The sequence below is a fragment of the Lithobates pipiens genome, unplaced genomic scaffold, assembly GCF_037356315.1.
Source record: "Lithobates pipiens isolate NorthernLeopardFrog02 unplaced genomic scaffold, aLitPip1_a1.2 Scaffold_18, whole genome shotgun sequence".
In the NCBI taxonomy this organism is placed as follows: Eukaryota; Metazoa; Chordata; class Amphibia; order Anura; family Ranidae; genus Lithobates; species Lithobates pipiens.
The window spans coordinates 90,184,372-90,256,460 of NW_027507758.1; positions in this window are offsets into that span (position 1 = coordinate 90,184,372).

The window sequence follows — 72,089 nt, forward strand, 5'->3', positions numbered from 1 at the left end:
AAAAGAAGGAGTCGAGGAACAGGAGGAACACGTCAGATGTAGACCCGGAAACTTGAAGCAGGAAATTGCAGCTGGTCGCAGGACCGTAGTCGCAGACACTCGGATGGCAGTGTTGAGCCAAGCAGGAAACAGTAGCGAGATCACAAGGATAGTTGGATTCGGTAGCAGGCGGGCAACAAGGTACCAAGGCATGAGGCAGAAGCAAGGTCAAATGGGAAGCTTGGATCAGGAACCAGTAATCAAAGTCCAGCAGAGTCCAGAAGCAGGGTCAAGGAAAAACAAGTTCAGCAATGGGTATCATGCAGGATAACAGCAATATTTAGGGTATCAGGGAAACAGCTGAAGACCGGTCAGCACTGATAAGTGGTCAGGGCACCCTTTAAATAGGCCATCTAGCTCCAATTGGCACTAGAGAGGCGTTCCTGTGCGTGCACACCATCTGCCGCACACACGCATGCTCATAGGCGCATATGGGCATTTACACTCGCCAGTGACATTTTCCAATGGTTTTATTACATCTGGGCTTAAAATGTGGGTTTAAAAGACCCATCAGTAAATAATTTTTTTTTATGAATAGATAGTTATTGAATTTTCAGTTAACAGGAGAAAGAAAGTAGAACATTATCAGCATTTGTAAAGAAATTTCAAGTATACAGTATAAAATATCATAAGTGTTGCACATAGATAAGTTTTACATGTGGTTTCTTCAGAAATAAGGAGAGAGGAGGAAGGGTTAATTTTTCATAGATGTAACATTTTCCATTTACTCCACGGTTGCCATTTGCGAGTGAATTGTTCTGACTTGTCTGAGTGGATTGCTGTGATTTGCTCATGAGAATAATGCAGTTGGGTTAAATCTATCACATCCCGTATGGTGGGAGGGTTAGGGTCTTTGCATCTTTTAGTGATATTAAGTTTAGCTGCTAGCAGAATATGTGTAGTTATGTGATGTGATGGGTTGTGGGAGTGTTTCTATTTCCAAAAACAGGAGTGCGAGTCTGGGAGAGGGTATGATAGAAGTTTGAATGACTTTGGATATAAGTTTGAATGTGAATATCCAGAACGCTGTCAGTTTAGGGCACCCTCAGAAGGTGTGGAGGAGGTCACCTTTTTGCCACAGTGTCTCCAGCATAAGGTAGTTGTGGAGTAGTTGAATCAAGAAATTCTGTCAGGGGTTAAATACCATCTGAGTAGCAATTTGATGGAAAGTTCCCAGAGGGTGGAGCAACTGGTGACTTTATATGTTGCGTTGCAGGCTGTGGTCCATTGTTTGTCAGTATATGTGCATTTTAGATCATTTTCCCATTTGAGTAAAAGAGCCATTTTAGTAAAGGTGCATTTTTGTTGCAGAATGGTAAAAAAGAGCAAGATCCCTTTATTATGGGGTGTACTGGCTGTGTAGTATATCCAAGCTGTCGAGGGGATTTTGCACAGCCACAAGGAGGGTGCTGATATGCAGTGTTTCGTACGAATGTATTTGTATAGGTCCGAGTTCGGGAGGAGAAAGTCATTCTGGAGTGTAGAAAAGGGTTTGACTTTCTCTGTCAAAGAGATCATTGACATATTTTATGCCTTTTGATTGCCAGGATGTAAGGATATTGAATCTATGATGTGATGCAGCGCTATGATAGGGATTTTCAGGGTTGGTAGAGTGAGGGTGAGAGTGGGTCGATGGAATTAATATTTTCCAAGCTTTAATCAAAGCTGTCATGGTGGGAGGTATATATGTAGGAATTATATCTCCCAGTGGTATGCTAGTGAGCCAGGGATATAGGGAGTGACCTGGTATGTAGGATGCTTCTATGGTTCCCTAAATTGTGGTAGGAGAAGGTATGCACCATTCTTTAAGTTGTGTAAGTATAGAAGCTAGGTAATAATCAGCAAAAGTCGATATATATCCTGCTCCCCCTACTAAACAATGTTTAATGAGCTTTGCGTGTAGTGTTCTGAAAGGTAGAGCCTTCCTATCCATGAAAATTCAAATCTTGCTAAGTTGTTAAGATCTTGTTGTAGTTTGGTGCGATATGGTAAATAATTGGTTTGGAATAGAGTTTTAGTGGATTTGGTTGGTTGTATTCCTAGATAGGATATATTATTGTCTGCCCATATATAGGGATAGAGGTTTTGAAGGAGGTTGCTAGATGTTGCAAATATAATAGGAGACTTCGCTGAACCAGGAAAGTGTCTTTTGCACTGCGGGTAGTGAGGTTGTGGGATTGGTGATCATTAAAATGACATCGTCAGCGAGTAAGCTTATCTTGTAGTCATGTGTGTTGATGGGGACATCGGATATTTGTGCGTTCGCTCTAATATGTTCTGCTATGGGTTCAATTAGTAGGTTAAAGATCAAGGGTGATCCTTGCCTAGTTCTATTTGTTATTTGGAAGGGGGATGAGAGGATGTTTGATGTGTAGATGCGTGCTGGTGGAGTCGTTTATAGAGCCATAATTTCTTTGAATATTTGGCCCTAGAAACCAAATTTGTACTGAGGCGAGGTAGTCCTAGTGTACTCTATCGAACGCAACCAAAGAAAGGAGCAGAGAAGGCGTTCCAGAAGTTTCAGCATGATGGATGACATCTATTACTCTTTGTGTTGCATCAGAGGTTTGGCGCCCCTTAGTGAAACCTGATTGGTCAGGGAGAAATAAGGATGGGAGACTAGCAATCATTCTTTCTGCTACAAGTTTTGCATACATTTTTAACTCAATGTTGAGTAGGGAAATTGGTCAGAAGTTTTTCAGAGATGTGGGTTCTTTACCTGGTTTTGGGATAGTAACTACAAGTGCATCTAACATTTCAGAAGGGAAAGAGGAAGAGGAGGCAGCGTTATTGTACACTTTACATAAGAGATGTGCTAGGATGTGCTGGAATTTTTTGTAATGTTCCCCAGTGAACCCATCTGGGCCTGGTGATTTGAAGTTGGGTAATTTGTGAATTACTTATAGGATTTTCGGGATAGTGAAGGTTTTGTTAAGGGCAGAGAGTTGTTGCTGGGATAAAGATGGGAGTTTGATGTGGTTGAGGAAAGCTTGGATGTTCACTTGGGTGGGTTGATGCGTACCTTGGTCCTCTCGTAAATTGTAGAGACTACTATAGTATAGGCTAAATACATCGGCAATGGCTTGGGGTTTAAGAATTTTTTCATTGGTAGTCGGGTGGTAGAGGTGGTGTATTTTAGATTTGAGGTGGTGCTGTTTAATTCTTGAGTCCATAGCTTTCCTCACTTGGAATACATTTTAGCTTTTAGTTTCCTTTGGGATTTTTCAAATGACTCTCGCAATAGAGATCTGAGTTACTGTTGTAGGGAGAAGATCTTATCTTGGAGAGATAATGAAGGGTTTGTTTTGTTAAGGGATTCTGAGGCTGATATATCAGCTGTTAGTTTGTCTAAGCACTGCATCCTCTTTTCCTTTGCTCGGGAATCTAGTTGGATAAAAATTCCCCTAATTACAGCCTTCCACACTGTTGCTGAGTCAGAGCTAAGGGAGAAAAAGTCATCTAGATGTTTTAAGAGTTTAGAGGCGTATGTGGGATCCTGGAAGAGGAATTTATTGGCTTCCCACAGATATGTTTTGGGGTGGGAAGGTTTGCTTGATAATGTGATGCTGATGGGGGCATGGTCTGACCAAGTGACAGTGTGGATGGTAGAGGCCGATATTTTCTGTAATAGCCATTTATCTGTTACAAAGAGATCTATCTGTGAGTAGGTGTTGTGATGAGGGGAGAGATGTATAATTCCGTTTGTCAGCATGATAACACCTCCACACGTCATACAAATCATTGGTAGCCATATATTTACTCAAGGGGGATTCGTGTCTCGTAGGACCTGAAGTTGTGTCCATTCTGTTATCAGGTACCAGATTGAAGTCTCCACATAGTAGGAGATGGCCCTGTTGGGGGTCTTTCTAACAACTCTTCTCAGGAATGACATTTGGCGATGGTTAGGAGCATATAGGGATACCAACGTGTACTGGGTATTATCAATAGAGCACAGTAAAATAATAAATCGAACTTCTTGGTGTGCAATGCATTTATGCAATTGAAATGTGACAATTTCTCGAATAGCTATAAGCACCCCTCTTTGTTTCTTCCTGTAGGAGGATTTAAATATGTGGGGAAAGTGTTTGTGGTTGCAAGAAGGTGATGCTGCTTGGTCAAAGTGAGTCTCTTGTATGCAAAGAACATCACATTTAAGGGATAAGGCTGTTTTCCACATTGAAGCTCCCTTGGCTGGGTGGTTGAGGCCTTTTACGTTGAGTGAAAGTATATTGAAAGTCATGTTCTGAAGTTAGAGGGCTGTGTACAGTAGAGGAAGAACTTACGTTTTGAAGACTTGCGGGGGGCAGGTTCTCAGGTGTCTGAGAGGGGATCACAGGATGGTCCTTGATGGAGGCGATCCAGGAAAGGTGTATTGGAATGTCTAGGTGGCCATCTGTGGTATGGAGAGGAAAGACGATATTCACTTCACACTAATGCGAGTCGTAGTGCAGATAGGTGCTCCAGTCTGTATCCTGATGAACTTGATGTCCTGAAAGGATAAAGGAGAAATAAAAAGGAACAAACTCAAAATAAAATTGTCAGCAGTGTAGAACTCTGAGGCCGCGTACACACGCGGGGACTGTTCGCCCAACTTTGTCCGTCAAACAGTTTCAGCAAACAGTCCGCTCAAAATTAGCATGGACGGACATGGCCACACACGACGAACGAACAGTTTGCTGAAACCGTGCGCGATGACGTGAACGGCACGTACGATGGGACGAAAAATACGACGTCCTATACACTGCATTATAACTTTCGGCGTGTAAATCCTTTCTGAGCATGCGCGGAACTTAGTTTGACGAACAAGCCTACACACGAGGGGACTGTTCGCTGAAACAAAGTTTCAGCGGACAGTTTTTCGGAATTTCCGAAAAACCTTGTTCAGCGGACTGTTCGCTGAAACTGTCCGCTGAAAGCCCACACACGAGCGGACTGTCCACCGAAACACTGTTCAGCGGACAAAGTTGGGCGAACAGTGTACGCGGCCTGAGAGTCGCTGACTAAACTGGCCATAAGTTCAGAAACTGTGTATATTCAAGCAGTTGGCTGGACTGGGGATTAAGTAAACTGGTCGTATTGTAGACAGTCATTTATGCTTGGTTTTGAAGTTTCCTTGATGGTGTTATAGCAACAAATCAAATAAATGGTGTTGTGCTCCCTTAAACTAAATAATATTAATCCATAAAATGCTAACCAATAAAAACATAAATTATCTGTGCATAAATTCTGATTCCCGTGATAAATCGTGATCAGTGATCAAAGTGACTAGTGCAACAAAGCATTCCAAACGAATATATATATATATATATGTAAAGAAATAGAAACCACATATATAAAATCGCATAGACCAAAGTAAGAATCGCATAAAATCACACAGGGATAGTGATGAATACCAATAAATAGATTTTCTTACTCGGTGTAAATAGAAACACATAAAATCGCATAAATAGAAAAGAAATCGCATATACCCATAAAGTGATAAATGCAAATAAATAAAGTATAAAATCACACAGTGATAGTGATGAATACCAATAAATAGATTTTCTTACTCGGTGTAAATAGAAACACATAAAATCGCATAAATAGAAAAGAAATCCCATCTTCTTCGGCATGCGGGGCGGGCACAGGAGGTGAGGTCGCTGTGCGCGCCTGAGGGGAGGGGCTGACCTGTGCTGTCAAGGGGCCTGAGCACGGGGAGTTGAAGATGGAAGCCGCGTCCGTGTTCAGAGGAAGCGTGGAGCTCCGACCGGAGCGTTTACAATCTCCCCCGATGCAACACGCCACCTAAGCCGCATCCCCCTCGGCCATCATTGGAAACGGACCGCTGTACGAAAGACCACCGGCGAGCGGTGATTCTACCCCCCCTCACCTCCCCTCTGCACTAGCAGGACACCGGGATCAAACGCTGGAGAACTTATAGACATCGGGGAGCACGAAAAGGACAACTGCCCGTGACAAACTGAGGACGGTATCGTAACTGCTAATTGATAGAATCTACTGTCTGGGAACTGCACAGCCGAGCGTGGGGATGGGATGCCCCTTGTCAGTGTAGTGGGAGGCAAACAGGGCTATCCTTAAGCAAGATTTTGTAACTCCCCTACTTAGATAAAGAGCTGTGCCTCAGAGGGGGGAGAGGGAAAAACTCCCCTTGTGTTCCCCTTGTTCTCTTTTGCTCCTTTCTGCTCCTTCTCCTTTTAAGGATTATTATTCACAATCCCGTATGCATAACGTAAGACACCAGGACACATGTTATACTCCAAATTTGTCTTATATTGATTCTGTGTAAGCATGAGCCATCTGCGGTTAGTTCTTAATAACCTAGGTGTGAATACCAATGCTTTATAGTGAGTATAAGTGTCCTACAGTGAACGGGAGAATAATCTGAACTGGTGTGAAGGTGTGCAATATAAAGGGCTCCACATCGCTGAGGTGAAATATAAACAAATTTGATACAGCTCCAGAGGTATATGTCGGCGAATTCGCCCTGGTATCAACAACCCTCTCTCACAGACTTGCTCTCTACTCATGGTGAATATAATTGTGTATGAACTGGCAACATTGTCGTATAAACCCTGACTGAGTGGCAAAGGAAGGATACTCCTTTTTAGGTGGCTTCCTTTTTCTTTTTTTCTTCTCGGATAAGTGTGCATGCCTAAGGTGGAGTGCACATTTATAGGCCTTGAATGGAATGTCCTTAAACAGCTTGCAATACGACAAGATTAATAACGGTTGAAATAAACGCAAGGCCAGCCAAGTGGATTTTTGTTTTGTTTTTCAAACAAAGGCAAATGGTACCTGTTTTGGTAACGATATTAAAGTCGGGCCAGATTACGATCAACATTGCTGGCGGGTCTTAAAAGGGTGTTTTAGCATATAGGTACCCAGCTTAGTGGAAAAACCTGATTCCAACCAAGGATAAAGTAAATGGGGTAAAAAAAACTCCTCTAGAAACTATAGCCTCATTTTATTATGCATAAACACCCACAGTGAAGCATAGGGAAGTACAGTGGGAGTACTATAGCCCTAAAATTGTGAACTGATTTCTTAAACGGCCATACCAAGCCTGAGGAAAGGAGGGGAGGAGAGAGAGGGCCAGGAGGAACAAGAAGTGGTCAATAAGAGAAAATCAAAGACCCCACAAATCACTATGAGCAAATCAGCCAATAAAGCCGCTAAAAGCGGAACTTCGTGGTCTTCTAAAGAGAAAGGTTTAGACACCACCATACAACAATATTTAACGCAAGGAGGCAGCCCCAAGTATACAGGTACAGGCAAGAAACAACACTCTGAGCAAGAGCAGAGAAAAGGCTCAGGTAAATATCAGGAGGAAACTACCGCACATGTAGGAGCGGAGATCGGGATGGATAGCGACATCGACAATAGCAAAGTAGACGAGTCAAGGATAATAGATCTACCCCCTACAAAAGGAGAAATGCGGGAGATGCTCTTGAGTCTTGAAAATGCAATTAAGGGGGACATTCGTGGGCTCCGAGAGGATTTAGGGAGCCTGTTAGAGAGGGTAGAGGCAACGGAGAATCGCATTGAACAACAGACCCAGGAGGTAAACAAAATGAAGGAATTGGTAGAAACAATAAGACGAGAGCAGAGGGAGATATGGTACAAATTGGAAGACCAGGAGAACCAAAGTAGAAGAAAAAATCTTCGGATTCGATCCGTCCCGGAGGAAAAGGGAGAAGACCTGAAAAAAATACTTGAAAGTATATTCGATGAATACTGGAGAGATGAAAGTGAAAACCCCCCAAAAATTGATAGGATTCATAGAATAGGCAAAATACGCCACCTTGACACAGAAAGACCCAGAGATATTATTGTAAGATTCACCTATTTTGAGGACAAGGCAATACTCTGGAGAAAGCTCAGAGGAAAAACCATACGACAGTATAAAGGTCGCGAGATTCAAATTTTTTCTGATCTATCCTATGCGACTCTAGCGAGGAGACGGCTTTTGAAGCCGCTACTAGTAGAGATGACTGCACAAAATGTGAAATATAGTTGGGGTTTTCCAGCATGTCTGATGGGGTTCAAAAATGGTCAATCAGCGAAGCTGATTTACCCGGATGACCTAGCAGATTTTTGTAAGAGATTTGATCTAAGTATTACGGAACTCCCAGGCTGGATATGAGAAGGACGGGTTTATCATGGTCGGTTGGAAACGTGATATAGAAGCTGGCTGGGCGGGAACAGGGGGGAAGAGGGGAAAAAAGGCGGTCTGCGAAGATGTTGGAAGGAGGGTGGGAGACTTGGGGGAGCGCCCTCTCTCCTGCCCAAATAGGAGAGGAGAGAGGAGGCATAGGTTAAGGAGCCCCAGACCCTCAGAACAAGTTGTCTGATAGATGGTAAGAGTTTATACGACCATCTACCAGACAAGGGTCGAGCTCAGGCCACAGGAAGGGGGGGGATGGGGGAGGGGGGTAGGGGTAGAGGGGAGGGAGGGAGGGTACAGACTGGGTATAAGGGTGAAGGGGAGGGCATCGTGGGAGGGGGGTCGAGGGATAGGGAGGAATGGTAGATCAGTCGAAAAATTCAATATTAGTACCCAAATAAGAGATGAGAGGTGTCAGGGAACTAGGAGGCCAAAGGACATATGAACGATATAAATTTTTTGACATACAATGTAAAGGGATTGAACACCCCAACCAAGAGGCATAAGATTTTGGCAGAGTTAAAGAGATATGAGACTGATGTGGTGGCTCTTCAGGAGACACATATCTCCCTGACATCAAATATTAGACTATATTCGAAGCACTTCCCCAATTGGTATTATAGCGATACAATTTCTACTAGAAGTAGAGGGGTTGCAATAGGCTTTTCCAAAAAAATGAATTTTCGACTGGTAGATAGGATGAGCGATGTGGAAGGGAGATATCTGTTCCTGAAGGGTACACTAGCCGAGACAGACTGCACAATAGTGAACATCTATGCCCCGAATACTAACCCTATCGGGTTCCTACAGTCGATATTAAATAAGTTAACCAAGTTTAAGATGGGATATGTGATATTGTTAGGGGATATTAATTTTTGTCTCAATCCGGGAGTAGATAGCTCGTCCGGGATACAGAGGATGAGGAACGATCAGTTAAGAAATATTCAGCAAAAATTATTTACTGGCCAGCTAGTAGATGCGTGGCGAGTTATGAATCCAAAAAGTAGAGATTATTCGTTTTATTCCCCGGTACATGCGACATACTCCCGTATTGACTATATTTTTATCGATCACGGGTTATTAGATCAGATGGTTGATGCAAGAATAGAAGTAACTACCCTCTCAGACCACGCTCCTGTTAAAATTAAAATTAAGAATCTTAGCAATAAGATAAGATCCTCGACATGGCGGATCAATGAAGATCTGCTTTATAACGAAGAAGATAGAGTCAGGATTGGCAAAGAAATTGAACATTATTTTGCTCTGAATGATACCCCGGAAATTGCAGGCCCAATAGTATGGGAAGCACATAAAGCTTATATAAGAGGGATACTGATCGCAGAAGGGTCAAAAAAGAAAAAAATGAGGGCCATGAAAACGAAAAGGTTAACGGAGGAGATTTATAATTTAGAACAAAAGCATAAAAAAAGCCAGCCCCAAAGGGATATTATATACAAAAAATGAGTAAAGACCCGCGAGGAATTAAAGGACCTTCTAGAACAAGAAACCAGGAGGGTATTAAATAGTAGAGCCCGCGAACGCTACCTCTGGGGAGACAAAACGGGCAAATATTTAGCTAAGAGAGTGCAAAAAGAAAAAACAAAAAATTTTATTGGTAAAATAATGAATAAAAACGGAAATATGGTATTCTCAACGAAAGAAATAGCGGAAACCTTTAGGAAATACTATGAAGAGACTTACTCAGTCAGTGAGCAAAAGGTACAGGGTGAGATCCGTGAGAAGAACATTGCTGCCTTCCTAAAAAAAATTAGACTACCCAAAATTAGTACGGCAGAAAGGGAGACCCTCGATCGACCAATCTCGGTCGAAGAAATAAACAAGGTTTTGCCAAAATCATCTTCGGGAAAATCTCCAGGACCAGACGGGTTCACAATACTCTATTATAAAATCTATAGAGAAATTTTAATACCAAAAATATGTCACTATTTCAACGGGTTGGGAGAGCAATTTAATATGACTAGTGAGGGCATAGCGGCCACAATTACACTGATTCACAAGGACGGGAAAGACCCAACCCAATGCACCAGCTACAGGCCAATTTCGCTACTCAACACAGACACAAAACTATACGCAAAGATCATAGCTGAGCGATTGAGGGTCTTGATGAAGAGCCTGGTCCATCCAGACCAGGTGGGGTTTGTACCAGGAAGGGAAGGGAGAGACAATGGTCTGAGAACCCTGTTGTTGATTCAACAGATGCAACGGAGGGAGACCCCCAGTCTACTTCTGTCCACGGATGCACAAAAAGCATTCGACAGAGTGGACTGGGGGTTTATGTTCCAAACTATGGCGAAGATGGGATTTGGTCCGACAACAATTCAGAGGGTGAGAGTTCTATATAATCAACCCACTGCGCGAGTAAAAGTCAATGGACAGGAATCTGCTAAATTTTAACTAAAACGAGGGACAAGACAGGGATGCCCCCTGTCACCCCTCCTGTTTGTGTTGTCTTTGGAACCCCTCCTCGCATCAATTCGAGATAGTCCTGATATATCGGGGGTAAAAATGGAGAAGGAAGAACACAAATTATCAGCCTTCGCAGATGATATATTATTTTATATATGTAATCCCAAACGGTCTGTCCCTAATTTATTAAGGTTATTAGAAAAATACGGAGAGCTGTCCAACTTTAAAATAAACAGATCAAAATCAGAAATACTAAACATAAATATTAACAAGATAGAGGCGCAAGCACTTCAACAAAATTGGTGCTTCCCGTGGAGAAAGGAACTTAAATACCTCGGTATTAAATTGGCCAATTCTGAGAAGAGACTTTACCGCATCAACTACATACCATTACTAAATGAAATTAAGGCGGAGTGTAAGAGGTGCAGTAAAAGCTTGATATCCTGGCTGGGGCGAATAAACATCGTGAAGATGATAATATTTCCAAAAATCTTGTATCGCATGCAGATGTTACCGATAGCGCTATCTAATACATATCTAATACATAAAATCTAATACATCTAATACATATAAAGGGGGGCTGGCAATTCCAGACATTCAGTTGTACTATAAAGCGGTGGCCCTGTCTAGGGTGAGCGAGTGGACCAAAAGAGATAATACGGAAAAAAAATGGGTAAAACTTGAACACGAGAGTTGTGGAGCACAATTAGGCAAACAAATATGGAACCCCCCACATAAGAGGCAGAAATTAGGATTAGGAAATAATTTAACACGTAACACTTTCCGAATATGGGATATGGTATACAAACACGTCAATGGAAAATATAACTCACCCCTTATGGCACTAAAAGATAATAATTATTTTTTACCAGGATGCACGGAGATAGGAGGTAACTGGGTAAAGGAGGAAGCACAGCTTAAAGACGTAATGAAGGAAGGTAATATTGTACCTTTCCAAGAATTAAAACAAAAAACAGATATAATGGTGATTGATGAGTGGAGGTATTGCCAGCTCTCCCGTTTTATAAAGACATTACCGCAGCCAATCAGGGCGGCCGATGAAATGACTATACTGGAACAGACGTCCATATCAAAGAATCCCAAGGGGACAGTTTCCAGGTGGTACAAGCTGCTGTTGTCGACGGGGGAGTTGGGAATACCTCCATTCGTCAAAAAATGGGAAAGGGAAATAGGTTCACAAAAGGATAAGGCAATGCTAGGTAAAATTTTTAAATTGGCCCATAGCTCAGCCATTGATGTGAAAACCGCAGAGATGAACTATAAATGTTTGTCGAGGTGGTATTATACCCCAGATAGAAAAAGCAAATTTCAAACAGATTCGTCAGGAGAATGTTGGCGGGGATGCGGGGAAATAGGCACCATGGCTCACATTTGGTGGGGGTGTCCAAAGATCAAGATCTATTGGAACCAGATTTTATCGTACATTAAAACTATAACTAGTTCGGTAGTAATTGCAGATCCATGGGTAGTCCTGTTTCATGCCACAGAGGGTAGTGTAAAGCAGTACAAGAAGTCTTTGATCCCACATTTATTAAATGCGGGGAAAAAACTAATCCCAAAAAAATGGCAAGAGCCGGAAGCGCCTACGATGTGGGAGTGGGTGGATGCCGTAGAAGGGATTTATAAGATGGAATGTTTGGAGGACAGCTCGGGGGGTAGAAGTAATAAGTATACGCTGGCTAAATGGAAAAGTTGGCAGGAATTTAAAGGGAGATGGAGCACCTCAGAAGGATTAAGAGCAATGATTTAAGTGGGTATTGTTATGTATAACGTATTGAGTCATATATTGATCTACTAGGGGGGGTAGGGGAGGTGGGGGGCGAACAATTAGGGGAGGGTGGGGATGCATATTTAGCAAGGGAGATATGGTTGAGTACACGTGGGAAGGTTTTGAGCCATGAAAATTGGTTTGGATTTTGTATATTATAAAGAGAAAAAAAAAAAAAAAACTGCCACCATGATGTAAAGAGATGAGAGGTAACCTGAGCAAGCGGCGGACGTGAGGACTGGGTTTTCCTCAGAGATCATTGGTTTTACTGAGTTGGCAAAAAAAAAAAAAAAAAATAGAAAAGAAATCGCATATACCCATAAAGTGATAAATGCAAATAAATAAAGTATCACACAAAGTGTGTATAAAGCAAAATTAAATAGTGAAACATTCAGTGCAGACAAATGTAGAAGTCTCTCAAACTGCAAACAAAAATAAAAAAGTGGCAAAAAAATCCGTAAAGTGCTTCTCGTAGTAGCAGGTGCAATACAACGTAAACTGTGCACACTCTGGTGTCTCTTCAATGTCCCGCAGTTAACATATAGGGTGGCCCCTTACCTTACTGCTGTAAGGCAAACAGCATAAAGAGACCAAGGTATCAGATGGTGACAGCGGTGTACCCTTAGTTCCAAGCTAGGAGGACTTCTCCCCACATTAAGGCAGGATCTCACAGAGAAGGAAACAGGAGGGCTCCAAATGGTGAAGTATGTATACACTTTTATTACAAAACTCAAACAAATGGAAAGGTACTCACAAACAAATCAGTTTAAAAACGCCAGATAGCAGTTTAAAATGTTCCTTTTCGTCTCTCAGACGTGGCTTCCTGTATCTACAAGCACTTCCTTGATGGTGTTGCCCGTAGTGAGGTGGTCCGGTGGAGGTAGAGGCTCTTGGGTCTTTTTTTGGGAGCTCCGGTATGATTCCCCACAAGTGGAGGAGATTCATGCCATTTGCAATGGTGGAGATGGTGTGGGATGCGCCATTTCTGGTAAATAGCAGAGTGGCTGGATGCATTTATAGGTCAGCTTGTGGTTGTTGAGGGCTTTGGTCACTGTTATTAGCTGTCTTCTCATTTGAAGGGTATGCTGTGAGAGATCCGCATAGATTTGGATATCAGTGTATGGTGCAGGCAAAGTGGTGATTGCTCTTGCTTTGGAGAGTACTAGCTCTTTGGTTTGATAAAGGTGGATTCTCATAAGGACATCTCTAGGGATAGAGTCCTCCAGGTGCCGTGGTTTAAGGATCCTATGTATGCGATCTATAGTAAGCTCTATTGGTGTCAGGTCAGGTATTAGAGCAGAGAAAAGACTGATGGCGTAAGCTTGGAGCTCTGCGGATGGAACAGATTCAGGGACCCCACACATTTTTATGTTATTGCGTCTCATGTGATCTTGGAGATCCACCAATTTTGCGTTAATCCACACTTTGTCATCTTTCTGTTCCTTCCATGCCTCTATCAGATCCTTTACTGTGTCAGTACATTCCTCCAGGTTGTGTTCTATGTACTGTACTCTGTTCTCCATATGCTGTATATCAGATGTGAACTTATTTATGAGGGAAGAGAAGTTAGCCATGAGGAAGGACTGTAGTGATAATTGCATGTCCTTCATGGTTGTATACAGGACATGCTGACCTGTGGTAGGGAAGGCTGCTATGGATGATAGGTTTAGTGGAGCAATTTCTGTGAAGAGCTCTGTGCTCACTGTGTTTCCAGCCTGGTGGTGGGAATACATCTGCATCCTGGCTTTGGCTGGACTGTGGGTGGCCGGGCTGGCCGGAGGTGAATAGCAAGGGGATAGGTGCCAATCCTCCATTCGGATCCCCCAGATCAGCATCAGGGAGGTCCATGTAGCATGAGGGAGATCGCAAGGCCCGGGCAGCGGCGTCATCTTGGAAGTTCTTCCTCCTCGGAGCTGGCTGGAGGAAGAACGTGGTGAGCTTCTTTGGGTATCGATCATCCTTTCTTTTGTGGGACATTGTCGGTGGGGAGTCCGCAGAGAGCTGTGGGGAGTTTGAGGGCTGGCAGTCGCAAAATTCCCATCGATATGCTGGCGTTCTCCGGTTGGCCATGGAGAGCTCTCAGCTTAGGCTGCTATTACGAGCACTTGCAAGCCATGCCCCCGTTAGTAATCTTGATATGTACGTGGACATGCTTAACCAGTTGCCGACCGAAGCACGACGATGTACGTCGACAGAATGGCACGGGCAGGCATATGGGCGTACATGTACGTCCCTGCCTTCCCGGTGCCAGCGGCGGTCGGAATCCGTTCAGGAGCGATCCGGGATAAGGGGGCGGCCATTCATTCATGGCCACCCCCTCGCGATCGCTCCTGACGAATGGAATTGCAGCATGACATCACTTCCTCTCCTGTAATGTAAACAAAGGCAGAGGAAGTGATGTAATATCTCCTCTGTGTCGGTATTTTTCATTCCGGCACCGAGGAGAGAGGATCGGTGAGTTGCACCAACACTACACTACACAGTAGAACACGCCAGGCACACTTTCACCCCCCCTTCACCCCCCGATTACCCCCCCAATCACCCCTGCACCCCCAGTCACAGTGACACCAATTGCATTTTTTTTTTTTAATTATTGCATTGGTGTCATTTGTGACTGCAATAACTGTTAGGGCAGTTAGGGTTAGCCCCCTTTAGCTCTAGGGTACCCCCCTAACCCCCCAATAAAGGTTTAACCCCGTGATCACCCCTCGTCGCTAGTGTCACTAAGGCTGGGTTCACATTGCAGCGGTTTATGAGAACGGATGTGATTTGCACCACACTGCAGTGCAAATCACATCCGATCTCTGTGCGATGCGAGTTCAGCCATACAGATAGTATGGCTGAATTCGCATCGCACCCGCCGCAAACCACACCACACCATGCAATCCGATTCCTGTCCGAGTTTGCAGATCGCACTGCGATATGCGAACTGATCTGGGGGTGTCATTAACATTTCACTGTCACTCCCAGCAGTTCGCATAGGGCAGTGGGAACTGCCGCTGGGAGGCGCGCAATGCGGGAACCCGCCGCGGATTTGCGGCGTTCCCGCATCGCTCCAGTGTGAACCCAGCCTAATAAGCGATCGTTTTTCTGATCGCTGTATTAGTGTCACAGGTGACGCTAGTTAGGCAGGTAGGTATTAGGTTCGCCGCAGCTTTTTATAGCGCCAGGGAGCCCCATATAATACCGCATAAAGCCCCCTGATTGCCCCCTAGTTAACCCTTTCACCAGTGATCACCATATAACTGTTACAGGTGACGCTGGTTGGTTAGTTATTTTTTTATAGTTTCAGGGCACCCGCCATTTATTACCTAATAAAGGTTTAACCCCCTGATCACCCGGCGGGTGATATAAGTTTGAGGGTCAGATAAGGTCTGCGTCGCCCCAGGCAGCATCAGGTTAGTGCCAGTACCGCTAACACCCACGCGCAAAGCATACACCTCCCTTAGTAATAGAGTATCTGATCAGATCTATATTAGCGTCGCCAGCAGTTTAGGTTTCCCAAAACGCATTGTTAGCGGGATCAGCCCAGATACCTGCTAGCACCTGCGTTTAGCCCCTCCGCCAATACCAGCCCAGCCCACCCAAGTGCAGTATCGATCGATCAATGTCACTTACAAAACACAACACACATAACTGCAGCGTTCGCAGAGTCAGGCCTGATCCCTGCGATCGCTAACAGTTTTTTTTGTAGCGTTTTGATACAGTCGCTGACAGCCTAGGTGCTTTTTTACCTGTGAGTCTCACTAGTGTACCCCTAAATTTAGGGGTGTCTACTTTCCAAAATGGGGTCATTTGGGGGGGGGGGGGGGGGGGTTTGTGCCATCTTGGCATTTTATGGCCTTCAAAACTGCGATAGGTGGTGAGGAGTGAAATCAAAAATGTACACCCTTAGAAATCCTGAAGGCGGTGCTTGGTTTTCGGGGCCCCGTACGCGGCTAGGCTCCCAAAAAGTCCCACACATGTGGTATCCCCGTACTCAGGAGAAGCAGCAGAATTTATTTTGGGGTGTCATTTCACATATGCCCATGGCATGTGTGAGCAATATATCATTTAGTGACAACTTTGTAAAAAAAAAAAAAAAAAAATATTTGTAATATTCCCGCAACTTGTGGCAAAATATAAAATATTCCATGGACTCAACATGCCTCTCAGCAAATAGCTTGGGGTGTCTACTTTCTAAAATGGGGTCATTTGGGGGGGTTTTGTGCCATCTTGGTATTTTATGGCCTTCAAAACTGTAATAGGTGGTGAGGAGTGAAATCAAAAATTTACGCCCTTAAGCCGCGTACACACGGGCGGACTGTCTGTCCAACTTAGTCCGTCGAAACACATTTCAGCGGACAGTCCGCTCGTGTGTGGGCTTCAGCTGACTTTTTCAGCGTGCAGTCTGGCGGACTAAGAATTTCCGAATTTCCGTAATATTGTCCGTCCAACTTTGGTTTCAGCGGACAGTCCGCTCGTGAGTAGGCTAGTTCGACGGACTAAGTATGGCGCATGCTCAGAAAGGATTTACACGGCGAAAGGTTGCATTGCTGTGTATTGGATGTCCTATTTCTAGTCCCGTCGTACGTGCTGTACACGTCATCGCGCAAGCTTTCGACGGACTGTTTGTTCATCGTGTGTGGTCAAGTCCGTTCATTCGAAAGTAGGACGGACTGTCCGTCGGATTGTCTGACGGACTTAGTTGGCCAGACAGTCCGCCCGTGTGTACGCGGCTTTAGAAAGCTTGAAGGCGGTTCTTGGCTTTCGGGGCCCCGTACACGGCTAGGCTCCCAAAAAATCCCACACATGTGGTATCCCCGTACTCAGGAGAAGCAGAAGAATTAATTTTGGGGTGTCATTTCACATATGCCCATGGCATGTGTGAGCAATATATCATTTAGTGACAACTTTGTGAAAAAAAAAATAAAATAAATAAAAGTTTGTAATTTTCCCGCAACTTGTGGCAAAATATAAAATATTCCATGGACTCCACATGCCTCTCAGCAAATAGCTTGGGGTGTCTACTTTCTAAAATGGGGTCTTTTGTGGGAGTTTTGTGCCATCTTGGCATTTTATGGCCTTCAAAACTGTAATAGGTAGTGAGGAGTGAAATCAAAAATGTACATAAAAACAAGGGGATAGGATGCGCTATGGAGTTTGTTATACAGAGAGTATATATAATGTAATATAGGTAAGAGCAGCCTCTATTTTGTTTCCATCCAGGTGGATGGAACAGTGAGTCAGATAAGGAAAAGAAAATAGATGTGGCGCTATACCTTATTAGACTAACTGAATATGGAAATCGTAAAAATGTACAAATTTTCCAGCTTGCTGGCTAATAATTTAAAGTAGTAGATATAAAATCCAAAATAGAACTAAATGAAATAAGTAATAAAATGAATAAATGATAAAGTGTTTAAAAGGATCAATCAATATTAAATAGTGAATACAAAGTGAATATAAATGTTCCAGCGTGCTGGTTAATAATTTGAAATAAGGATATAAAATCCACGATAAAATAAATAGCTGAGATAGATAAATAAATAAGTAATTAATAATGTGTTACTAAAATACCATAAATCAATCAATATTAAATAGTGAAATGCAAAAATTACAAATACTAAAAGTGCCTGTGACTGTGATTATGACGCGACCAAGTGACTTGGTTTACAAAATCAAGGAAATTGCCATAAAAGGGGAACAACAAGAAATAATATTCAAAATTATAAAAGCGTGAATACAAGTGGAAGAGTACCGTATATACTCGAGTATAGGCCGACCCGAGTATAAGCCGAGGCCCCCAATTTACCCCCAAAAAACTGGGAAACCTATTGACTCGTGTATAAGCCGAGGGTGAGATATGCCTGTCCATCCCTGTGTGTGTGTCCATCCATCCATCCATCCCTGTGTGTGTGTGTGTCCATCCATCCCTGTGTGTGTGTGTGTCCATCCATCCATCCATCCATCCATCCATCCCTGTGTGTGTGTCCATCCATCCATCCCTGTGTGTGTGTGTGTCCATCCATCCATCCATCCCTGTGTGTGTGTGTCTCCATCCATCCATCCATCCCTGTGTGTGTGTGTCTCCATCCATCCATCCATCCCTGTGTGTGTGTCCATCCGTGTGTGTGTGTGTGTGTGTGTGTGTGTGTGTGTGTGTGTGTGTGTGTGTGGCCTTGTGTGTCCAGCCTACCTGTGTCCCGAGCCTCCGTCCGGTCCCGAGCCTCCGTCCGGTCCCGTCCCGTCCCGAGCCTCCGTCCGGTCCCGTCCCGTCCCGAGCCTCCGTCCGGTCCCGTCCCGAGCCTCCGTCCGGTCCCGTCCCGTCCCGAGACTCCGTCCGGTCCCGTCCCGTCCCGAGCCGAGCCTCCGTCCGGTCCCGTCCCAGGATCACCGCTCTTCGTCGGCGCCCATTCCCCTGTTCAAATGCCGCGCCTCCCTGTCTGTGATAGGCGGAACACAATTTCCCAGCAGCCTGTGTTCCTCCTATCACGGACATCGTCTCATCCTTGTCCGTAGTACGAGGATGAGACGATGTCCGTGATAGGCGGAACACAGGCTGCTGGGAAATTCAGTGTTCCGCCTATCACAGGCGAAGGCGGAGCCGGAGGCGCGGCTTTTGAATTAAAGAATGGCCGCTGTCTGTCTGCTCGACACGCTGATCGAGCAGGCAGACAGCGATGACTCGAGTATAAGCCGAGGGGGGCACTTTCAGCCTCAAAAAAGAGGCTGAAAATCTCGGCTTATACTCGAGTATATACGGTAAGTGAAAAAATATATATAACACGCTGTGTGAAATTGCAGAACATGCCAAAGTTGCAAAATTAAAAATAAAAATAAGATTAAGTCCAGAAAGTGAAAAAAATCTTGCAATTAAATATATGTGAAGACGGTGAATAAAACCAAATGAAATTAGATGTGAAAGTCCAATTGAATAAAAAATTAAAATTTTTTAATAAAAATAAAAATTTTGATGGTGGAAAAGGTCTTCTGTGTATAGGAGAGGAGTGGAGGGAGTGACTTCGCTTTCCGTTCGCAGTGAACGTTTATGAATTTTGCTCTCACCAGAGATATAACCCCGTCCGGGGTGGATCAGCCTTCACAGTATAAGCCACTGTGTCGCTTCCTGGGCTGTCTCTGCTGTGATGCTGGGGAGATCCCTCGTTCCTCCGTGGGTGTGTTGTACCTCGTTTACATATGATAGAAAAGAGGATTATCCATGGTCATCCATTCCGAACGCTTTATAGCAATACAATACGTGTTTTATCGTACCAAATGTGAGTACTTTTAAGGTTGTTTCAAATAAACTGAGTTTCAAACATACTACACCATGGATAGTCCTCTTTTCTATCATATGTAAACGAGGTACAACACACCCACGGAGGAACGAGGGATCTCCCCAGCATCACAGCAGAGACAGCCCAGGAAGCGACACAGTGGCTTATACTGTGAAGGCTGATCCACCCCGGACGGGGTTATATCTCTGGTGAGAGCAAAATTCATAAACGTTCACTGCGAACGGAAAGCAAAGTCACTCCCTCCACTCCTCTCCTATACACAGAAGACCTTTTCCACCATCTAAATTTTTATTTTTATTTAAATTTTTTAATTTTTTATTCAATTGGACTTTCACATCTAATTTCATTTGGTTTTATTCACCGTCTTCACATATATTTCATTGCAAGATTTTTTTCACTTTCTGGACTTAATCTTATTTTTATTTTTAATTTTGCAACTTTGGCATGTTCTGCAATTTCACACAGCGTGTTATATATATTTTTTCACTTACTCTTCCACTTGTATTCACGCTTTTATAATTATTGAATATTATTTCTTGTTGTTCCCCTTTTATGGCAATTTCCTTGATTTTGTAAACCAAGTCACTTGGTCGCGTCATAATCACAGTCACAGGCACTTTTAGTATTTGTAATTTAATATTGATTGATTTATGGTATTTTAGTAACACATTATTAATTACTTATTTAATTATCTATCTCAGCTATTTATTTTCTCGTGGATTTCATATCCTTATTTCAAATTATTAACCAGCACGCTGGAAAATTTATATTCACTTTGTATTCACTATTTAATATTGATTGATCCTTTTAAACACTTTATCATTTATTCATTTTATTACTTATTTCATTTAGTTCTATTTTGGATTTTATATCTACTACTTTAAATTATTAGCCAGCAAGCTGGAAAATTTGTACATTTTTACGATTTCCATATTCAGTTAGTCTAATAAGTTATAGCGCCACATCTATTTTCTTTTCCTTATCTGACTCACTGTTCCATCCACCTGGATGGAAACAAAATAGAGGCTGCTCTTACCTATATTACATTATATATACTCTCTGTATAACAAACTCCATAGCGCATCCTATCCCCTTGTTTTTATTTCCATTTATTTGAAGTCCTACGACTTTAAAATATTTAGGGTGCAGCAATGGACCTCTTTAAATATGTTAACAGTAGAGCCATTAACTTGGTTGAAGTGTTCAACCAAGAGCAAGTAGTCAATAAGCAAGATTTAGATAGCCTGTTTAAACAGTTGAAACATAATTTAGAGAAACAATTAAGAGTATGGTGGGACGTAGCCATTTTGGAGATGTATATCTTAGAAAAAATAACACCTAGAAGACTAAGATGGGATGTCTCACCCAATGACGCTTTAAATGATAAACACCTAATGGAAGAGTGGTAGAAATTTTTCAATGAGAGTGAAACGTTTCTACTACAAAAAATAGTAGTAAGAAGACAAGTTAAACTTAAAAACATCGAAACCGAGATTTCACAAATCAGAGACCAAATGTTGGTATATAGCGACACAAATGAATACAAGGAGAAGGAAAAAAATTTACAGGAAACTATTAAGAAATATGATAAGGATATCCAACAGAAAAAACAGAAAAAGTTTCGTAGAGACGTGTTGGATTATAAAAATCAACAAGTATACAAGTGGCAGATGGACACTACCTATACGGAAGAAGAAAATGACATATCCATGGGAGATGACTCAGTAGAAGAACAAGAAAATAGGATAGTAGAAGTATGGCAACAACCCACACCGATCCCCAATAGGATGGGAAGAACTATAGCACCTCACACACCGAACTACCGAAGGACGGAAACAAGTAACAATAGAAATTCCAACAGAAGAGAATGGAATACCCCTAGGGGTAACCAATACCAGGACCCAGAGACTTATAATATTCCGACACATCAAAACAGATACTCTCCCCTTAGGGAATACCCTCGAACAACAACATTTCACAACAGATACCAAAGGGATTTTCACAGGGATCAAGGTCACAGACCACCAGGAAATCCCCCATATGGACAAAAAGGAGGATGGAGACCATTTCGGTATCCAACAAGAAACCAATACCAGGGACCACCCAGAAGAAATGGGGGCTGGAATCCCAGATGGAATGGCCCAGGGCACATAAGAAGAGAATATACGGAATTCCCAGAGAACCAGAGGAGAGAATACAGACCACCAAGATGGGTGGAAGAAAACGAAAGAGGGGAAAGAGAGGAGGCCACAAGAAAAAGAAGGAGAGAACACTAGGGAAAGGCATTTACAATCTTAGCCAGGCCACCTTCAACGAGGAGGAACTAAAAATATTGGATCTAGGCCTAAATTTTGCTCCAGATAAGAACTTGGATAAGTTCGAGACCTTCATAGATCTACAAAAGTTTATAAGAAAATTAAATATTAAGAAATTTTATGCTAATAAGAATTTTACCAATACTGATAGGGAAGAGACACAATACAAACATTCTCAATTAAGAAACAATTCTGTCTTCAACCCTAACCAACAACAGAATGAAGGCATCAAAGTTTTCAGAAAAATGGTAGAAAAGGATATCAGAGAGTTAACAATTAAACCTTCAAAGAGAAAGGGAATATGGAAGACCATCAAACAACTAGAAAAGAAAAAAGACATAGTCATTTGGCCAGCAGACAAGGGAGGAGGATTGGTAATATTAGACAAAATCGCCTATGAGGAAGAAATGACTAAGCTCCTCAGTATCCCAGATACTTACATACAATTGAAGAAAAACACAAAAGAAGAACATAACAAAAAATTAACAGATTACGTCAATAAATAGTCTAAACAAAGGGATACTCAATAAGAAGGAAGCGAGATATCTAATACCTAAGGCACCGAAAATTCCAGTGATATATTATGTACCGAAGATCCACAAAAACCAAACACAGCCCCCAGGAAGACCCATAGTGAGTGGGATAGACTCCTTATTTTCAAGACTGCGGGCCTATGTAGATGGATTTCTACAACCACTGGTAGCTGAAGGCAAGTCATATTTGAAGGACAGTAGACAGCTTTTAAAGGAACTCCAGGATATCAACATAGAAGAAAGTGATATATTAGTAACAATCGACGTGAATTCTCTTTATACAAACATTAAACAGAAAGACGGATTGAATGGAGTAAAGTGGGCCCTTCACAACAGATCCAAATTAAAACAAGAACAAATTGACTATATACTTGAAGGATTAGAGCTGGCTATGTCCCACAATCATTTTTGGTATAAAGGCAAACATTATGTCCAAACAAAAGGAGTAGCCATGGGGGCTAAATACGCACCCAGCGTGGCAAACCTCTTTTTGGACCATTGGGAAAAAGAACAAATATATGGAGTCACTAGAAAAAACATCAAGATCTACAAAAGGTACATAGATGACATTTTAATTATCTGGGGAGGCACACACTTGGAATTACAGCAATTCTTAGAGGAGATAAACCAGAATATTTATGGCATTACGTTCACAGGAAGTTGGGATAATCAGAGTGTAGACTATCTGGACTTACAGATTTTTAAAATGGAGGGAACCTTGGGCACCAGAACCTTTTTTAAATCCACGGATAGAAATGGCTACATTCCTACCTCAAGCTGCCACCACCCAAGGTGGATTGGTAACATACCAAGAGGACAACTCGTAAGACTGTACAGGAATTGCACTAAAAAAGAAGACTTTGATAAACAAGCTGAAGTCATCATTAAAAGGTTCATAAGTAAAGGATACAAAGAAGCCCACCTAAGGGCTCTTAAAGAAAATGTAACAAAAATGGACAGGAAGCAACTGTTAAGCCCCATACACACTATCAGTTTTTCTGCTGAGTTTTTCCTTCAGGTTTACCAAAACCATGTAGTACAAGGGCCTGCCTGATTGCATACACATTGAAACTCCTAAGGTTTGACCTCATATTATATGGTTTTGGTAAAGCTGAAGGAAAAACTCAGCAGAAAAACTGATAGTGTGTATGGGGCCTTAGAGAGCAAAACAAATATCAAAAAGACCAGAAATATAGAAACCGCCTTCCTGACAGGTTTCAACAGGCAACACAAAGAAATAGAAAGGATTATCAAAAACGGTGGCCTATTCTGAAAACAGATGATGTACTAAAACAAATCCTGCCCAACAATCCCTCTTTCATATACAAAAAAGCTCCCAACTTAAGAAACAAATTAGTGAAAAACACAATTGACCCCCCACGACAAATTAAAATCGCCGAACACCTCAAAGGTTTTTTCAAATGTGGCCAATGTCTTCCCTGCCGTAAAAGTAAAAAGACCAGCAGAAAAATCACTAAATTTACTTCGACTACCAATGGGAGAGAATTCAACATCAAGGAACTTATTTCATGCAAGAGCACGCATGTCACATACATTATAGAATGTCCTTGTCATAAACAATACGTGGGTAGAACCACAAGAGAATTACATGAAAGAATTAAAGAACATATTAAAAACATTAGAAAAGGATATGATAAACACAATGTCTCACGTCATTTTAGAGACTTTCACAACCAAGATCCTAAACAGATGATTTTTTATGCAATTGACAAAATTAAAGGACATTGGAGGGGAGAAGACATGACCAAAAAAATTTCACAAAATGAAACTAGGTGGATTTTTAACATGGAAACTTTACATCCTGTGGGAATGAATATAGATTTGGATCTCAACTGTTTTTTAACCAATTTTTAATCCCAATACATTTTATTGAGGTCGAATGTAATACAATCATCAATACCTTCAACTGAAATACATTTTAGAGGAATAAGAAATAAGGTTGCACTTAGAAAGAAAAATCAAAACTTATGTTCCAATATTCTAATATCCCAATGTCCCAACATCTTAATTTTTCTCACCCAACGTAAAAATATCAACACTTCCATTGATAATCACATTCTATTCCTTATTTCTACCATTTTAATGTCTTCTTTTTATATACTTATATTTGTTTATATACTTATATTTTTATATACATATATTTATATATATATATATATATATATATTTTTATATATTTTTATATTTTGTATACAAATTTTGCACATATTTTATTTTATTTTATTTTATTTCATTTTATCCTCGCCATTAAAATTGAGGTCGAATGTTATTCATTCTCTTTCCCTAATTAACTAATTATAAAATCTCCGAAATATTTTAGCCCTTAGGTAACACAGTACATAGTTTAAAAAATTCCTATAGGGAATATATTTTAAAAAATACTTTAAAAAATTCCTATAGGCAATATACTATAAAAGAGTCTAATATTTGTTAAATATCCCTCTCTAATCCCTTCATCTAAACATTTTCTGTAGTCCAATATCTTCCTTCCTATTTTAATATTGAGACGAAGTCCAGCGCAATTTTAATTTTATTTTATTTTTGATTTATCCTACCTCCATTTTTCCATCATAATGCATTATACCTTCTATATAAAAGCATATATACATATATTGTTTCCCTTTTTAGTATTCCTCCTTTCTTCATTTTTCTCTTTTTATATATATTTTCATTTTATTTTATATTTAATTTTTATGTTTATATCGATTTATGTGTGTGTACAAACAATTAAAGGTGTCATAGTGTATATTCCACTTACATACAGTGGTGTGAAAAAGTGTTTGCCCCCTTCCTCATTTCCTGTTCCTTTGCATGTTTGTCACACTTAAGTGTTTCGGAACATCAAACCAATTTAAACAATAGTCAAGGACAACACAAGTAAACACAAAATGCAATTTGTAAATGAAGGTGTTTATTATTAAAGGTGAAAAAAAATCCAAACCATCATGGCCCTGTGTGAAAAAGTGATTGCCCCCCTTGTTAAAACATACTATAACTGTGGTTGTCCACACCTGAGTTCAATTTCTCTAGCCACACCCAGGCCTGATTATTGCCACACCTGTTCACAATCAAGGCATCACTTAAATAGGAGCTGCTTGACACAGTAAGGTCCACCAGAAGATCCTTAAAAGCTACACATCATGCCGAGACCCAAAGAAATTCAGGAACAATTGAGAAAGAAAGTAATTGAGATCTATCAGTCTGGAAAGGGTTATAAAGCCATTTCCAAAGCTTTGGGAATCCAGCGAACCACAGTGAGAGCCATTATCCACAAATGGCGAAGACATGGAACAGTGGTGAACCTTCCCAGGAGTGGCCGGCCGCCCAAATTTACCCCAAGAGCGCAGCGACGACTCATCCAAGAGGTCACAAAAGACCCCACGACAACGTCCAAGGAACTGCAGGCCTCACTTGCCTCAGTTAAGGTCAGCGTTCATGCCTCCACCATCAGGAAAAGACTGGGCAAAAATGGCCTGCATGGCAGAGTTCCAAGGAGAAAACCACTGCTGAGCAAAAAGAACATCAAAGCTCGTCTCAATTTCTCCACAACACATCTTGATGATCCCCAAGACTTTTGGGACAACATTCTGTGGACCGATGAGACAAAAGTGGAACTCTTTGGAAGGTGTGTGTCCAAGTATATCTGGCGTAGAAGGAACACTGCATTTCATAAAAAGAACATTATACCAACAGTAAAATATGGTGGTGGTAGTGTGATGGTCTGGGGCTGTTTTGCTGCTTCAGGACCTGGAAGACTTGCCGTGATAAAAGGAACGATGAATTCTGCTGTCTACCAAGAGATCCTGAAGGAGAATGTCCGACCATCTGTTCGTGTACTCAAGCTGAAACGAACTTGGGTTCTGCAGCAGGACAATGATCCTAAACACACCAGCAAGTCCACCACCGAATGGCTGAAGAAAAACAAAATGAAGACTTTGGAGTGGCCTAGCCAAAGTCCTGACCTGAATCCTATTGAGATGTTGTGGTATGACCTTAAAAAGGCCGTTCATGCTCGAAAACCCTCTAATGTAACTGAATTAGGACAATTCTGCAAAGATGAGTGGGCCAAAATTCCTCCAGGACGCTGTAAAAGCCTCATTGCACGTTATCGCAAACGCTTGGTTGCAGTTGTTGCTGCTAAGGGTGGCCCAACCAGTTATTAGGTTTAGGGGGCAATCACTTTTTCACACAGGGCCATGATGGTTTGGATTTTTTTTTCACCTTTAATAATAAACATCTTCATTTACAAATTGCATTTTGTGTTTACTTGTGTTGTCCTTGACTATTGTTTAAATTGGTTTGATGTTCCGAAACACTTAAGTGTGACAAACATGCAAAGGAACAGGAAATGAGGAAGGGGGCAAACACTTTTTCACACCACTGTAGGAGTAGTGCCCAATCTGCGTTTATTAATATAAGATTACTAGCAGGCACAATGACACATTTCCTGCACGGCCCGCATAACAATGGGCTTAACGCTAAGCAATGGCAATTCCCTTAGCAAACATGGCGGTTAGGTCCCGCGCATGCGTGATTGGTAACTACACCCTATATAAGTGGAAAGGTGTATGAAGATGGCCGCTCCAGATGACGTCTGAATGACGAAACGCGTAGGGCGTGGCCAGATACGTACACCTTCAGTGCAGACGGCGTGGTAGCCGAGCGGATTTTCCGAACGCTTTATAGCAATACAATACGTGTTTTACACAGAAGACCTTTTCCACCATCAAAATTTTTATTTTTATTTAAATTTTTTAATTTTTTATTCAATTGGACTTTCACATCTAATTTCATTTGGTTTTATTCACCGTCTTCACATATATTTCATTGCAAGATTTTTTTCACTTTCTGGACTTAATCTTATTTTTATTTTTAATTTTGCAACTTTGGCATGTTCTGCAATTTCACACAGCGTGTTATATATATTTTTTCACTTACTCTTCCACTTGTATTCACGCTTTTATAATTTTGAATATTATTTCTTGTTGTTCCCCTTTTATGGCAATTTCCTTGATTTTGTAAACCAAGTCACTTGGTCGCGTCATAATCACAGTCACAGGCACTTTTAGTATTTGTAATTTTTGCATTTCACTATTTAATATTGATTGATTTATGGTATTTTAGTAACACATTATTAATTACTTATTTATTTATCTATCTCAGCTATTTATTTTATCGTGGATTTTATATCCTTATTTCAAATTATTAACCAGCACGCTGGAAAATTTATATTCACTTTGTATTCACTATTTAATATTGATCGATCCTTTTAAACACTTTATCATTTATTCATTTTATTACTTATTTCATTTAGTTCTATTTTGGATTTTATATCTACTACTTTAAATTATTAGCCAGCAAGCTGGAAAATTTGTACATTTTTACGATTTCCATATTCAGTTAGTCTAATAAGGTATAGCGCCACATCTATTTTCTTTTCCTTATCTAAATCAAAAATGTACGCCCTTAGAAAGCCTGAAGGCGGTGCTTGGTTTTCGGGGCCTCGTATGCGGCTAGGCTCCCAAAAAGTCCCACACATGTGGTATCCCCGTACTCAGGAGAAGCAGCAGAAGTTATTTTGGGGTGTAATTTCACATATGCCCATAGCATGTGTGAGCAATATATCATTTAGTGACAACTTTGTGAAAAATAAATAAAGTTTGTAATTTTCCCGCAACTTGTGGCAAAATATAAAATATTCCATGGACTCAACATGCCTCTCAGCAAATAGCTTGGGGTGTCTACTTTCTAAAATGGGGTCATTTGTGGGTGTTTGGTGCCATCTTGGCATTTTATGGCCTTCAAAACTGTGATAGGTAGTGAGGAGTGAAATTACAAATGTATGTCCTTAGAAATCCTGAAGGCGGTGCTTGGTTTTCGGGGGCCCCGTACGTGGCTAGGCTTCCAAAAAGTCCACCACATGTGGTATCCCCGTACTCAGGAGAAGCAGCAGAATGTATTTTGGGGTACAATTCCACATATAACTATGGCATGTGTGAGCAATATATCATTTAGTGACAACTTTGTGTAAAAAAAAAAATGTTGTCATTATTCAATCGCTTAAGGCAAAAAAATAAAATATTCAATGGGCTCAACATGCCTCTTATCAATTTCCTTAGGGTGTCTACTTTCCAAAATGGGGTCATTTGGGGGGGTTTTGTACTGCCATGCCATTTTAGCACCTCAAGAAATGAGATAGGCAGTCATAAACTAAAAGCTGTGTAAATTCCAGAAAATATACCTTAGTTTGTAGATGTGACAACTTTTGTGCAAACCAATAAATATACAGTTATTGACTTTTTTTTTTACCAAAGACATGTGGCTGAATACATTTTGGCCTAAATGTATGACTAAAATTGAGTTTATTGGATTTTTCTAATAACAAAAAGTAGAAAATATCATTTTTTTTCAAAATTTGCGGTCTTTTTACATTTATATCGCAAAAAATAAAAATCGCAGAGTCAGTCAAATACCTTTAAAAGAAAGCTCTATTTGTGGGAAAAAAAGGACGCAAAGGACGCAAATTTTGTTTGGGTACAACATTGCATGACCGCGCAATTACCAGTTAAAGCAGCGCAGTGCCAAATTGTAAAAAGACCTCTGGTCATTGACCAGCAAAATGGTCCGGTCTGAAAGTGGTTAAATATATGAGGAAACTCAATACTAAAAAATATTTTTTAAATAAAAATTCTAATCCAGTCGGTTCCAGTGGCAGCTCCTCAGTCGCAGTAAATAGCGGTTTGCGGAACAAGTCATTATTTAACCGATCAAATTCTGCCACACAACATTTGGAAGTGTTTAAAGGCCTGGTGTTTTACGGGATTTAGAGCAGATGGCCCCTAAAAAGATAAAGTTAATCCTAGACAAATTCAGGAAGGGAAAGAGCAGTTAGAAACAAGAAAAGACATAGTAGTAAGGCCAGCAGATAAAGGGGAGGGGTGGTAATTTTATATAAGGAATTTTATAATAATCAGATTACATAAATGTTATCTGATCTGATATCATGGATCAGTTTTCCATGGCGTTACAGACGCTCCTGAGTCGCACGACTCACCTGGAATCTCCCACCGCTCCGGTAGAACCTGTGTTGCAGACGGACCTTGCTGTGGCCCCAGTCTCTGTGCAGACACCCGCCTTGAGTATTACCTCAATAAGAGGTATGTCTGGTTTTTCTCCACTTACAAGTGGTTTGGGGGAAATTCAGTTCAATGCAGAGGGTTTCTTAATCAGGTTGAGATATATTTTGAGATGCTGCCCTAAGCGTTTCCCACGGACTGAAAAAAAGTAGGTTTTGTGATATCTTTGCTTTCTGAGAGAGCCTTGGCCCGGGCAAACCCTCTAGGGGAGACACAAAACCCATTGTCTTGAGTTACCCAGACTTTGTGGCTTCCTTTAAAAGGGTATTTGACTTTCCCGCACGTTCCATTTCTGCTGCCAAAAGCCTTGTGTCCATCAAACAGGGTACGAACTGTTGCTGATTACGCCATTGACTTCTGTACCCTGGAAGCAGAGGTTGCATGGAACAATGAGGCCTTTGTGCCTGTTTTTTCTCATGGTCTCTCAGATAACATCAAAGATGAGATAGCAGCCCCAAACATACCCACTGTGCTGGAGAGGTTGATCTGGTTTGACATGCTTATTGACTACAGACTCCGAGAGAGACCTTTCTTTAAGGAGTGCTTGCGGAAGCCTCCTATACCTTTGGCTCCGAGCTTTGCAGTCCCGCTCTTGCCTTCCTCACCTCCCATGCCTCCTGGTACCGAGTCTGTCAGTGAAGGTGAACCCATGGGCTTGGGCTTCACATGTCTCTCTGCAGATGAGAGCGTCCTTAGGAGGAGGGAGAGATTGTGCCTTTATTGTGGCCAGGCAGGTCACTTTTTGTTCTACCTGTCCAGGGAACGCCTGAACCTTGAGGTCCTGTCACAGACAGACCTTAGGTGGCATTTTTTCATCCCCAGTTATCCAAAAGGATGAACCCCTGGTTCTGGTTACCCTTTCTTTGGCTGAGTCGTTCATCGAAATACAGGCTCTAATCAACTCTGGGGCTGCAGGCCTGTTCATTGATGACGCCTTTGTATCAAAGCACTCGATTCAGCTGCAGCTGCGTGACATTCCACTTGCCATCAAGGCTCTTGACGGGAGACCTCTACAGCCTGCCCATGTCACTCATTAGACTGTTCCATTGTCCCTGGCCGTAGGGGCTCTTCACCATGAGATAATCCAAGTCCAAGTTATTTCCTCACCTACTGTAAGTTTCTGCTGGTTATTGATTGTCCTTGGTTACAGAGGCACAACCCCGTGCTGAGGTTCTCTCTGGTCACCACAATGCAGTAAGACATGTATCCAGAAGGTAGTTGAAGGTCCTGTGCACCTCTTCACTCTCCTCCCTGCCAGAGGAGTACCACAATTTTAGCGATGTCTTTGACAAAGGTCAAGTCGGTAGTTTGCCTCCACACCGGTCATATGATTGCGCAATTGACCTTCAACCTGGTGCCATACCCCCTCATGTTTATTCGTAACTTTGTAACTTCTCGTCTCTGGTCAAGCCCCTGACTGATACCATCAGAAAGGATGGTAACTCATAGAGTTGGTCTCCGGAGTCCATTAAAGCCTTTGAGAGTCTCAAGGCTGCCTTTGCTTCTGCTTCTGTGTTGGCACATCCTGATCCTACGTTACCATTTATCCTTGAGGTTGATGCTTCTGAGACTGGAGTTGGTGCCCTTCTGTCTCAACGTCCTACCTCTGAGAGCGGTATGCATCCTTGTGGCTACTCTTCCAAGAAATTATCACCTGCGGAGTGCAATTACGAGATTGGAGACAGAGAGCTGTTAGCGATCATTTTAGCTCTGAAAGAATGGAGATATCTCCTCGAAGGTACCACTGTGCAGGTTCTCATTCTTACTGACCATAAGAATCTAACATTCTTGCCTGAGGCTAAACGCCTCTCTCCCAGAAGGGCGCAATGGGCTCTTTTCTTGTCAAGTTCCAATTACATTGTCTCATTCTTACCCGGTACTAAGAATGTAAGGGCTGACACTTTGTTGCAACAATTTTCCTCCACTTCCAAGATGGAGTCGGTTCGCACCAGTCTCACTTCTCCTTAATATTCTTGTGCTCAGGTCCATGCTCCTACTGAGAAACCTTGTGACAGCTGCTTTGTCCCAGAGAATCTCCATACTGCCGTGCTCCAGACTTACCATTCTCCTGAGGCTGCTGGCCACCCTGGGAGGAATCAACTATTTTGAGCCATTTCCCAACAATTTTGGTGGCCTAGTCTACATACTGATGTAACCGTCTTCATAGTTGCTTGTTCCGTGTGTGCTCAGAGTAAGACTCCACAACACCATCAAGTGGGCCTCCTACAGCCCATACCCAATGGAGAGAGGCCCTGGACCCATCTGTCTATGGATTTAATTGTGGAGTTACCCAACTCTCAGGCAAACACAGTTATCCTCATGATGGTTAACCAGTTCTCGAAAACCTCTCATTGTATTCCACTTAAGAAGTTGGTGATTGTCTCGGACAGGTGTAGTCAGTTTGTGTCCCAGTTCAGGCAAGCCTTTTGTGCACAGTTGGGAATTCAGCAGTCTAATGGGGCTGCAGAACGAGCCAATCAGTCCATGAAGCAATTCCTACGTTGCTATATTTTTGACCATCGTATCAACTGGTCAGACCTCTTACCATGGGCGGAGTTTGCTCACAATAGTGCCTTGAATTCTGCTTCCCGATTGTCCCCGTTTATGGCGATCTATGGTTAACAACCATCCATGTTGCCTGACTCATTTGTTCCGCAGAGTATTCCTGCGTTAGAGGACTATCTCCATGATCTTTGTTCCACTTGGGCACAAGTTCAGGAGGCTTTGCGACATGCTAATTATAGGTATAGACTCCATGCTGACCGCAGACGCCTGTCGGTGCCTTCCTACCAGGCTGGGGACAGGGTCTGTCATCTTTCAACCTCCGGATTCCTGTTCCCTCTCTGAAGTTTGCACCTCGGTTTATTGGGCCTATCCATATACAGGGGTCATTGAGGAGGGGATACTGTCAGGGCTGGGCTCAGCCCTTCTTTCTCAAAGCTGACTGCTCAGCTGTCAGCTAATTGCCAGCTCCTATCTCTTCACAGTGACTCAACTGTTGATGATATCCTGCTTGTCACTACATTTACTCTGTTTACCTTTTTTATTATTATTAAACAAGTGTGATTTAACTGTACTTCTGTCTCAGTCTGATTCATGGTTTCTGACAAAACTAAAGTGTACTTTAAGCCTACTGACCGCAATAGCTATCTGCCTTTACAGAGTGGGCACCATCCCCTCGGCTTAAGAAATATTGCTAAAGACCAAATAATAAGAGTTAAAAAAAACTGCTCCAGCGACTTCATCACACAGTCTTAAGCATTGAAAAAAAAAGTAGATGTGTAGATAAAGGATACAATCCTCAATACTTGGACACAGTGGTAGAGGAAGTAATGGCACTCCCCCAGGAAGATTGTCTAAAAGATACAATATCTCAGAGGGATAATACTAATCATGAATGGGGTTTTATCTCAGGCTTCCACTCACTATACAAAGAAGTGGAAGCAATTTTTGAAGCACACTGGCATATTCTATGCCTGGATAAAACACTAAAACCTGTACTCCCACCCATACCTAAGTTTATCCACAGAAAGGCCCCTAGTTTTGGGGATATGGTAGTAAAAAAAGTATTAGACCCTCCTACAAGACCAGAATCCTTTTGTGATAGAGATGTTTTTTTTGCATGTAGGAAGTGTAAGGCATGTAGAGAAGTCCAGAACAGTGAGAGGTTTAGCGAGGTTTACTTCCACCTCCCACAATAGGGAATTTCAAATTAGTGAATTAATTACATGTAACACTACACATGTAGTGTATGACTTGGAATGCCCTTGTGGGCTGATGTATATAGGGCATACTAAGAGACTTTTGAGAATCCGAATTGAGACGCATATCCAGAATATAATACTTGAATTCAAGGACCATAGTATGTTGCTACATTTTAAGCCTTGTCATAACCAGGTTTAAAATTTTGGGCTGTTGATTGGGTCAAACCAGTGTGAAGAGATTCCAATATAGTAAGGGAATGTGAAACACCCTGGATATATCTGACAGACACACTCAGTCCAAAAGGGTTAAATGTAGAACTCAATATTAATTGTTTTATCAGTGATTACTGAATCTTTGCCTTGTTGTTTATTATGATATGATTTTATTGGAAATTTTCTTACATTTACCTTGAATGTTATTGATATGTTTTTTTGTAAATTGTGAGTCCATTTTAATTTTAATTATGAGCTATCAATTTTATGATTAATATGTATTTTATTATATGAATTTTCAATTTAGACCTCATGAAGTATTTATTATGATCGATTTAGTTTATGCATATGTAAAATGTATGTATTAACTGTACTGAAAGTGGGTAAATATCTATCGGCCGCATCTATCTCAGCTTTATTATATTGTCCTCTGAGTATATAAAATCCGCCGCTAGCGTGCACCACTGAGAAGTGGAGTGGTCGGGCACTTGGGGGGTTAACTGGCTTAAGTGACGGCTGTTAAATACTGGGACACCGTGCCGTAAAGTCATGCCCTCAGAGAAAGGTGTAGTGATCACAACGTGACCTTACGGGACCGGAAGTGACGTTTGCGTGTCACCACCAGAGAGAGACAACAGGGATTGATCAGCGATTGCCTGCTTTACAGATTGTGGTTGATCCTCATTCCCATGGACTGGTGATAACACTTACCTAATATATATGCTTATTGATGCTTATCATGTGTAAGTGCAATATTAAGGAGGTTGGAGGCTGCAATAAAAGTTAAACAGGATAATGCTATGTGGAGTTTTTCTTTTTATGTCTGGCCATCTATGGAGTGACATGCAGCTCTAACCTTACCTGCTATTTGGGTGACAGCTCTCTGATTATATCAATACTTGTGATATACATATTGCTGGTGAGTTTGAACCCCTAGCGGAGTGTGACACACATGGTATGGATCTTGGTATATGGTGCACGCTTATTTATTAACCACTAGGACCACCATCTGCTATTTGGGCTTTATACACACCAACTGTCACCCATTTGTTTCTCATATGATTAAACATTTGAATGCGGGTCAGGGATAATGACTGACAGGAGCACTGCTATTGCTATAGTATTGGATGGTACACTAATTTGTGCTTCTGAACTCGATACTATTAGTTTATGAATTAATGGCTGTGTGTTGAGTCAGTGTGTATGGACTGGATCGGATATTGGACTTTTCCCTGAACTCAGCCTGCCTTTTACCTGGACTGTCATAGAACCATGCTACCTGTCTGATAACTGCAAGTAGTCTGTTTGTTTGCTTAGTTTGCATCTGCCCTAGCATGGTGGCCAGGCACTATAGCATTGTTTATAAGTCCTGGGGGCAACCAAGTACCAGTAGGCCTGCTTGCCTTAACCACTTGCTTACTGGGCACTTAAACCCCCTCCTATCCAGACCTATTTTTAGCTTTCAGCGCTGATGCACTTTAAATGACAATTGCGTGGTCATACAACACCTGTGCGATTTTTATTTTTTGTAACAAAAATAGATTAAGTGTTTGGAACCTCTGGTCTCCAAACAGAGGTATCCAGACATTGTGAGAAAGGGCACTATTGCGATGCACTTTGGATAAATACCGTATATACTCGAGTATAGGCCGACCCGAATATAAGCCGAGGCCCCCAATTTACCCCCAAAAAAACTGGCAAACTTATTGACTCGTGTATAAGCCGAGGGTGAGACATGCCTGTCCATCCCTGTGTGTGTGTCCGTCCATCCCTGTGTGTCCGTCCATCCCTGTGTGTCCGTCCATCCCTGTGTGTCCGTCCATCCATCCCTGTGTGTGTGTGTGTCCATCCATCCATCCATCCCTGTGTGTGTGTGTGTCCATCCATCCATCCATCCCTGTGTGTGTGTGTGTCCATCCATCCATCCATCCCTGTGTGTGTGTGTGTCCATCCATCCATCCATCCCTGTGTGTGTGTGTGTCCATCCATCCATCCATCCCTCCCTGTGTGTGTGTGTCTCCATCCATCCATCCATCCCTGTGTGTGTGTGTCTCCATCCATCCATCCCTGTGTGTGTGTGTCTCCATCCATCCATCCATCCCTGTGTGTGTGTGTCCATGTGTGTGTGTGTGTGTGTGTGTGTGTGTGTGTGTGTGTGTGTGTGTCCAGCCTACCTGTGTCCCGAGCCCGTGCCTTGCCTCCTTGCCTCCGTCCCGTGCCGTGCCTTGCCTCCTTGCCTCCGTCCCGTGCCGTGCCGTGCCTCCGTCCCGTCCCGTCCCGTGTCGTGCCTTGCCTCCGTCCCGTGCCTTGCCAGGATCGCCGCTCTTCGTCGGCGCCTCGGCGGCCATTCTATCCTTCAAACGCCGCGCCTCCGCCTCCGCCTTCGCCTGTGATAGGCGGAACACTGAATTTCCCAGCAGCCTGTGTTCCGCCTATCACGGACATCGTCTCATCCTCGTCCGTAGTACGAGGATGAGACGATGTCCGTGATAGGCGGAACACAGGCTGCTGGGAAATTCAGTGTTCCGCCTATCACAGGCGAAGGCGGAGGCGGAGGCGCGGCGTTTAAAGGATAGAATGTCCGCTGTCTGTCTGCTCGACACGCTGATCGAGCAGGCAGACAGCGATGACTCGAGTATAAGCCGAGGGGGGCACTTTCAGCCTCAAAAAAGAGGCTGAAAATCTCGGCTTATACTCGAGTATATACGGTAGATCAAATCGGAGAGAAAACAATTATATAAAAGAATATAATTTATTACAATATAAAAGCATTACAAAAATCCAACAAATCGAAAATTCATGGGGAAGGTGAGGTATTTCGACTAGTTTTGCTTCTCAGCTTCTTCAGGAATTACCTACATCTAGAGATACATAAATTAATTACTTTTACATCATTAAGAATATATATATATATATATATATATATATATATATATATATATATATATGTGTGTATATGTAGAGTGACCAGAAATAACAAACAATTGAGTGAAAAAGGGAGACAAATTTACAATGCATAACAACAACAGAGTCTTACCCAAACACCCTTGCCCCAGAATGGCTCAAACCAATCAGGGGGAAGCCTCCCCCCGGGGACTGGGAGGGGTATTCACCCGGGTACCAACCGATATCTATGTGGGAACATTTGTATTCAGTTCATTGATTTAGAAAAGAGAGGGTACCCCTAAAGTGATTTGAGGTGATAACTGGGTGAATTTCATACATATAACCGAAAAAACAAAACAAAAAAAACATATTATAATGACTGATTGTCATAATTGTGGACACCTAAAGGGTCCAATGTGAATGAGTGAGTGACGTCGGGAATAATGTCTATTCAAACCAACCGTAAGTGACAATAAAAACCAAGGAACCAAAAAAACAAAATAGAACTCAATTAAAGTGTGAATACAAAAAGCCCAGGGAAAGTGATCGCAGTGAAGTTAAGTGACATCACCATCACTTCACTGCGATCACTTTACCTGGGCTTTTTGTATTCACACTTTAATTGAGTTCTATTTTGTTTTTTTGGTTCCTTGGTTTTTATTGTCACTTACGGTTGGTTTGAATAGACATTATTCCTGACATCACTCACTCATTCACATTGGACCCTTTAGGTGTCCACAATTATGACAATCAGTCATTATAATATATATATTTTTTTTCGGTTATACTTAAGAAATTCACCCAGTTATCACCTCAAATCACTTTAGGGGTACCCTCTCTTTTCTAAATCAATGAACTGAATACAAATGTTCCCACATAGATATCAGTTGGTACCGGGGTAAATACCTCTCCCAGTCGCCGGGGGAGGCTTCCCCCTGATTGGTTTGAGCCGTTCTGGGGCAAGGGCATTTGGGTAAGACTCTGTTGTTGTTATGCATTGTAAATTTGTCTCCCTTTTTCACTAAATTTTTTGTTATTTCTGGTCACTCTACATATATACATATATATATATATTTCTTAATGATGTAAAATTAATTAATTTATGTATCTCTAGATGTAGGTAATTCCTGAAGAAGCTGAGAAGCAAAACTAGTCGAAATACCTCACCTTCCCCATGAATGTTGGATTTTGTAATGTTTTTATATTGTAATAAATTATATTCTTTTTTTATAATTGTTTTCTCTCCGATGTAATCTATTTATCTAAAGTGCATCGCAATAGTCCCCTTGCTCACAATCTCTGGATACCTCTGTTTGGAGACCAGAGGTTCCAAACACTTAATCTATATACAATTGGGATGAAGGTGCACATTGAAGGGCATATTTTTAAAAAAACTTTTTTTTATTTTGTTATAAAATTTTAAAACGGGTAATTTTTGTTCGTCATTGATGTATGCTGATGAGGTGGCAGTGATGGGCATTGATAGGTGGCAGTGATGGCCACTGATGGGTGGCAGTGATGGGCACAGATCGGTTACACTGATAGGCAGCACTTCTATGTGGCACTGATTGGCACCACTGGTGGGCAATGGCATAGATAGGTGGCACTTGTGGGCATTGATAGGTTGCAATTATGAGGCCTAACTGCCTCTTCCAATTCGGGACCTATGTCCCTTTAAGGTGAGCCGGTGATTGGCTTTTTTTTTCTCCTCCACTGTCAGCGTGAAGAGAAAACAAAAACGATCACGAGCTTTTGTTTTGATCATGCAAATCTATATATACACTTATTGTGATTTTTTTTTTTACCCAAAATATGTAGAAGAACACATATCAGCCTAATCTAAAATTGTTTTTATATATTTTTGGGGGATATTTATTATAGCAAAAAGTTAAAAAGTTTTTTTCAAAATTGTCACTCTTCTTTTTGTTTATAGCGCAAAAAATAGAAAACAAAGAGGTGCTCAAATACCACCAAAAGAAAGCTCTATTTGTGGGAAAATAAGGACGTCAATTTTGTTTGAGTGCAACATCTCATGACTGCGCAATTGTCAGTTAAAGTGACGCAGTGCAGAATCGCAAAAAGTGCTCTGGTCAGGAAGGGGGTAAAATTTCCGGGGCTGAAGCAGTTAAATTGTAAAAAAGTGTGTTGCGGAGTTGTTATCGTGGTCCTGGATTTGCCATCTATGTGCTTGAACCAGTTCAGTGACTTACTAGATGGTAAAGTCAGGTTTAATAGACAACTCCTAGCTTTAAAAAACCCATGAACAGAAGAATTGCTAGCCATGTGGTGCTCCTTAAAATTTCCCATTAAATTAGCTAGTACTGTCATCCCACAGACGGTATACAGTATATCTTGGCACATGACAGAAATGCCTGGTCTCCTACTAGTAATTTAAAATCACTCTAAAATAGATTAAATGTAAAGCAATAGAAAACTTTTGCATTTCATGCTTAATTTCACCATAATTTCAAGCAGATATTCATCTTCTGAGACACATGTCCAATTTAACAGAATCGACTACGCATGACAACTTAAATCTAAAATGCCGCTATCTGTTCTTGCATTTCAAGCCTTAATTGCCTTAATTGCAGCATATTTTACCTGTCCAGTTAGCATGATTATTAAGTGATCATACTATGACTTTTCTGTCTTCCCATTTTTATGCTCTACTTTTCACCAAGAGTAATTAGGTCAATTCACACCTTCATTCTGTCAGCTTAGAATGACTTTATTGGTAAAGAACAAGAGCAAAAAATTAACTGCTTTGAACTTTTGTATTCATCAAGTATATATGCAAGAACTTCACTACTTACTATTACGGTAGTATATGGAATGACCACAGTGGGTTTATGTCAGGTCACCTTGAGGCGAGGTGACAGATGCACACCGTAGGGATCAGGAGTGCACCGCAAGGTTGTGGACCCTACGGCTGACTGCTGCAGACGGGAGACAGATCCCACTGGGGTTAGAGCGCAAGATTCCCTGGGACGGGGAGTCTAAGAGCCAGCAGGTGTTCACCAGCGCCTCTAGTGGTGAGGATGGACTTGGCTGCAACTGGCTCCAGGTCGTGACCCCCAGCTCACACCCGCAGTAGGCAACAGGAGGATAGGGATAGTGAGGGACAAAGCCAAGGTCGGGGCCACAAGCAGACAGGAATAGTCAGGGACACGCCAAAAGGTCAGGATCACAGGCAAACAGGGATAGTCAAGGACACGCCAAAGTCGGTAACGGAAAACAACAGAAAAGCACACGGCAGGTAACAGGAAGCTAACACACAAAGGAATACACAATGGTTGATCAGCACTGTTGGCTTGCAGTGCACAGGTTAATATAAGGTTCCCTGATAGGGCCTGGGGTGGAGCCATGCTTAGAGGAGAGGTTATAAAAACCACCAGGTGGAAGTGGCTGGCCTCTTAGTCTGAACACATGAGGGGAGGTAAGCAAACAGGAAGATCACTGCATAACCATGACAGTTTAGTTATCCTTGAAGTTTGGATTAGGGTTGACACCATTTATTGGCTAACTAAAAGGATTGTAGCCCATGCTGCCAAGGCAAGCTGGCCTCTTGTTTAGACCATGAGCCCAAAGAAGAGGCCAGCATGCCTTAAAAGCTTTTAAAATACTGCAGCAGGTTGGCTCCCCTGCGTGAGCCATCGTAGCTATATGTCGGCTCGCAGGGTCGGGATAGCAGGCGCGTACGCTGCACAGCGGGGGTGCCGATGCTCGCAGTCGACTGTTGTAATGACTGTTCGCCATGAACGATTGTGAGCAGGAGACACAGAACAGGGACAAGTGTGTGTAAACACACACTTCCCTGTTCTGTTCGGAGAGAAGTGACAGATCGTGTGTTCCTATTAGCTAGGAACCATGATCTGTCACTTCCTCTAGTCAGTCCTCTCCCCCTTCAGATAGAATCACCTCCCAGGGAACACAGTTAACCCCTAGATCGCCCCTAGTGTTAACCCCTTCACTGGCAGTGAAATTTTTACAGTAATCAATGCATTTTTATAGCATTGATCGATGTATTAATGCCAATGGTCCCAAAAATGTGTCAAAATTGTCTGATGTGTCATGATAAAATTTGCATATCACCGCCATTAATAGTAAAACAATAATAATAATAAAAATGCTATAAATCTATCCCCTATGTTGTAGATGCTCTAACTTTTGCGCAAACCAATCAATATTACTTATCACTTATTGTGATTTTTTTTTTACCAAAAATATGTAGAAGAATACATATTGGCCTAAACTGAGAAAAAAAATAGCTTTTTTTAAAAAGAAAATGTAGATATTATAGCAAAAGGTACAAAATATTGTGTTTTTTTCAAAATTGGCACTCTTTTTTTGTTTATGGTGCAAAAAAATAAAAACTGCAGAGTTGATCAATTACCACCAAAAGAAAGCTTTATTTGTGGGAAAAAAGAGTTTGGGTACAACGTTGTCCGACCGTCAGTTCGGATGACGCAGTGCCGAATCGCAAAAAAAGTGCTCTGGCCTGGAAAGGGGTACATTTTTCTGGGCTGAAGTGGTTAAAATAATTCAACTTGTGTATGGTATCTTTGTTATTTTAACTGACAGGCACATGTTGAGTTGTTTTCATTGTTTAACGGTATGTGGCCACATCTCCTATCCCACATGTCAGTGTTGAGCAGGTTTGGGACACCCAGGGGAAATGCTCTTCTTATATTGTTATGATTAGTGCTTTCCTGCTCTGTTTCTGCAGGAGCATTATTGTTAAGTGAAGGTAGAGAACACAGGCACACAGCCTTTCATGGTGCTGTATGCTCCAAAGCCACTAGGCTGGATGAGGAATGTAAAGCTAGCCATACACTATACAAATTTAATTTGATTCCAGTTCCTGATAGCTATGATTGGCCCAGTCACCATCCTCCCACTTAACATCCTTTGGATCAAAAATCAAAGAAGCCACATGGAAAATTGTTGGTCAAACAGTGGCTGCATCTAATCATATGTAGCTATTCTGAAACTATTATGTAGTTCCTGGTAGAATAGGGAAGGGTTAAAACCTATGTCAATGTACTAAATGTTGTGGGCCTTGTTCCAGGTCGTGTAGTGTCTGTTGCCCTCTAGTACTATACCCTTGGCCCCTGGTACATTTCCTCTTTCCCCTTCTTTTGCTACTTACCTTACTCATTCTTGGGTACATTGGGGGTTCTTGACACTGGAGACAAGACCCTTGACTAGGCTGGACAATAGTATAAAGGTTTTTTGTACTCTCCAAATCACACACTATCCTGCATGCCTTATTCACAATAATAGCAATTCCTAATACATGTATCCTCTTACTTTACCTCAAATAAATGAGCCCATGAAAGCGTATCAAAGGAGCCAAGGGCTCTTAATATTGTATCATTCAAAATGCCTCTATGTTCCAGTGATCAATATCCTACCAGACAACTTTTATAATACTTATCCAAAATTGTTAACTGTATATTGTACTTCTTGAAAAACCTTCCTTCAATAAATACCATAACTCAAACAAAAAATGTTAACACTGTTAAAAAGCCAGTTGACCCAAAATAGATATCTTAACTTTCGGTGAGATCTGCTGACCACCAGCTAGCTTCTTACATTTCATGTGGACTCTATTGTTAAGATCCAAGTTTCCAGCTCTGTTCCTACCCACAATCTAGACAGGACCCCTTTATACTTGCCAGAACAGCTATGCAAACCTGGAAAATATTTCACCATCAGAGTGCCCTAAGGTAAAAAGAAATCAGTTTAGCATTCCAGCATCTACCAAGGACTAAATTTCAACCTTTGAGGTTTTGAAAATCATATGCTAGCCTGTCCTTTTAGTAAACAGAAAATGGAAATTGCTTATACCAGGTCTAGAATACTGCATATAGCCAGTGTTTAGTGCCTGCAATTGCAAATGTAAGATGTTTGGAAAAATGTAAAGATAGCCTCTAAAATCGTAAAATATGTACTACCAGCCCCTCAAAGGATAGTGTGTGAACCTCAAAAGTTTGAAGAGTAATGTCATCCTCTAGGGTGAAATCCTTCCAAAAATCCATACTAGATCCTGATCCTGGCACACAACCTGGCTGGCCAAAGAGGAGGAGGGCAGTGAACATGGCCATTCCCATTCCCCCTCCTGACCCATACCAGGTCACATGCTCTCAACATAGGAAGGATACCTTGTTGACGAGGACAAAGGACTCTTCGCCATAACCCTAGCGCAGTGGTTGTGGGGGTCTGTGGAAGGAGACATCAGAATCTGGAACCCGAAGATACTGCGTCCCTCCCCTACATGAATGAATAAGGAGTACATTGTACCCCTGGTTACTCATTCACAAAAAGAAATGAAAAATAGATAAACAGACACAACTTTGACAAAGTCCATTTTGAAAAAATGTAAATCCATTGTTAATCACATTGCTCAGCATTGAAGTTCCATGTTAATCATGATGAACGTTGCACACTAACCCCCCAGAAACAAAAAAATACATCCTCTCCTAACAGAGTCTTGCCAGGAATGATGTTTCTTCAGCTACCAGCAGGGTGTAAACAAAGGGGTGGGCTATCCTGGGTAATGCAATTAACCAAATATGGACATATTTTGGTCATTCAGGTCATGGAAAATTCCCCATGACATCAGTGATCAAATTTGGTCATGTCCATATTCACTCAATTATGTCACCCGGTGACCCCTTTGTTTACATTCAGCTCTGGAGGAGTCATTTGCGGCAAGCAGTCATCAGAAGCTGCGTTGTCAGCTGAACTGTGCGCGTTTTGCCTCAGTGGGTCGGTAGGCCCTGTTCATTGTGCCTAATGTGAATTGACATCACTGAATGATGTGATCAACTATGGATTTACAACATAAGGTATTTCTTTTTAATAAAGGACTTTGTTACAATGTTTATTTACAATGTAAAGTATCACTTGCTCAAGTGCGATCGGGCATCCCTTACTTCAACAGGGACTTATAGATTCTGATAATTCCATCCCCTGAAGATCCCCCACAAGCACTGAGCCAACATTGTGGGGCTGAAGACATAGGGACAAGGAGGTGCTTTTCCAGGGGGTCCCCCTTGGCAAGATGCCTTCCCCAAGTTGAGAGCATGTGGCCTGGTAAGATCCCCCCCCCCCCCGAACCATAGCAAACCACATACCCTCAACATGGGAAGGGTACCTTGCCAGGGGAGGCTCACTAGCAAAGCACCTTGTCCCCGTGTTAATGCTTGTGTTCCAGGATTTTTTTCCTGGGTGCATACTGCCCTAAACATTTTTAATGCTTGATGCACCATCTGGACCAACGGTGGATTCTCCTGCATTGAGGCCTAACACCCAGTATGCATGATTCCGTATTCTAAATATTTTCGATTCCGATATTCTTCAAAAATTAAGCCAATGTTCTATCAATATATTACATTGTTAAATTCTAATTCATCAATTAATTGTATTTAAAAGTCTTTTACAGAAACCAGATTATGAAAATTATACTGCTTAGTGGTCATTTGAAAGGAAATCCTTGTATACACCATTGTATTTTCAGCATATACGTATTTGAAATCATTGTTGGAAACATTATGCGTAATTTTTGTTCTAAATTTCATATACAAAGCATAAAAGAGTTACTCCAAAGCTGAGGATATGCATTAAAGTATAACTAAATGCAAAACTTTTTTTTGTAGCTTTGGATAGAGTGGAGAGGGCTTAGAACATCTGTCAGTTTTTATTGCTGTCTGTGTCCCTGTTTAGGAGAGTCACCCCCTTTATTTGTCCTGTTTACAATTATCATTAAAAGTGAAAGTAAAAGAAAATCCCAAACTTTGGGTTGTCCCCAGAAAAGTAATATCGGGGAAATCTTCCAATGGGGACACTAGTTCCACTGAGCTGGGGGTCCCCAAGGAATTACCTTAATTTGTAGGCATTTCCTGTTTGGATATGGGACAGGAAGTGAAAGGGAGTCTCCAGATGGAGAAAAAAATCCAACAGAGGTTATAACCCTCCCTTACTCTATCAAAAACGAGAAAAAATGTTGCCTACAGTTCTACTTTAACCACTTCAGCTCTGGAAGGTTTACCTCCTTCATGACCAGGCCATTTTTTGCAATTGTTTTAACTAACAATTGTGCGGTCGTGCGAGGATGTACCCAAATGAATTGATGTCCTTTTTTCCCCCCAAAGAGAGCTTTCATTTGGTGGTATTTGATCACCTCTGCTGTTTTTATTTTTTGTGCTATAAATAAAAAAAGACCAACAATTTTGAAAAAAAACAATATTTTTTTCTTTATGCTATAAAACATATCGAATAAAAAATGTAAAAAATTGAATTTCTTCATCAATTTAGGCCAATATGTATTCTGCTTACATGTTTTTAGTGAAAAAATATCCCAATAAGCGCATATTGATTGGATACATTTATGTTTCAAATTTTTTAGTAATGGCAGCGATCAGTGATTTTTAGCGGTTCTGTGACATTGCAGCAGACAAATCTGACACTAAGTGACACTTTTTGCGAACCAGTGACAATAACACAGTGATCAGTGCTAAAAAAAAAGCACTGTCACTGTACTGACACTGACAGGGAAGGGGTTAACATCAGGGGCGATCAAAGGGTTAAATGTGTTCCCTGGGAGTGCTTACTAACTGTGTGGGGGAGGTGGAAGAACCTGGAAGTACAGGATCATTACAGGTACGTGATCCTGCCAAGGGGAGCTGCTTTGTCGCCGTATATTTACTGTATATGGTCAGCAAGCGGTTAAAGGCTTTTAAAGTGACGATCACCTTGTAAAACAACACATTCAGTTTAAAATATAAATAAAAGGCAAAACATTTGTGCAAACAATACAAAGATAACAGGGTACTTTACCATACAAGTACATGGTACAGCAGGGCAGGTACATATCAGGAATATGAAGTTTTGAGGTAACAAACGCTTGGATTATCATTGCCAAGGATAGAGATGGGAATTGGAGAACAGGGGTACTATGGCAGTGCATAGAGTGCAGTATTTTTATATATAACACTCTTCTGTTGTCATTTGTTTATACAAGGACATGATTAAATCAAATTATTTTATGCTGTCTCCCTCCTGTATACACTAAATTCAGCCCTGTAACATGCACTAATACTCAATCACTGTATTATATGCTCAATAGCGTAAATAGTGCTAAAAAAAAAAAAAAACTTTGTGATCAATATTATATAATCCCTAAACAAAAAATATTACATGATCATTTTTACCCATCTCCCCATTCAATATTGTGAACCCATACATCCATAAATACCAGTTTCATAACCATGTATTTGAAAAAGAACATCTTTATAATAGGGATGAACCCCCCCCCCCTCCCCCCCATTTCAGTTCGCACCAGAACTTGCGAACAGGCAAAAAACTTGTGCAAACTCGCTAACACCGGTGAAGTCTATGGGACATGAACATGTAAAATCAAAAGTGCTAATTTTAAAGGCTTATATGCAAGGAATTGCCATAAAAAGTGTTTGGTGACCCAGGTCCTGCCCCAGGGGGACATCAATGCTAAAAAAAGTTTTAAAAACTGCAGTTTTTTCAGGAGAAGTGATTTTAATAATGCTTAAAGTGAAACAATAAAAATGAAATATTCCTTTAAATATCGTGCCTGGGGGGTGTCCTTAGTATGCCTGTAAAGTAGTGCATATTTCCTGTGTTTAGAACAGTACCACAGCAAAATGAAATTTCTAAAGGAAAAAAATGTAATTTAAAACTGCTCGCGGCTGTAATGTATTTTTGGATCCCAGCAATATAGACAAAAAGCCTTGAAAAAAAGAACATGGGTCCCCCCCCCCCAGTCCATTACCAGGCCCTTTGTGTCTGGTATGGGCATTAAGGGGAACTCTGTGCCTAAATGAAAAAAAAATTGCATAGCCCCCCCCCAAAATCCATACCAGGCATTTCATGTTTATGAGAACAAGGGCCTCATCACCACAACCCTTGCCCGGTGGTTGTGGGGGTCTGCAGGTGGGAGCCTTATCAGAATCTGGAAATCCCCTTTAACAAGGGGACCTCCAGATCCCAGCTCTCCCAATGTGAATGGGTATCGGGTACATTGTACTCCAAAAAAGGGTCAAAATGATAAAAATGACAGGAGACAAGTCCTTTATTAAAAAAAAAGTGTCCTTTGATATAACTCCATCTTCGATCACAGCGTCGACAGACTGAGAAAAAAATTGAAAAACTCCATGGGAGGCGTCTCGTGACTGCAGTCTTTTTCCAATGACAACTGTTATATAGCTGAGGGCGGGGCAATCCGGCGATGTAAACTGGTGACCCTGCCCCTATGACATTATGTGACATCACATGACATCACAGATAAAGGGATCGGGAGCCTGGTCCCCAACCAGGCCTCCCATAGGGGTAGGGCAATTGGACTATCTCGGTACAGTACAATGGAGTAAGTTTAAGTATATAGGCAGGTGTATAAAATGATACAAAATGTATTAATACAAAATTGATAACACATAACAAAAAATCTGTTATAAGTTAAAAGCATTGGTAACGATCACATGATGGCAGAAGGGGTCGGTTCACCCATTTACATCACTGGGTGGCCCCGCCTTCAGCTATATAACAGCTGTCATTGGAAAAAGCCTGCAGTCAGCGTAAGTCTCCCATTGAGGCATAGTTTTTTCCGATATCTTTTTTTTTCTCTCAGGTTTTTGGATGCTGTGATCAAAGATGGAGTTACATCGCAGGACACGTTTTTTCATCTTTTAACCACTTTCAGACCGGACCATTTTGCTGGTCAATGACCAGAGGTCTTTTTACAATTTGGCACTGCGCTGCTTTAACTGGTAATTGCGCGGTCATGCAATGTTGCACCCAAACAAAATTTGCGTCCTTTTTTTCCCACAAATAGAGCTTTCTTTTAAAGGTATTTGACTGACTCTGCGATTTTTATTTTTTGCGATATAAACGTAAAAAGTCCGCAAATTTTGAAAAAAAATGATATTTTCTAATTTTTGTTATTAGAAAAATCCAATAAACTCAATTTTAGTCATACATTTAGGCCAAAATTTATTCAGCCACATGTCTTTGGTTAAAAAAAAAGTCAATAACTGCATATTTATTGGTTTGCGCAAAAGTTGTCACATCTACAAACTAAGGTACATTTTCTGGAATTTACGCAGCTTTTAGTTTATGACTGCCTATCTCATTTCTTGAGGTGCTAAAATGGCAGGGCAGTACAAAACCCCCCCAAATGACCCCATTTTGGAAAGTAGACACCCTAAGGAAATTGATAAGAGGCATGTTGAGCCCATTGAATATTTTATTTTTTTGCCGCAAGCGATTGAATAATGACAAAAAAAATATATATATATTTTTTTTACACAAAGTTGTCACTAAATGATATATTGCTCACACATGCCATGGTTATATGTGGAATTGTACCCCAAAATACATTCTGCTGCTTCTCCTGAGTACGAGGATACCACATGTGGTCGACTTTTTGGAAGCCTAGCCGCGTACGGGGCCCCGAAAGCCAAGCACCGCCTTCAGGATTTCTAAGGGCATACATATGTCATTTTACTCCTCACTACCTATCACAGTTTTGAAGGCCATAAAATGCCAAGATGGCACAAAACCCCCACAAATGACCCCATTTTAGAAAGTAGACACCCCAAGCTATTTGCTAAGAGGCATGTTGAGTCCATGGAATATTTTATATTTTGCCACAAGTTGCGGGAAAATTACAAACTTTATTAATTTTTCACAAAGTTGTCACTAAATGATATATTGCTCACACATGCTATGGGCATATATGAAATTACACCTCAAAATAAATTCTGCTGCTTCTCCTGAGTACGGGGATACCACATGTGTGGGACTTTTTGGGAGCCTAGCCGCGTACGGGGCCCCGAAAACCAAGCACCGCCTTCAGGCTTTCTAAGGGCGTAAATTTTTCATTTCACTCCTCACTACCTATTACAGTTTTGAAGGCCATAAAATGCCAAGATGGCACAAAACCCCCCCAAATGACCCCATTTTAGAAAGTAGACACCCCAAGCTATTTGCTGAGAGGCATGTTGAGTCCATGGAATATTTTATATTTTGCCACAAGTTGCGGGAAAATTACAAACTTTTATTTTTTTATTTTTTTTTACAAAGTTGTCACTAAATGATATATTGCTCACGCATGCCATGGGAATATGTGAAATGACACCCCAAAATAAATTCCGCTGCTTCTCCTGAGTACGGGGATACCACATGTGTGGGATTTTTTGGGAGCCTAGCTGCGCACCGGGCCCGAAAGCCAAGAACCGCATTCAGGCTTTCTAAGGGCGTACATTTTTGAGTTCACTCCTCACTACCTGTTACAGTTTTGAAGGCCATAAAATGCCAAGATGGCACAAAACCCCCACAAATGACCCCACTTTAGAAAGTAGACACCCGGGGGCGTGACCGGAAGTCGACCCGGATGGCAGCCTAAGTCTCCTGCTCTCCCACCAGCCTCAGCTATACCGCACCAAAGGGGAGAATCCAGCTCCATCCGATGGGGAAATCTAGGGCCACACGGTCCTCCAGCTCCAGGGGACCTCCCGCACCGTCGTTGGGCACTGCCACGGACCTCCGGTCCTTTTTTTCCACGACGGAGCTCCCGACCGACGGGCCTCCCAAAATGGCGCCGGCGGCCGCAGCCGCGCCGGCGCGGGCTCCTTCCCCAGCCCGCAGGGCCCATCCGCACATCCAGCACGGACCGAGAGATCGAGGACCACCGCAGATGACATCCCCGGGCCCGGAGGCCTTCGGTGCGGTGAGTCAAACCCCGGTCCCGCCCGCCTCCGAGGCCGCCCAGCTAGGCCTGCGGCCTACCACGCCGCCGCCAGGGCACAGGACCAGGCCCTCCCTGGGACCCTCTATAACCCCATGCTGCACAGCACCGCAGTCCCCCCACCACACGTTCGCGGCTTTAGACGCCGGCGAGGAGTTTCTGAGCGGGACTGGACAGATCAGGGAGGGGGGTGGACTAGGCCTGGGGCCCTCTGGCAGTAGGTCCCCCCCACCTCCGGACACTCAGTGCTCACTGGCCTTGCCCAGGCTGCTCCGGACGCCCCCGGACTCCAGTGCTGGGTCCGAGGGGTCCCCCCTCTCTTTTGCAGCCGAGGACTTTCCTGCCCTCCCCCCCCCTGAGGAGCCCCTGAACTGGGCGTACCGGGGGCCCGGGGGAATGGACGGACCCCTGCCGAACCATGACTCGGGGTCGCCCCCACCTAAGTCCCAGAGGCTGGGCACCTCGGGGCACCCCTCCCCCACACGTGATTGCGGGGAACGACCAGGGATGACGGCTTATCCGGGGGGATCCGCAGCCCTTCCACCCCAGGATACCAGGGGACGTCACCAGCCACCTCCCTTGGCCCGTGCTTCAGAGTGGCCGGGGGGTCTGGGATTCCCTCCCTGAGCATGCCCCCACCTCACGTACTGCAGGCCCCGTGGACCCTAGACCACTGTCGCCACGTCATCACACAGACCGGGACGACCCGGGAGACATGACCACAACACCACCGTACCCTCAGTGGCAACTATACTTACAAGCGATCCCTACTAAAGAGGATTTTAAACAACTGATTGAAGATGTCAAATCCACGTGTCGGGCGGAAATACAAACGCTCCACTCGGGCCTTAAGCACCTTGCGGACAGGGTGGAGATGGCTGAAGAGGAGATACAAGAAACCAAAATTGCGGTCCACAAAACCCAAACGCAAGGGGCTGAACACCATTTGCTCCTGAGAGATATGCAGCGCCATGTGGAGGATTTGGACAATAGGGGGCGCCGACACAACATCAGAGTACGTGGGGTTCCGGAGTCGGAGGGCCCAGAGGACGCTCAGATTATCTTGCAGGAGCTATTCAACACTCTCCTCGGAGAACCCCCCACTAAATTTATTGAGATGGACAGAGCTCATAGGGCCCTACGCCCCAAAAATGCTACTTCTGGCCCCAGGGACTTTATTTGCAGAGTCAACTCGTTCCACCTCAAGGAGGATATCCTGCGACAAGCCCGTTTAGCCCGTGAGGTGTCTTTCCGGAACCACCCAGTGCAACTCTTTCCGGACCTCTCCTGGATAACGCTGCAAAAACGTAGACTTCTCCAACCCTTGCTCCGTACCCTGCAAGACGCCCAGATCCAGTACCGCTGGGGTTTCCCATTTAGCCTCACTGCCAAACATCAGGGTAAATCGGCCTCCCTGAGGTACCCTGAAGATCTGCCGACTTTTTGCGAGGATCTGGGCATCCGCCCACCCCGGCTTCCCGATTGGGACCTCATCGCTACTCAACCCACCCCTCCGACGCTGTGGCAAAAGGTCCCCCCACGCCAACGACCCAGAAACCGGGATACGCAAAACAAACCTAAGAGGCAAGGCCCTGGCTGAGGATCCCGGCCCTTCATCCCCCTTTTTCTCTTTTCCAAGTGACTTTTAACTTTTCTCATCACGGCCTAGTTGGCCCTCCGCGACCTGTTGCCGGTGGAGATGAAGATTTGCAGCGTCCCGGACCGCTTAGCGGCGTAGTGATCAGACGTTGTTTTGCCCTGGTTCTAGTTGCACTCATTACCCTTTCCCCTTTGGTGCCTTTTCAACAATCAACCGCACTTAGGCTGCTGGTTGGGAGATTCGGGAGAGTGGGTTCCCCCTTGCTCTCACGACCCTCCCTCTAACCCTTTTTTTTTTGGGTTGCTTTTCATTTTTAGTTATTTTATTCATAATATCTATACTTTAGTGATTTTGTTCCTGTTCGAGTTTTTACACATATTAAGCTCCTCTATTCCTCTTTAGGACCTGAATGAGGAGACCTGGACTCCTATGCGGCCGCCAGGCCCAGGCCTTGTGCGCTGGGTCTGGTGGCCCCCTGGGAATCCGTGTAGTCCCGGATAACTTTTTTACCCGGGGCCGTATATTGCCCTATGTTAGGTCCGGTTATGGGCCCATGTTTTCAATGCAATGCCTTTTTTGTTGTACTAATGTTTTTCTCCCTTCTCTCACTTTCTACTTCCCCCTCTCTTCTCTCCTCTGTCATCCTTCCGCTGCCTGCAGGGATCGGACACGTAGTGGCGGGGCCCTACGACCGGAAAGCGTCTGCTCCTGGCTCCTGGCGGTCCATCTTGGACGTGGTGGTCGGGTAAGATTTACTAAACACAGACCGCTCCCCTACCCCCCCCACCCCCCCCGGACTTGACTGATGGCTAAGATTCTATCTATGAATGTTCACGGCTTAAACTCAAACAGGAAACGGCATCTGGCACTAAGGGAGTTTAAACAGTCGGGAGCGGATATTATCCTGGTTCAGGAAACGCACTTTGACAGAGGGGGATCTTTTGCCTTCGCCTCCAGGAGCTTCCCGCTTGTGTACCTATCCTCGGGGTCCCACAAGAGAGCGGGGGTGGCTGTCCTGATCCGACAAGGAGCACCCTTTACCTATGTTGATCACTACAGCGATCCTCGGGGGGGTTTCCTGATACTTAAGGGTACATGGCAGTCACGGCCGATCACCCTGTGTACGCTATACGCCCCTAACGTCCATCAGCATAGCTTCCTCTCCAAGGTTTTTGCGCGACTATTTAAGGAAGACCACGGTTATTTGGTGGTGGGAGGAGACTTTAACTTGGCTCACTCGGCCACGGCTGATCGGCAGACAGCGCCCACCCGCGTGCCCTCGCCTAGAGCCCTTCGGGATTCGAGGCTTTTTCGGCAACTCACTCGCCGCTATGCACTGTTTGACGCGTGGCGAGCTCTCCGGCCCGGGGATCGGCAGTACACATATTACTCAGCCCCTCACCACATGCACTCTCGAATTGACTATTTTTTCACTAATAATGCTACATTGAGAGCGACGCGTGCCGCATCTATCCTGCCGATCTCCTGGTCGGACCATGCCCCGATCTTACTCACCCTAGATTTAGGCCCCCCGATAATTCGGCCATACAATTGGAAGCTGAACACCTTCCTTCTTCAGCACCTTCCCTCTCAATCGGAATTAACCTTGACCCTGCGTCACTATTTTGCTGAGAATTTGACCCCTGACGTCCCCCTCTCCACTGTGTGGGAAGCCCACAAGGCGGTGATGCGGGGTAGATGCATTGCGCTTTCCTCGGCCTTGAAGCGAGACGTCGCGGCCACCAAGCTTAACACCGAGAAGGAACTTAGACAGTTAGAGCAGAACCTGCAGGCCTCACCGACGGTACCACTCCTTAGGAAAATTGTTAATTTGCGAACGGCGCTGGCGGACCTCGCGCTTCGCCGTGTCGAGAAAGCCCTCCTGAGGATCAAACAGACATACTATGACAGGGGCAATAAAGCACACTCCCTTCTAGCGCGGAAGCTCAAAGACAAAACCCTTCTCTCTGCCCCACACCAGATAAAAACTAGATCTAATGCGGTTGTCTCCCACCCCAAAGACATAGTCGATACGTTTGCGGGCTTTTACGCGGAGCTCTATAATAGTCCTGACATCCCTAGCAACCCAGTGTCGCTGGAGGTCTCACAGCGTATACAGCAGTACTTGTCCGACAGCGCCATTCCCAAAATTAGAGATTCGGACTTGCTCATTTTGAACAAGCCCGTCACGGAAGACGAAGTGGGAGAGACCATTCAATCCCTCCCCGCACATAAGTCCCCAGGCCCAGACGGGCTGCCCTACGAATATTACAAAGCATTTTCCCCCCTCTTAACCCCGCATATGAGCAGACTCTTTAATGCTTTTCTACAGAAAACACCCGTCCCCTCCGATATGCAACGTTCCTTCCTTACCTTAATCCCCAAGCCAGACAAGGACCCCATCCACTGTGCGAATTATAGACCCATTGCGCTGCTGAACGCGGACCTAAAAATTTTTACTAAATTGCTATCTCTGCGCCTTAACAAGGTCCTACCCTCTTTGATCCATAAGGACCGGGTGGGCTTTGTCCCCCTCCGACAAGCGGGGGATAACACCCGGAAGGTGATAGACCTGGTCGAGGTGGCGAACAGGGAGGGAGTGCCGTCCCTGCTCCTGAGCTTGGACGCAGAAAAAGCATTTGATAGGCTGGGTTGGCCCTTCCTCTTCGCCACTCTGACCCACATAGGGATGGAGGGACCTTTTCTGCGAGCCATACAACATCTTTACTCCGACCCGTCTTCTCAAGTGAAGACTCCCTTTGCCACCTCTTCCCCCTTTTCCATCTCCAACGGCACGCGTCAGGGATGCCCGCTGTCACCCCTACTATTTGCCCTCTGTATTGAACCCCTGGCGGCGTCTATCAGGCGGAACCAGGCTATAAGAGGGGTTCCGGTGCGAGGCCAGGAGTTTAAGATATCACTATTTGCGGACGACGTAATTCTCACTCTTACCCAACCCAGAATATCCCTGCCCAACCTGCATATGGAGCTGGATCGTTACAGTGCGCTATCGGGTTACAAACTTAATGCGTCGAAATCCGAAGCCCTTCCGATTAACATTCCACCGTTGGAGGTGGAACACCTACGATCCAACTTTCCCTACCATTGGAGGTCCACCTCCCTTCGATACCTGGGGGTAAACATCACCCCAACCTATACCTCCCTTTATCAGGCAAACTACCCATCCCTCTATGGAGATATTAGGCGTCTCTTGCTAAAGTGGCGGAAACACCAGATATCTCTGCTTGGTAGAATAGCCTCTGTGAAGATGGTTATCCTCCTGAAACTCCTCTACCTTTTTCAGACCCTCCCCATTCCAGTCCCCTCCTCTCACCTGAAAAAATTGCAAAGGGACCTACTTCGATTTGTATGGAATTATAAAAGGCACAGGATACCTCATTCGGTCATGACCGCCTCCAAATCGGATGGGGGGTTAGCGTTCCCGGACCTAGTCAGATATTATCAGGCTGCCCAACTCCGCGCGGTCGCCTCCTGGACTACCCAGAGGCCCCACAATCGTTGGTCGGAAATTGAATCCCGGTGGTTGGCCCCTACACACCCTAATAGTATGCTCTGGAGTGCGGCGGCAGCGATCCCTCAGTCCCAATTGTTGGGCCCTATGTCCCACCTGCAGAACCTATGGCGTAGGTCTTCCAAGGCATTTGCCCTGACCTCAGCTAAATCGCTCCTGACCTCTTTTATATCCAACCCTCGAGTGCCAGATAGCCTATCTCGCCAGATGCAACACCCCTGGTCCACCCGGAACCTTTTCCAGCTGAGATCTCTGGTGGATCCCAGATCTAGGAGACTACTGACTTACACTGAACTCCAATCCCGGTTTGACCTCCCCCGGCAGAGCTTCTATAGTTACTTACAAATCCGTCACTTTGCCCAGACCATCTCCTCAGACCTCCGTTTCTCCCCGCCTACCATGTTTGAAATAGTAATCTCATCAGGTACTGCACAGAAGGGGATGATATCGGATATTTATAAAATAATTAACGCCTTTCCTATGGGCCCTAAAGGCAAACATGCATATATGCTTAAATGGGAGGAGGCTCTGGGTGAAGTGTTCACGGAGGAGCAATGGCGGATGATTTGGTCGCAGGCATCCAAGAGCTCCATGTGTACGCTCTACAGGGAGAACGCATACAAAATATTGTACTTCTGGTACATGACCCCGGATGTCCTGCACGCTATTTACCCTTCTACAACAGACCGGTGCTGGCGCTGTGTGGGGCATAAGGGCACCCTCTTGCATATATACTGGCAATGCCCTCGTATAGTCCCTTTCTGGACGGAAGTCCGTACGCTCTTGGCCAGTATCCTGGACCAACCCCTGGACTTACACCCAAAGCACTTTTTACTGGGAGTCCCTTTCCCCAAATTGTCCAAATCCCTACAGAAACTATCCCGCCACATCCTGACCGCAGCGAGGTGTCTGGTTGCTCTCCACTGGAAAAAAACACACCCCCCTACCCCGGACGCATTATACGCCCGCATCAGAGATGTGGAGCTTATGGAGAGGATGACCGCCAGGATACAGGACCGGCTGGAAGCGCACGACGTAGTCTGGAACCCCTGGAATCTTAAGGACGATCGACCCTGACAGGCAAGCGGAAGTTTTCGGATGACTACCCACCCATACCCCCTCCCTTTCCTCTCTATCTTTCTTTCTATCCTTAGGTACCCCTTTCCTCTCTCTTTCTATCTATCTTCTTTCTTTTTCCCTTCTTCCTTTCTCTTATGCCTATTATTCTTCCAGACCCCCCCCCCCTTGAGGGGGGGTGTTTGTTTGGGTTAAAGTGTATTATAAGTGTCTTATATTATTCGTTGCCACACGTATCCTCAGATTGCAACTCTGGTTTGGCGGTTAAGTCTTGAGGATAGGTCTATTGCTGGATGGACTGTATCCCTGTTTTACATGTGTTGCAGAACACGCTGTCTGTGAATAGCTCTACCTGGCCTGGCTTGTACCTGCTCCAGGTGGCTGTATTATGTAGGCTAATATGCTTTTGTGGTATGTTCTCCCCTGTAATTTTTCTGATCCCTTTCTTCCGCTCCCCCAATGCTGAACTGAAGTGTTTGACGAGTAATGTTTCACTTTAAAATAATAAAAAGTTATTTGAAAAGAAAGTAGACACCCCAAGCTATTTTCTGAGAGGCATGTTGAGTCCATGGAATATTTTATATTTTGCCGCAAGTTGCGGGAAAATTACAAACTTTTGTTTTTTTATTTTTTTTGTCACAAAGTTGTCACTAAATGATATATTGCTCACGCATGCCATGGGCTTATGTGAAATGACACCCCAAAATAAATTCTGCTGCTTCTTCTGAGTACGGGGATACCATATGTGTGGGATTTTTTGGGAGCCTAGCTGCGTACGGGGCCCCGAAAACCAAGAACCGCCTTCAGGATTTCTAAGGGTATAAATTTTTGATTTCACACCTCACTACCTATCACAGTTTTGAAGGCCATAAAATGCCAAGATGGCACAAAACCCCCACAAATTACCCCATTTTAGAAAGTAGACACCCCAAGCTATTTGCTGAGAGGCATGTTGAGTCCATGGAATATTTTATATTTTGCCACAAGTTGCGGGAAAATTACAAACTTTTATTTATTTTTATTTTTTTTCACAAAGTTGTCACTAAATGATATATTGCTCACACATGCCACGGGCATATGTGAAATGACACCCCAAAATAAATTCTGCTGCTTCTCCTGAGTATGGGGATACCACATGTGTGGGACTTTTTGGGAGCCTAGTCGCGTACGGGGCCCCGAAAACCAAGAACCGCCTTCAGGATTTCTAAGGGTGTAAATTTTTGATTTCACACCTCACTACCTATCACAGTTTTGAAGGCCATAAAATGCCAAAATAGCACAAAACCCCCCAAAATTACCCCATTTTGGAAAGTAGACACCCCAAGCTATTTGCCGAGAGGCATGGTGAGTATTTTGCAGCTCTCATTTGTTTTTGAAAATGAAGAAAAAAAATAATGTATATTTTTTTTCTTTTTTTCAATTTTCAAAACTTTGTGACAAAAATGAAGGTCTGCAAAATACTCACCATACCTCTCGGCAAATAGCTTGGGGTGTCTCCTTTCCAAAATGGGGTCACTTGGGGGGATTTTGTGCTATCTGGGCATTCCATGGCCTCCGAAACTGTGATAGGCAGTGAGGAATGAAATCAAAAATTTACACCCTTAGAAATCCTGAAGGTGGTGCTTGGATTTTGGGGTACCGTACGCGGTTAGGCTCCCAAAAGGTCTCACACTTGTGGTATCCCCATACTCAGGAGAAGCAACAGAATGTATTTTGGGGTGTAATTTTACATATAACCATGGCATGTTTGAGCAATATATCATTTAATGACAACTTTGTGCAAAAAAAATATAATAATAATAATAATGTATTTTTTCCACATCTTTTGTCAAAATATAAAAAATTCCATGGACTCGACATGCCTCTCAGCAAATAGCTTGGGGTGTCTACTTTCTAAAATGGGGTCATTTGGGGAGGTTTTGAACTGTCCTGGCATTTTATACACAACATTTAGAAGCTTATGTCACACATCACCCACTCTTCTAACCACTTGAAGAAAAAGCCCTTTCTGACACTTTTTGTTTACATGAAAAAATATTTTTTTTTGCAAGAAAATTACTTTGAACCCCCAAACATGAAGTGTTTTTTTAAAGCAAAAGCCCTACCGATTAAAATGGTGGGTGTTTCATTTTTTTTTTTCACACGGTATTTGCGCAGCGATTTTTTCAAACGCATTTTTTGGGGAAAAACACATTTTTTTTATTTTAATGCACTAAAAATCACTATATTGCCCAAATGTTTGATGAAATAAAAAATATGATCTTAGGCCGAGTACATGGATACCAAACACGACATGCTTTAAAATTGCGCAGAAACGTGCAGCGGCGACAAACTACGTACATTTTTAAAAGCCTTTAAATGCCTTTACAGGTGACCACTTTAGATTTACGGAGGAGGTCTACTGCAAAATTAGTACCCTCGATCTGACCTTCTTGGTGATACCTCACATGCATGGTGCAATTGCTGTTTACATATGACACCAGACCAACGCTTGCGTTCGACGTTGCGCCTTAGCAGGGGGGGACAGGGGTGTTTTTTTTTTTTTATTATTATTATTTATTTTGCTTTTTTATTTTATTTTTAAACTGTTCCTTTCATTTATATATATTTTTTAATGATTTTTATTGTTATCTCAGGGAATGTAAATATCCCCTATGATTGCAATAGGTAGTGACAGGTACTCTTTTTTGAAAAAATTAGGGTCTATCGGACCCTAGATCTCTCCTCTGTCCTCAAAGCATCTGACCACACCAAGATCGGTGTGATAAAATGCTTTCCCAATTTCCCAATGGCGCTGTTTACATCCCGCAAAATCTAAGTCATGAAATGCTCGTAGCTTCCAGTGTCTTAGGTCATAGAGATGATTGGGGCCATTCTGGTCTCTGATCAGCTCTATGGTCAGCTGGCGGAACCACCGGCTGCATTCTCAGGTTCCCTGTTGGGACAGGAGAGCCTGAGAAAACCATGGAAGATGGTGCGGGGGGGGGGCATTCCCTCCCACTGCTTGTAAAAGTAGTCTAGAGGCTAATTAGCCGCTAGGATTTCTTTTACATAAAAGCCGACCGCTGGCTGAAAAGAATGATACCAAGATGATACCTAAACCTGCAGGCATCATTCTGGTATAAGCACTCAAAGTCAAACACTCAAGCACTCAAAGTCCAGCAACATACCAGTATGTTGCTGGAACTGGTTGGGCATATATTGTAATTTTTTTTTCATGCAGCCTGTGGGCTGAACGAAAAAAAAATATTGATCGGTGGGTATGCCCACCATTAGATACCTCCCTTCATCCACCCACTTCTAATGGTGGGCATACATGCACCATTTATATATGCCGAAGCATGGGGGCATCCTCCCGCAAAAGGTAGGAGCAGATCGCTCCTCCACCCCTTATGCCCCCATGCTTTTTTAACTGTGGTGGTGAAATCACCCCCGACAGTGCTGGAGTCGCAGCTTTATGTATCGTGGGAGCAAACGCTGTTGCTGTCAAGATAAATAAATCCACACTGCAACTGAATGGCGTACCTGTTAAGCAAATGATGGTTAACAATAAAACAAAGTAACATTACAGTATAACAGTAAGACGTACCATACCTGCAAAGCAAATACAAAAAAAAATAGCAAAAAATAACACATTTAACACAATCTGTGCCTAAAATATATATATGCCGAAGCATGGGGGCATCCTCCCGCAAAAGGTAGGAGCAGATCGCTCCTCCACCCCGTATGCCCCCATGCTTCGGCATATATGCTATTTTTTAACTGTGGTGGTGAAATCACCTCCAACAGCGCTGGAGTCGCGGCTTTACGTATCGTGGGAGCAAACGCTGTTGCTGTCAAGATAAATAAATCCACGCTACAGCTGAATGGCCTACCTGAAAACAAAAAATGGTTAACAATAAAACATTGCAGAATAGAATACAGTACAAAGGAGCAGAACAATAGAGAGAGAATAGAGAGAGAGAGAGAGAACAATAAAACGACAACTATTGTTGGTTTTTTTATTTTATATATATATATTTTTTTAAACACTTTTTTATGTAACTTTAACACTTCTGTTGTAACGGTTCCAGCGGTTTGGGTCTCTCAAAATGCGATGGCATCTTGGGAGACCCTGTGAACGTGTGCCTAGCCTGTGCAATGCTGTACCCTACTCTAAAACTCAACTAGTTCATGGTAGCGTTCAAAACATTCACCAATGCAAAGACCAGGATTGTCAGGACAGCGGGGACAACAATAACGGGAGTCACGCCTATATCCGCGCTTTCTGCAGACATGACATTTTCTTTGGGGGGCTCGTTGGGTAGGGGTACTCGGGATGACATAAGGATAATGCCTCTCATGCAGCCGGCTTACTGCATCTGGTTGGGGAACGTGAGGTGGAGCACCGCCTGGATACAGAAGGGCTCTGACGATATCCTCCTGGAATTTAAGGAAGGATCCAGTCTGTCCTGAAGCTTTGTGTAGTACATAAGCATTCAGTATAGCCAATTGGAATAAATAAACAGACACTTTTTTGTACCAGCATCTGGCCTTACGGGCAACTAGATACGGCGCCAACAACTGGTCATTGAGGTCCACCCCTCCCATATTAAGGTTATATTTGTGGACACAGAGGGGTTTCTCCACAATACCAGTCGCCGTAGGAATTTGGACCGTCGTGTCTGCATGAAGGGAGGTAAGAACGAAAACATTCTTATTATCCCTCCACTTCATAGCGAGCAAATTATTACTGCGCAAGCAGGCTCTCTCCCCCAGCCTAAGACGGGACTCTACAAGCCGCTGGGGAAAGCCCCGGCGATTAGGTCGCACGGTGCCACATGCTCCAATCTGCTGATCAAATAAGTGACTAAACAGTGGCACGCTTGTGTAATAATTGTCCACGTACAAGTGGTACCCCTTTCCGAATAAGGGTGACACCATGTCCCACACTATCTTGCCAGCGCTTCCTATGTAGCCAGGGCAGTTCTCCGGCTCTACGTGACTATCTTTACCCTCATAAACCATAAAACTACGTGTATAGCCTGTGGCCCTGTCACAGAGCTTATACATCTTGACCCCGTATCTGGAACGCTTGTTGGGGACGTATTGTTTGAATGACAAGCGACCAGAAAACTTAATCAGGGACTCATCAACGCAGACAACTTGACGGGGAGTAAACAAGTCTGCAAAACGTTGGTTGAAGTGGTTTATGAGGGGCCGAATTTTGTAGAGCCGATCGTATTCAGGGTCTCCACGAGGACGACAGAGTTCATTGTCGCTGAAGTGCATGAACCGCAAAATCTGCTCGTATCGTGCCCTGGACATGGAAGCAGAGAACAAGCGCATATGGTGAATTGGGTCAGTGGACCAATATGACCGCAACTCACTCTTTTTGGTTATGCCCATGTTGAGGGAGAGGCCCAGAAAGATTTTAAATTCGGAAACCGTAACTGGTCTCCATTGTCTGGCAAGGGCGGACTGGGGAATAGTGGCGATGTGTTGACCAGCGTACAAATTGGTTTGGTCCACAATAGATCTATAGAGATCTTCGGTGAAAAACAGTGAGTAAAAGTCAAGTGTCGTAAAATCAACTGTTTCCACGTTAATGCCAGGTTGGCCAGTAAATGGGGGAAGTACGGGTTCTGCAGAAGTGGTGGGCACCCAATTAGGATTGGCGAATTCTGCAGGAAGGGCACTATGGGTACGACGGGCCTGTCTTTGTCTTTGTCTTGGTGGCAGCGGGACACTACTTGTGCTTGCCACCTCGCCAGCTTGAACTGCACTTATGGGACTCGCCACGTCACCACGTGTTACTGCAGTGCTGGATGTACGTCCAGGGTGTACTAGGCCGCTGGTGCTTGTCAGTTCACCAGAAGGATGAGTGGCTCTAGTACGTCTCTGCTCCATACGAGTCACCTGCGGTTCCTGCACCTGAACAACAGAATACATTCGGGATCGGGCACACCTGTCCTTAACAGGGACCTCATCTCCGTCGTCAGAGCTATCTGTCATGGAGCCGCTGTCCTCTACAGGATCGTATTCTGAGCCTGAATCTGACAGATGAGTGACGTCCTCTTCACTATCTGTCATGCTCAGAAACGTGTAGGCCTCTTCACTAGGGATGAGCCGAACACCCCCCGGTTCGGTTCGCACCAGAACTTGCGAACGACCCCTGCGTTCGGTACGAACGTTAGAACCCCATTGAAGTCTATGGGACTCGAACGTTCGAATTGGAAAGTGCTAATTTTAACGGCTAATATGCAAGATAGTGTCATGGGCCACTGCAAAAAAAAGTTTTAAAAACTGCCGTTTTGGCGGGAGCACTGATTTTAATGACGATTAAAGTGAAAAAAAGAAAGTGAAATATTCCTTTAACCACTACAATACAGGGCACTTTCACCCCCTTCCTTCCCAGCCCAATTTTCAGCTTTCAGCGCTCTAGCGCTTTCAGTGACAATTGCGCGGTCATGCTACACTGTACCCAAATGAAATTGTTATCATTTTGTTCGCACAAATAGAGCTTTATTTTGGTGTTATTTATTCACGACTCCGTTTTTTTTTTTGCGATATAAGCGCAAAAATAGCGGAAATTTGGAAAAAAAACAATATTTTCTTTTTTCTATTTGAAAAGAAATCCAATAAAATCAAATTTTGTCATAAATTTAAGCCAAAATGTATTCTGCTACATGTTTTTGGTAAAAAAAATTCCGTTAAGTGTATAATAATTGGTTTGTGTGATCACGGACATATGTACGCAAATGATCATGTACATATGTGTGCAGGTGATCACGTACATATGTGTGCAGATAATCATTGGGACATGTGATTTTAGTGGGACATATGTGGGGGACATGTTTTTATTATTAGGGACATGTGTTTTTATTATTTGGGGACATGTATGTTTTGGGGACATGTGTGTTTTGGGGACATATGTGGGGACTGTGTTTGTACTGTGTGGTGTGTTGTGTGTTTACACTACACTGATGATCAGTGAGTAAAAAGCTGTAAAAAGCAGCCCATACTCACTGATCATCAGCCGGCTGCAGCGTTCTGCTCTCCTCTCCTCAGCGGTGACTTCCGTGTGAGGAGAGGAGAGCCGATTGCCTAGCAACCGGCTGTTTGTTTACATCACATGACGGCCGTGATTGGACACGGCCGTCATGTGATCAGGAGGGCCAATCACAGAGCCCTCCTGCCGATCTGAGATGTGCCGTGTCCGGGTGACACGAGCACATCGGGATCGCGCCGCTGCGCGGGCGCGATCCCGCTACTCCTGAATGACGTTCCTGAACGTCCTATCAGGAGTAGACTGCTCCCACCCGGCCGTATATACAGTGGTGTGAAAAAGTGTTTGCCCCCTTCCTCATTTCCTGTTCCTTTGCATGTTTGTCACACTTAAGTGTTTCGGAACATCAAACCAATTTAAACAATAGTCAAGGATAACACACGTAAACACAAAATGCAATTTGTAAATGAAGGTGTTTATTATTAAAGGTGAAAAAAAATCCAAACCATCATGGCCCTGTGTGAAAAAGTGATTGCCCCCCTTGTTAAAACATACTATAACTGTGGTTGTCCACACCTGAGTTCAATTTCTCTAGCCACACCCAGGTCTGATTATTGCCACACCTGTTCACAATCAAGGCATCACTTAAATAGGAGCTGCTTGACACAGTAAGGTCCACCAGAAGATCCTTAAAAGCTACACATCATGCCGAGACCCAAAGAAATTCAGGAACAATTGAGAAAGAAAGTAATTGAGATCTATCAGTCTGGAAAGGGTTATAAAGCCATTTCCAAAGCTTTGGGAATCCAGCGAACCACAGTGAGAGCCATTATCCACAAATGGCGAAGACATGGAACAGTGGTGAACCTTCCCAGGAGTGGCCGGCCGCCCAAAATTACCCCAAGAGCGCAGCGACGACTCATCCAAGAGGTCACAAAAGACCCCACAACAACGTCCAAGGAACTGCAGGCCTCACTTGCCTCAGTTAAGGTCAGCGTTCATGCCTCCACCATCAGGAAAAGACTGGGCAAAAATGGCCTGCATGGCAGAGTTCCAAGGAGAAAACCACTGCTGAGCAAAAAGAACATCAAAGCTCGTCTCAATTTCTCCACAACACATCTTGATGATCCCCAAGACTTTTGGGACAACATTCTGTGGACCGATGAGACAAAAGTGGAACTCTTTGGAAGGTGTGTGTCCAAGTATATCTGGCGTAGAAGGAACACTGCATTTCATAAAAAGAACATTATACCAACAGTAAAATATGGTGGGGGTAGTGTGATGGTCTGGGGCTGTTTTGCTGCTTTAGGACCTGGAAGACTTGCCGTGATAAAAGGAACTATGAATTCTGCTGTCTACCAAGAGATCCTGAAGGGGAATGTCCGACCATCTGTTCGTGTACTCAAGCTGAAACGAACTTGGGTTCTGCAGCAGGACAATGATCCTAAACACACCAGCAAGTCCACCACCGAATGGCTGAAGAAAAACAAAATGAAGACTTTGGAGTGGCCTAGCCAAAGTCCTGACCTGAATCCTATTGAGATGTTGTGGTATGATCTTAAAAAGGCCGTTCATGCTCGAAAACCCTCTAATGTAACTGAATTAGGACAATTCTGCAAAGATGAGTGGGCCAAAATTCCTCCAGGACGCTGTAAAAGCCTCATTGCACGTTATCGCAAACGCTTGGTTGCAGTTGTTGCTGCTAAGGGTGGCCCAACCAGTTATTAGGTTTAGGGGGCAATCACTTTTTCACACAGGGCCATGATGGTTTGGATTTTTTTTCACCTTTAATAATAAACACCTTCATTTACAAATTGCATTTTGTGTTTACTTGTGTTGTCCTTGACTATTGTTTAAATTGGTTTGATGTTCCGAAACACTTAAGTGTGACAAACATGCAAAGGAACAGGAAATGAGGAAGGGGGCAAACACTTTTTCACACCACTGTATGCATCGGCCGGGTGGGAAGTGGTTAAATATGGTGCCTGGGGGGTGTCTGTAGTATGCCTGTGAAGTGCCACGTGTTTCCCGTGTTTAGAACAGTCCCTGCACAAAATGACATTAAACGGAAATAACACCATTTAAAACTGCTTGCGGTTTTAATGTTATATCTGGTTCCTGCAATATGGTTGAAAATCATTGAGAAACATGGCATGGGTAGCCCTCCCTGCCCATTACCAGCCTATTTGGGTCTTGTACGCATATTAAGGGGAACCCCGTACCCATATTAAAAAAAGGAAATGCGTGTGGCCCCCAGGCCCTATATACTCAGAACAGCAGTATACAGGCGGTGCAAACAAGACAGGGACTGTGTAGGTTTGTTGTGTTAAGTTGAATCTGTTTGTTATTTTCAACCGGTACATTTTTAAAGTGTAGCTCCAGTCAAAAAAACTATCTTTAAGCTTTTTGGAAAACATAGGGAAGGGTTATCACCCCTGTATAATTTGTTTTGTCGTCCATCTTTTTTCATCTCACTTGCTGCTGTCTCCTTGTGTTTGCAAGTAGGAGATGTTTGTAAGTTGGATGTTTGAAAGTAGGGGCCTGCCCTATATTATAGCGGTATGTACTGGGTACAGAGCACGCAGACAGCACGCACTATCTCCTAACACTACTGACTGCAAGCTCTATTATTAACCACTTGTTAGCCCAATGTTTGCATAAAGTGAAAGATGAAGTTATGCTGAGTAAATAGATATCAAACATGTAACTCTTCAAAATTGCACATGCCCGTGGAATGGCGCCAAATGTCGCTACTTAAAAAATCCCCATAGGCGACGCTTTAATTTTTTTTTTACTGGTTACATGTTTTGAGTTGCAGAGGAGGTCTAGGACTAGAATTATTGCTCTCGCTCTAACATTCTCGGCGATACCTCACATGTGTGGCACATGCGAGCACATGGGGACATGGGCGCTTTAATTTTTATTTTATTTTTTTATTGTTCATTTTACTTTATTTATGTTAGTTTGACATTTTTTTCCCCAAAAATATATTTTTGATCACTTTTATTCCTATTACAAGAAATGTAAACATCCCTTGTAATAGGAATATGGGGTGATAGGTCCTCTTTACAGTGAAATCTGGGGGGTCAATATGACCCCACATCTCACCTCTAGGCTGGGAAGCCTGAAATAAAAAATAAAAAAAAGATTCTGGCTTTGATCGTACTGGCGAGTTGGTAGAAGCACCGGAGGGCGGTGAGGGGTGGGGGGCGTCTATGGCTGGGTATTTCAGGGTATCACCGAGTATGGCTGGGTATCTCTGAGTATGGCTGGGTATGGCAATTTATGGCAGGGTATTACAGAGTATTGGCGGGGTATTGGCGGGGTACTACAGAGTAATAGCAGGGTACTGCAGAGTATTGGGGGGTACTACAGAGTAATGGCAGGGTACTGCAGAGTATTGGGGGTACTGCAGAGTAATGGCGGGTACTGCAGAGTATTGGGGGGTACTGCAGAGTAATGGGGGTTACTGCAGAGTAATGGGGGGTACTGCAGAGTAATGGCAGGGTACTGCAATGTATTGGGGGTACTGCAGAGTAATGGCGGGTACTGCAGAGTATTGGGGGGTACTGCAGGTTAATGGGGGTTACTGCAGAGTAATGGTGGGTACTGCAGAGTATTGGGGGGTACTGCAGAGTATTGGGGGTACTGCAGAGTAATGGCGGGTACTGCAGAGTATTGGGGGGTACTGCAGAGTAATGGGGGTTACTGCAGAGTAATGGGGGGTACTGCAGAGTAATGGCAGGGTACTGCACTGCAGAGTAATGGCAGGGTACTGCACTGCAGAGTAATGGCGGGGTACTGCAGAGTAATGGCAGGGTACTGCAGAGTATGCACTGGTATTGCAGAGTATTGGCAGGGAATTGAGGGGTTAAATTCGGTGAGCAGCGATGTGGGCACTGCAGATGCAGCCCACATCGCTGCTGACACCGATCTCTTTCCCCTCCGCTGTACCGATCGGTACAGAGAGGGGAGGGAGGAACAGGCGTCATAACATGACGCCGGTTTGTTTCCAAGTGATCACTCCGTCATTTGACGGAGCAATCACGTGGTAAACGGTCGCTATGAGCGGCCGTTTACCGTGATCCGTGATGCGACCCGGCGGTCACGGATGCTCTCGAGTGCGCACACCTCGGGGCACGCGAGAGCAGAATTCTGGGAGGCCGTTAATTAACGGCCTCTCAGAGTTAAACAACCCCCCTGAAGCCGTTAATCGGCAATGGGCAGTTGTTAAGTGGTTAAAGCTAGATCACTAGCTATATAGGTGAGGTGAATATAGTGGTGTATACTGCAGTCAGGGCACAGACAACAACCACTACACAGCAGCAAGATAGGAAATCAGCCAAAAACGATTGGTGTGTACTGTGTTGAAGGTACACAGAACACCCACTGCTTCATATGCTAAGTAACACACTACACGAAGCCGCCTCAAAGGCGGCCTTATATAGTGTGGGGCGTGCACTACACAGCCTGAGCTATGATTGGCCACAGGCAGGATGCCTGTGGCCAATCATGGCTCTCCTCGCTGCCGGCGCTGCGATTGGCCAAGCATGCGGGGTCACAGTGCATGCTTGGCCAATCATGGGGCAGCAATGCACTGCGCCACCGCAGTGCATTGTGGTCCGCGCGCGCGTCACTCGAATTTTGACGCGAACGGCCCAAACGTTCGGAATTCGCCGAACGCCCGAACAGCCAATGTTCGAGTCGAACGTACGTTCGACTCGAACACGAAGCTCATCCCTACTCTTCACTAGTGTACCTTCGCTTTGCCATTTTGGGCTCTAAATTTAGGGGTACACTAGTGAGACTCACAGGTAAAAAAGCACCTAGCCTGTCAGCGACTGTTTCAAAACGCTACAAAAAAAACTGTTAGCGATCGCAGGGATCAAGCCTGACTCTGCGAACGCTGCAGTTATGTGTGTTGTGTTTTGTAAGTGACAGTGATCGATCGATACTGCACTTGGGTGGGCTGGGCTGGGCTTGGCGGAGGGGCTAAACGCAGGTGCTAGCAGGTATCTGGGCTGATCCCGCTAACAATGCGTTTTGGGAAACCTAAAATGCTGGCAACGCTAATATAGATCTGATCAGATACTATATTACTAAGGGAGGTGTATGCTTTGCGCGTGGGTGTTAGCGGTACTGGCACTAACCTGACGCTGGGGCAACGCAGACCTTATCTGACCCTCAAACTTATATCACGCGTCGGGTGATCAGGGGGTTAAACCTTTATTAGGTAATAAATGGCGGGTGCCCTGAAACAAAAAAAAAATAACTAACCAACCAGCGTCACCTGTAACAGTTATATGGTGATCACTGGTGAAAGGGTTAACTAGGGGGCAATCAGGGGGCTTTATGCGGTAGTATATGGGGGTCCCTGACGCTATAAAAAGCTGCGGCGAACCTAAATACCTACCTGCCTAATTAGCGTCACCTGTGACACTAATACAGCGATCAGAAAAACGATCGCTTATTAGTGACACTGGCGACGGGGGGTGATCACGGGGTTAAACCTTTATTGGGGGGGTTAGGGGGGTACCCTAGAGCTAAAGGGGGCTAACCCTAACTGCCCTAACAGTTATTACAGTCACAAATGACACCAATGCAAAAAAAAAATGCAATTGGTGTCACTGTGACTGGGGGTGCAGGGGTGATTGGGGGGGTGATCGGGGGGTGAAGGGGGGGTGAAAAGTGTGCCTGGCGTGTTCTACTGTTAGTGTAGTGTTAGGTGCAACTCACCGATCCTCTCTCCTCGGTGCCGGAACGAAAAAGACCGACACGAGGAGAGATTACATCACTTCCTCTGCCTGTGTTTACATTACAGGAGAGGAAGTGATCTCACACAGCATTTCCATTCGTCAGGAGCGATCGCGAGGGGGTGGCCATGAACGAATGGCCGCCCCCTCATCCCGGATCGCTCCTGAACGGATACCGACTGCCGCAGGCACCGGGGGGGCCCGATCGGGCCCCCCACCCGCGGGAAGGCAGGGACGTACAGGTACGCCCATATGCCTGCCCGTGCCATTCTGTCGACGTATATCGTCGTGCGGCGGTCGGCAAGTGGTTAATAAAGGACTTGTCTCAAACTATCTCATGTAATTTTTACCATTTTGACACTTTTTTGGTGAATGTGTAGGGGTACAATGTCCCCGACACTCATTCACATGGAGGGGCGGGATCTGATGGTCCCTTTGTTAAAGGGGGTTCCAGATTATGATATGTACCACGCCCATAGACCCCCACAACCACCGGGCAAAGGTTGTGGGGATGAGGCCCTTGTCCCCATCAACATGGGGGCAAGGTGCTTTGGGGTGGACCCCAAAGCATCCTCCCCATGTTCAGGGCATTTTCTTTATTATCACTATCATTCTTGTTTAATCATGGGATTGTCACATATTTCAATATTTATTTCACTACCACATGTTCGCTAATAATAGCGATAGATTCTCATGCACTGTTCACTTTCACTTTGTTCATAATCGGTTGATCATCTGGCGGATATTAAACGCCTAATGACCACCTCAATTCATTTAATATATACTCATTTAATAATTCATATATGCAATCATTCAGTTATTTATTTTATTTTATTTTTCTGATATAATATTTTATAAATGGCATGTAACATTGGGCTCACACATATACCCTTAATTCTGGATATGATGTTCATAACAAAAATATTTATAAACACAAATAATTTATAAAAGACACTATAATTCCTTTGAAGGATCTCGTCTATAAGCTTGTTTCTCCTTCCCTCCTGTCCCTCTGAGATATGTGGTTATTGGACATATTAATAGTTTATAATAGTTTTGAATTGCTATTTTCAGGTGCTGCCGCTCCTCTGTTCTCCTTTCTTGGGGTAGCTCTTTGATTCTGTGACCCTTTGTAAGCCTGTGACTTTTGGGTGAGAAGGTCGGGTGTGGACAGTTTCGCAGCAGGGTCTAGGATTGCCCCCAGGGAAAGTGTTTGGCTTTTAAGGAAAGTCTCTGGTTCAAGCGAATCCATTTGGTTGGAAGGGTAAATATAGGTTTATTCCAATATTTGATGCTGCAATGTATCAATATTGAAAATTTCATGTATTGATCCTCTGCAATGTTGAAATTTTGTCCTTTTGATTTACCTACAGAAATGTGAGAAACCCCCTGAAGAAGACCAAAATTTCCCTAGGTCTAAATGCATTGGAGTATTTCCATACCAAATGGTTACTCAGTTTAATATGTTATGAAAATTGTATAAATCCAATACTATTGTTTTGCAGAAAAATGAACATGATGAATGCTATTTTCCTAACCAAACCAAATTTTTTTTTTAATTTTGGCGCATGGTTCACCTTAATATCCCTACCACACCTGAAGGGCCTGATAATGGATTGGGGGAGAGGGGGGTTGCCATTTTTTTCAATGATTTTTATCTATATTTCCCGGGTCTGGCAATACATTACAGCCACGAATAGCTAAATATTTTCCTTTACAAATGTAATTTTGCTGCTCTCATTCAGAAAACTATGTATGGCTGCCGTGTGAGCAGCTTTTACATAGTGTGGGGTGTGGACTCAGCCCCCTGAGCCATGATTGGCCAAAGGAACCCTGCCTTTGGCCAATCATGGCTCTCACAGCAGAGAGCTCTGTGATTGGCCAAAGCATGCAGGTCAGGTGCGTGCTTTGGCCAATCAGCAGCCATCAATGCACTGCCATCTCACAGTGCATTGACAGTCTCGTAGTTCATTAGGGCGTGTTCCGCGGGCGCTCAAAATTCCCGTGAACACCCCATAATGTTCGTATTTGGCGAACGGGCGAACACCCGATGTTCGAACTGTAGGCGCATCCCTACTTTATAGCACACAGTTATAGTGTCTCCTTTGCTTTTACACCAAACTCTGAATCACAGCCATGAATCCACCACAAATCACTTGTGGTCCCCTCACCCATTCTTTCTCAGATCACTCACCAGAATCAGTTGAATTTTAATTCAGTAAGTTTTATATGCGCTTATTGTTGATATCTGTAGAAATCACCTTATTCTATCATTACATCACTCTACATTTCCCAATAATAACAAAAGAACAAAGTACTCCAAATAGTGTTTTATCTTTTTAAAACCATTTATTAAAAATGAATAATAAAAAACATTCCACTCACATTTCTAGGTGCATATACTGCATCTCAAATCTCCTACTGTTTATATATCCTATGCTGATACAACACCTTTATTGAATCCATATTATCTTTCAAAGATGGAATGTATATAAAATGTTGCACCACTGTCTGTATACAGTGCCTTGCGAAAGTATTTGGCCCCCTTGAACTTTTCAACCTTTTGCCACATTTCAGGCTTCAAACATAAAGATATAAAATTTTAATTTTTTTGTGAAGAATCACCAACAAGTGGGACACAATTGTGAAGTGGAACGAAATCTATTGGATAATTTAAACTTTTTTAGCAAATAAAAAACTGAAAAGTGGTGCGTGCAAAATTATTCGCCCCTTTACTTTAAGTGCAGCAAACTCACTCCAGAAGTTCAGCGAGGATCTCTGAATGATCCAATGTTGTCCTAAATGACTGATGGTGATAAATAGAATCCACCTGTGTGTAATCAAGTCTCTGTATAAATGCACCTGCTCTGTGATATTCTCAGGGTTCTGTTGAAAGCGCAGAGAGCATCATGAAGACCAAGGAACACACCAGGCAGGTCCGTAATACTGTTGTGGAGAAGTTTAAAGCCGGATTTGGATACAAAAAGATTTCCCAAGCTTTAAACATCCCAAGGAGCACTGTGCAAGCGATCATTTTGAAATGGAAGGAGTATCAGGCCACTGCAAATCTACCAAGACCTGGCCGTCCCTCTAAACTTTCAGCTCAGACAAGGAGAAGACTGATCAGAGATGCAGCCAAGAGGCCCATGATCACTCTGGATGAACTGCAGAGAACTACAGCTGAGGTGGGAGAGTCTGTTCATGGGACAGCAATCAGTCGTACACTGCACAAATCTGGCCTTTATGGAAGAGTGGCAAGAAGAAAGCCATTTCTTAAAGATATCCATAAAAAGTCTTGTCTAAAGTTTGCCACAAGCCACCTGGGAGACACACCAAACATGTGGAAGAAGGTGCTCTGGTCAGATGAAACCAAAATCGAACTTTTTGCCCACAATGCAAAACGATATGTTTGGCGTAAAAGCAACACAGCTCATCACCCTCAACACACCATCCCCACTGTCAAACATGGTGGTGGCAGCATCATGGTTTGGACCTGCTTTTCTTCAGCAGGGACAGGGAAGATGGTTAAAATTGAGGGGAAGATGGATGCAGCCAAATACAGGACCATTCTGGATGAAAACCTGTTGGAGTCTGCAAAAGACCTGAAACTGGGATGGAGATTTATCTTCCAACAAGACAATGATCCCAAACATACAGCAAAATCTACAAAGGAATGGTTCACAAATAAACGTATCCAGGTGTTAGAATGGCCAAGTCAAAGTCCAGACCTGAATCCAATCGAGAATCTGTGGAAAGAGTTGAAAACTGCTGTTCACAAACGCTCTCCATCCAACCTCACTGAGCTCGAGCTGTTTTGCAAGGAAGAATAGGCAAGAATTTCAGTCTCTCAA